We start from the raw sequence: 72,089 nt of genomic DNA, 5'->3' as shown, positions 1-72,089 counted from the left end.
TTTTTTCATTTCTTCTTTAATTTCCCGGTTGACCCATTCATTCTTTAGAAGGATGCTGTTTAGTCTCCATGTATTTGTGTTCTTTCCAAACTTCCTCTTGTGGTTGAGTTCTAGCTTCAGAGCATTGTGGTCTGAAAATATGCAGGGAATGATCCCAATCTTTTGATACCGGTTGAGTCCTGATTTAGGACCGAGGATGTGATCTATTCTGGAGAATGTTCCATGTGCACTAGAGAAGAATGTGTATTCTGTTGCTTTGGGATGAAATGTTCTGAATATATCTGTGATATCCATCTCATCCAGTGTATCATTTAAGGCCTTTATTTCCCTGTTGATCTTTTGCTTGGATGATCTGTCCATTTCAGTGAGGGGAGTGTTAAAGTCCCCTACTATTATTGTATTATTGTTGATGTGTTTCTTTGATTTTGTTATTAATTGGTCTATATAGTTTGCTGCGCGCACGTTGGGGGCATAGATATTTAAAATTGTTAGATCTTCTTGTTGGACAGACCCTTTGAGTATGATATAGTGTCCTTCCTCATCTCTTATTATAGTCTTTGGCTTAAAATCTAATTGATCTGATATAAGGATTGCCACTCTTGCTTTTTTCTGATGTCCATTAGCATGGTAAATTCTTTTCCACCCCCTCACTTTAAGTCTGGAGGTGTCTTCGGGTTTAAAATGAGTTTCTTGGAGGCAACATATAGATGGGTTTTGTTTTTTTAATCCATTCTGATACCCTGTGTCTTTTGATTGGGGCATTTAGCCCATTAACATTCAGGGTAACTATTGAGAGATCTGAATTTAGTGCCATTGTATTGCCTGTAAGGTGACTGTTACTGTATATTGTCTCTGTTCCTTACTGATCTACCACTTGTAGACTCTCTCTTTGCTTAGAGGACCCCTTTCAATATTTCCTGTAGAACTGGTTTGGTGTTTGCAAATTCTTTCAGTTTTTGTTTGTCCTGGAAGCTTTTAATCTCTCCTTCTATTTTCAATGATAACCTAGCTGGATACAGTATTCTTGGCTGCATGTTTTTCTCGTTTAGTGCTCTGAAAATATCATGCCAGCTCTTTCTGGCCTGCCAGGTCTCTGTGGATAAGTCAGCTGCCAATCTAATATTTTTACCATTGTATGTTATAGACTTCTTTTTCCGGGCTGCTTTCAGGATTTTCTCTTTGTCACTAAGACTTGTAAATTTTACTATTAGGTGACGGGGTGTGGGCCTATTCTTATTGATTTTGAGGGGCGTTCTCTGAACCTCCTGAATTTTGATGCTCGTTCCCTTTGCCATATTGGGGAAATTCTCCCCAATAATTCTCTCCAGTATACCTTCTGCTCCCCTCTCTCTTTCTTCTTCTTCTGGAATCCCAATTATTCTAATGTTGTTTCGTCTTATGGTGTCATTTCTCTCTCGAATTCTCCCCTCGTGGTCCAGTAGCTGTTTGTCCCTCTTTTGCTCAGCTTCTTTATTCTCTGTCATTTGGTCTTCTATATCGCTAATTCTTTCTTCTGCCTCATTTATCCTAGCAGTGAGAGCTTCCATTTTTGATTGCACCTGATTAATAGCTTTTTTGATTTCAACTTGGTTAGATTTTAGTTCTTTTATTTCTCCAGAAAGGGCTTTTATATCTCCTGAGAGGGTCTCTCTAATATCTTTCATGCCTTTTTTGTGCCCGGCTAGAACCTTGAGAATTATCATTCTGAACTCTAGATCTGACATATTACCAATGTCCATATTGATTAGGTCCCTAGCCTTCGGTACTGCCTCTTGTTCTTTTTTTTGTGGTGAATTTTTCTGCCTTGTCATTTTGTCCAGATAAGAGTATATGAAGGAGCAAGTAAATTACTAAAAGGGTGGCAACAACCCCAGGAAAATATGCTTTAACCAATTCAGAAGAGATCCCAAATCGTGAGGGGGGAGAAAGGAGATAAAAAGAGGTTCAAAAAAAAAAAAAGAAAGCAAAAATAAGAAAAGAAAAGAATTTTAAAAAAGAAAATGAATAAAGAAAAATATAAAAAAGAAAAAAATATATATTAGATAAACTAGTTAAAAACGTTAAAAAAGAAAAGGATAAAAGTTAAAAAAATTTTAGCAGAAGAAGAGAAAAAAAAATGAAAAAGAAAAAAATTAAATTAACTGCAAGACTAAAAAAATCACAGGGAGAAAGCCATGAGTTCCGTGCTTTGCTTTCTCCTCCTCTGGAATTCTGCTGCTCTCCTTGGTATTGAAACTGCACTCCTTGGTAGGTAAACTTGGTCTTGGCTGGATTTCTTGTTGATCTTCTGGTGTAGTGATTCTCAAGTGTCTTTGCCCCAGGCGGAATTGCACCGCCCTTACCAGGGGCCGGGCTGAGTGATCTGCTCGGCTTTGCTTTCAGGAGCTTTTGTTCCCTGAGCGCTTTCCGTAGAGTTCCGGAGGATGGCAATACAAATGGCGGCCTCCTGGTCTCCAGCTGGGAGGAGCTGAGAGCCCGGGGCCCCGCTCCCCAGTGCGCCCTCAGCGAACAGCTCCTAGTAACTCGCGTCTGCCTAACCTCCGGCCGCGCTCCGAGCTCACCGAGTCTGCACCCGGATCAAGGTAACTCCGAGCTGCGAGCTTACTGTCGGCTCTGTCTCTGTAGCCAGCTTTCCCGTTCCAATACCCGCAAGCTCTGTGACACTCAGACACCCACGATCCTTCTGTGACCCTGTGGGACCTGAAGCCACGCTGACCCCGCGTGGGCTTCGCCCCGGTTTAGCCTCTGGAGCGATGTCCCTCAGCGGAACAGACTTTTAAAAGTCCTGATTTTGTGCTCCGTTGCTCCGCCCCTTGCTGGGAGCCAGCCCCTCCCCACGGGGTCTATCTTCCCGTCGCTTTGGATTCACTTCTCCGCCAGTCCTACCTTTCAGAAAGTGGTTGTTTTTCTGTTTCTAGAATTGCTGTTCTTCTCTTCGATCTGCCGATGGATTTGCAGGTGTTTGCACTCTTTAGTTAAGCTCTCTAGCTGATCTCCTGCTAGCTGAAGTAGTCTCAGCCTGCTACTTCTCCGCCATCTTGACTTCTCTGGTGTATGCTTTTTAGATGTGAATTAGAATTCAAGTCTTAGGTTGGCTCCACAATTTTGTGACTTTGTTCAAAGATTAAGTGACTGGCAAAATCTAAATTGAGGAGGAACCCCAGCAGCAGCTCATTTGCTAACTGGTCATCTGAATTCATCTTAAACAGTGACATATCATACTGCCTTCTCTCTGGTCCCATTCTGGATGATGAGACACCATCAGCTCTGTTCAGTCTCCTTGGCAAGATGTCACATCCCTGAGCTAGGGTCTGCTGCTTAGCCAGGAAGGGGAGATAGCCCATATTTAGTGTTTGGAAATATCTTCTTGGACATTTTTAAGCCACTCAGTGCTCCGATGAGCTCCTGCTGTTCTGCGCTCCGTTCTTGGACCATGTGTATCACAGCTGGAGCTTCTTCGGCAGCAGTCCCATGGTCTGCAGGACGATGTGTCGTCAACCCTCGTCTTAATCTTGGCCTGCATCGCTGCTTTCTTGACAGTGGTCCAGAGCTTCTCCAGCGTTTCCATACAGTGGCTCTGATGACTCCAGAGCCTGGAAGCCTGGAGGTCCAGTCCAAATCAACCGGCTCGAAGTCTGAAAACGTTTTATGACTCCCTTCATCTGAAATATTTTTACAAATTAAGTATTTTATTTTGTGGTTTTTGACAATGAACAGAGCATTTTCCCCAAATCTTTAAGTAATAGGGCCCCAGGAAAACTTGCCATATGTAAAACTTTTTGCTTTGGGTAGCCCACACAGCGCTGAAATGTGAGATTACACATCTTCTGGTTGGATAAACACGGGTGGAAATCCTGGGGGAACCTGAGTTCAGATCCTGGCTTTGTCATTTAGGAATTATGTGATCTTGGAAAGTTAGTTAAACTGTCTAGTTTTCAGTTTCTCCATCTGTAAAAGGGGAATTAAACCCACATGATTATTGTAGAGACAGAACTCTGTATTTAGATTGCCCATTGTGGTCCTGTGGATTTGGTGTGCTCAGCAGCAACAACTTGCTTTTCATTATGTTTCTTCCTTTTCTGAAGGAATTACTCCTCCCACCCCTCTAGTCTCAGCCGAGAGAGAGGACCAGATGGGATGCAGGTACCATCTAGTCCATCCCCCTGCCTCTGTCAAGTCCATAATTTCTAAGCACCCTAAAAGGAGAATTGTCTGACCTTATCCTAAAACTCCTTAGACAAACAAACTCCAATCAACTGGCAACTCATTTTAGTTCACAGGATTGTTCTTTTGCTGATTCACCTATTCATAGTAAACGTACATTGGACCTATCTACATCGGGCACCGTACTGAGTTTCAGAAGTATAAAAAGACATTTGACATAACTCCCCCTCCTTAAGATAATATAGGAAGGAAAATCTGAAAACCAGTAATTGCAATGCCAGCTAATTAGTGCTATGATAAAAATATCCATAGACTTTGATAAATCACATAGGATGGGCCTCTTTTAGGAGCTGAGAGCAGATGGATGGACAGGATTATTGGAAATGCTTCCCAAAGGAGGGGACACCTGAGCTAAGAGAAGCAAAGGTGAGAAGGGTTTTCGAAGGTCCCTTTCAGATACTGAATCTCAGAGGTAGCACAATTCAGGGAAGTAAAATTTGTTCAATGAGACACAGCGGAGATATCATGAAGAATGGTAAAGAGAGTGAGGTGGTAGACAACACATATATCCCACTTCACTCTTGTGAAAATGGACTGTATTGAAAGTCCAACCTAATGGCTGAGGCAGAATTAGAAGATGTCAGGATTAAGAGTCTTAAGGGAGGTAGAAACTTAGTATAAAATAGTATAACTTTCTGGGTCCCATAGCATTTGTCTCTGCCATTCTTAATGTCCACTTCCCACATGGTGTTCAGGGCTCTTGATATCCTATCACTCTAGAGTGTTTGCTACAAGAGACATTGGTTGAGAAATTTGGTATTTTAAATCTGACAATGGTAAGAAACAATCACATTATTTGTGGGTTTTTTTTTGTGTGTATAAAGAGTATGCAATCTATTGCTGAGCTAAGCAATAAAAATGAGTATATCTAATCATTTTATCTTTTCAACTGCTAATTAATTCTATGAAGTTAATATGACATCTTCACAATGGAGGGAGAAATATGGATAATAGCAATAGTAATATGTGTTAAAATTCATTGTAAACTATAGAGTGCTTACATATATATTTGCTCATTTGATTCTTGCAGTGGCCCTAGGAGATAAATATTTATCCTCCTTTTACAAGCAAGGAAACTGAGGCGCAGATTTACTTGAGGCCACTCAATTGCTAAGGCAGGAATTGGTCTCTGATTGGGTGATTCCAAAGTCTGACTACCTCTATCTGTGATGCCAGTAGTGGGATCAAGTTTCCTTCTCCTCTTGGGAAGCAGTTTGGGATTCTGGGGTATAGCAGGAACCTGCAGAAGGAGAAGAGAATGCGTCTTATTTCATGTAACTCTCTCCCTCACCTCCTGTAGATAAATCACTTGGCATGCTATTGGAGGGGTGGGGGTTTATTTAGTTTTTCTGGATGTTTCTTTAAGGATGTTAAGAGGAACAGGCCAATAGTAATCTCAAACAGGATATCCTTTAGGGAAAACACTCCACACTAAATACAAACAAGAGATTTCAGACTGAAGAATCGCAGACACTGAAGAATCCCTTTAATTTTGTTTTCTGGGTGCATGCATGCATGCAGCGTGCGTGCATGTGTTTTTGTGTTTGTGTGTGTAGCTGCTTAGTTTTGGAGTACCTCTTGGATTTTTTAGTGGACCACCTACAAGGAATATGTGTGAGTCTTTTGGTACCCTGCAGACCTTGGCAAATGTTTTTCAGGATTCTTCCTCCTACATATGTTTATGCACATATTTTTTTTCCCTGTATGTTTCTTTATGTGCTGATTATCTTTATTTCATTTCTTTCTTTCTTCCTCTCTCTCTCTCTGTTTCTGCCTACAACCTTGCTCCTAGAGTAGTTAAGTTCATTAAGACGCTTAAAAACAAAGATCAGTGAGCTCATTCACCCCAAGTTCAGCCAGGACCACCCACAGTGAGTCATGTGGACCGGGACTGTTTTCACTAGGGACAAATCTTCAGCAGATTTTGCTGTCCTCTGGCACTAGTGTTTGGTCTCCCACATTTCTTGGGTCACCGAAAGTAAGAGTCTACTTGTGTAGTCTTCTAAGTTCAGGCAGTGTTCAGTGTCCCTGGAAGAAGAGGGAGTGACAAATCAGTCCTCTAAACCTCTGTTACATTTGTGTTTGAACATCCCTTTCCTGCCTACCAAGTGTTCTTCTGAATACCCCATTGTTACAGCCATACTCACCACCCTTTGGAGGGATTTAATGGCTAAATCAGATCTTTTTTTTCATGGCACGTCTCAAGGCGGACCCCAACCCTTATCTGAGCAACTGATCTTTCCCACTGCAAACCTGGTGCCAGTGTGTCCCAGAACCCTCTCGGCCCCTGAGAGAGCACTTCAGAATAAACAAATTGAAATACCAAGAGGATATTTACAGCCACTGACCAAGCTCCCAATTTCCTTGACTGGCCCTGTAGACAATGTACTCTTGCATTAGCCTTCAATTGTACTGTCAGAAATTGATACAGGACCAAGATTGAAAAAATATTATGCTAAGCCAGTCAATAGGCAAACAAAACATTGTCTACCGTTTCTTTAGAGGCTCTGGGCTAAATGTTTGTTTGCTTTCACAGTGATATCTCAGTCACCACAAATTCTGGGCCTCTCTTGCTTAAACTTCCTGATCTAGTTCCCAGGGACACAAGGGAACCTGGCTTTGGAGCAGAGCGAGTCCATGGCACCTAATAGCTTATGCTTTTCTGGTGTTAAGGGACAAATCTCTCTTCAGCAGGCTTCTGCCCAATTAGCTCTGCTATGGAAACTCATAAAACTCAGATTAAAGCAATTCTGAATGAAAGCATCTTCATGCCCATCCAATGCAAGTATCCCAAGCCCCACTATGGACCAATATGTCAACCGATGCTTAGAAATTGAAGCCTCTAGATTGTTCTGAGTCTCTGGAGAGAAAGGCAATCAACTGTAGAATGTTCTTAAATTCGTTTCTTGTGCTCTAATAATTTTTCAAGAATCTAACCACGTATTAAGAATCTAACCCAGTATTTTGGAATCTATGATCTGCAATAAGGTCTTATTAAAATCTGTGTGTTTCCTCGCCTTCATGCAGTTATGTTCATTTCCTCTAACTTCACACACCTGTCTGTTCCTTTGCGTTTTTTTAATTGAACCTAGAATCCCCTTCTTTTCTCTGCCTTGCAAAAATCTGTTCATCTGTTCAGGTTTGATTTAAAGGTCTCTTATTCAGTCTATCCACTAGGAGGTGAAATACACAGCCTGAGCCCCCTAACCCCCTCTACATTTCCTTATCATTTCTATCATTTGCTCTTTCTGCCACCGCCTGTATGGTGTCAAGTGCCGTCCCCTAGAGCTGGGAGTAGGGTGAGGCAAGCGTGGTGTCAAGGACATAAAATGTTAGGAGGCACTCACTTTCAGGGCTGTGCACTTAAATTATGAGCCCTAAACACCTCACTTGTCTCCCCTCCTCACTTGTCTCTCCTGGCACAAATCCTCTTCAGGAAAGACTGGTGCCCATCATATAGGTCTAAGTAAATGTGTTGTCTTATATTCAAATAATTGCCTAGGCTCTTTTCTCTTGGTTTTCAATTTAGGGTACTAACTAACACTTTCTTACCATGGCAGAAGACAATTCAGCTCTCTTAAATGGTCACCCACCCCCTCTCCTGACACAGGCTTTCCTTCCTGCATCCTTGTAGTATAATCCCATCACAGGTTGAGTTAATAATCTGTGTTTATGTTAGTATGACCATGTCAACATTATCACAGCTGAGTCTGCAGAATACAGTGTTTGCGTTTTTCTCCATAACTTTTTGCTTTTCTTAGAATTAATGGCTTCTTTCACACTTCATTTTTCATAATTCTTCATTTACTTTATCACTCATGAAAGACTAAATCATCTCCAGAACTACAGACTCCTTTCAAGATGGTCAAAACAGCAGGGAACTTCCTGAATCCATCTCCCTCCATTCCTCTGGACTCCTCCATTCTCCAAGCTGGCTAGAGTTGCTCAGCTCGTACAGGGGGATTGTCCTTCACCTTCCTCCTGGGAATTCCTTCACCTTGCTGTGTGGGATCCCTAAGTCCTGGAGCCTAGGGATGTCGTTGTTCTTGGCTTACTTTCCTCTGGCAAAATAAATCTTTGACAACTTGCTTATGAAAAAAAAAAAACATGTCTTTATTCTGGCCTCACACTTGAATCATAATTTGACTGAGAATGGAATTCTGGGTTTAAAGCATTTTTCTCCCCACAGGCTTTGAGGTATAGCTTTATTGTCTTCTAAATTCCTACTGTGAAGAGCAGGGATTCCTGATATTTGTATGTGCTTTGCCTTCACCCCCTTTTTCCTTGTCTTTGGAAGTTTTTAGGATTTTCTCTTTATCCCTAATATTCTGAAATTTTTTGATGATGTAACTTGGAAGAGGTATTTTTTACTGCACTTTGTTGGTCACGCAGTATTTTGTTTCTTTCAGTTTAAATCTAGAGACTCAGTTTTGGGAATTTCCCTTGTATTATTATTTTGAAAGTTTCTTTCCTTTTATTGTTTTCTTTTTTTTTCTTCATCTCTCTTTATAAAATTCTTATCGGTCAACTCTTGGCCCTTGTTCCAGTTGTCTATTGAGATATAATAAGCCATCTAAAAACCAAGCAGCTTAAAACAATAATAATCATTTATTTTGCTCACAAATCTGTAATTTGGGCAGGACTTGGTGGAGTATAGCTTCATCTCTGCTTTATGTGGCATCACTAGGAAATCTCTAACAAGATTACAGTAACTATTTCCAAGATGGCTCAGTCACAGGGCCAGCAAGTTGGTGGTGGTTGTTGATGAGGGGCCTTGGTATGTTTCCACATGGCACTCACCACAGGGCTGCTTGAGCTTTCTCAGAGTATGGTGGCTGGGTTTGGAATAGTAGTATAGCAGTTTTATTACAGGAGGCCTAGAAAGAATTTGCAAGCCTTCTTGTGACCTAGGCTTCAAAGTTCCATAACATCATTTCTACCACATTCTATTGGTCAAGCAAGTCACCAAGACTAGCTATATTTAAAAGGAGAGGATTTAGATTCTACCTCTCAGTGGGAGAATAGCAAAGAATTTTAGCCATCTTTAATTTGCTATTATTCTCATTCCTCTAATTTTCATGTATTTCTTTTATTTTTCCATTTTTAACTTTTTCTCCTAGATTTTTGAAGATATCCTTAACTTTACATTCCAGCCCTTCAGTGGACCTTTAGCAAAAATAAATTTTTAACCATATTAGTCTGTTTCCATGGACACTTCTCTAAATTCACCCATTCTTGCTCTGTGGATATTCTTACCTTTTTTCTTATATTACTGTTTATTAGTTTTAGTTTTCTTCTCTGTGCAAGTTCCCCTTTTCCCTCTTCTTCTTCTTCTTCTTCTTCTTCAGTTTATTGGTCTTGATCTTTGCCTTTCATTTTAGGGACTTTCCTCAAACATCTGGCATTTTGTAGCTAAATAAAGCTAGACTTTATAGACTTTCTTTAGACTCTGACAGGAACTCTGGGTGCAGAGAGAGTGTGTTGAACATTAAGCATCATTATAGGGTGATCAGGACCAAGCCAGCTTTTTCATCAGATTAGATGACATTATCTGTAGGTGTTTTTTCCTGGGCCAGACCACTTCTGTGGAGAAGAAATATCTAAATCCTGCCCAGGGAGTATAAGGCCATCTGAAAGAGGTCTGGGAACTATGCAGTAGAAGGGAGCTAAGGGTCTTACTATTCAGAATGTAAACATTTTAATGGTCTTGTTTTTAGTATTCACCCTGCTTCTGTCTGCACCTGGTATCCCCACTTCAAAGCATTTGTGATTCACTTCCCAGAGATCAAGTCTCCCATGTATAATCTGAGTTGGGATAGTCAGGATGGGGGGACTCCCCTGTTTACCTAGAAGGAAGGAGATGGGGGAACTGACTGCTCCTTCCATATACAGACCATTGACCCATCCTTTTTAAGTCTTATTCTTCTACTCCACTTTCAGAGTACTGATATCTCAAATTCCTGAGCCTTTTTGGAACTCCATGACCCCAAATCTGTTCCATTTTGACTTCCCTCAGTGGTCTTTGGTTTCAGTATTTCCTCTTCAGTAAGTCTGTAACCATGCACTTATCCTTTAAACCTTCAGAAATATTAATGTTTTAAAACCTATTATATTCTTTTCTATTTTCTTTGTCTTTGTGAATTTCCACTTTATACCCCTTTATTATTATTTCATTAGAGTTTTGAGTGGAGTGGAAATATGCATTAAGTCTGCCATGTTTAACCAGAAATCCACCTGTATTTTCCTCCCCACTGGAGAACAGTTAAGTGTTTCTTTTAAGATAAGAACAATTTCCGGGTGCCTGGGTGGCTCAGTGGGTTAAAGCCTCTGCCTTCTGCTCAGGTCATGATCCTAGGGTCCTGGGATCGAGCCCCACATCGGGCTCTCTGCTCAGCAGGGAGCCTGCTTCCTCCTCTCTCTCTGCCTGCCTCTCTGCCTACTTGTGATCTCTGTCAAATAAATACATAAAATCTTAAAAAAAAAAGTTAACAATTTCCTTCTAGAGAACCCTGAGGAAATCCATAGGATATACCAAAGACTCTCTCATTTCTGACCTTCGAACCAAACCATGCTTACTAGGGCTAATCCAGACATTGAGGGAGTAGCTAGGCTCCATGGCTGCCATTGAGCCCTTACAGGCTCACATCTCATAAAGACAGGCAGAGGCAACTACAGTTGTGCCTGCCTCCACATTAAGGGACCAAAGAAAAGCCTTATTTGTTGGCTTTGTCAGGCACTAGGCTAAGAAGTTAATGTGAAAAACATCTCATTTAATTCTTAAACTTATGAGATAGGTATTGTTATCACCTCCATTTTAGAGACAAAGCATCTGAATCACAGAGTTTCAACATCTTTCCAAAACTACACAGATGATGCATGGCAGAGTTAATTTTGGAGGTCTGCATTGGAAAATGTGTTCCTAGTCTTTGTCTACTAATTATATATAAAGTTAAAAATTGTGTTTTCTTGCCTGGAAACCATCACATACGGACCAGAGATTTTTGGCCCTGGGCTGAGTACTGATGAGAGGAGAGATCCTTCTCCTTTTCAAACATAAAACCAGGATATAAGGAGAGAGCTTATGTTGGGCCATTGTAAGTTGGTTAAGGAGAATGGAAAAGGGAACATGGGAGTTAATAAGAAGTGTACCCAACAAATGTATGAACTATGTGGATTAGGATTTAATGGATAAGTGCCTTTTATGTACTAAGCATTATGATAGACATGCACGGACTTATTGCTTTGTTTAAGCTTTAAAACAGCCTTATGATAAGGGTTATACTTCTACCTTTCAGATGGAGTACCTCATGATCAGTTTGGTTAAGATACCCATCAAAGTCACACTGATAGAAAAGCCCAAAGCTGGGATTCAAACCCAGACCTTTTGACTCTAATCAAACCTGGATGCCTTTTTAAGGGAAGATTTCAATGTTTTCAAGAAAATAATATCTACAGTAGAAATCTTTTATCACATAGTTTGGTGCATATATATATATATATATATATATATATATATAAATAAATAATTGCCTTAGAAAGGTCCAACAGGTAAACTTTATCTCATCAGGCTTCTATTAAATGTTGGTGTTAGCTATAGATCTTGGGCAAATGACTTCACCTCATATCCTTGGATGGAGGTAGCAACACCTCAACACAGAGATAACGAACAGAAGAACCCCTGCACTATGGCACATGCACAGTGTGTTTTAGAAAATGGCAATATACAGCAGTCCTGTGATCAGGCTATCTGTTTGGGCTAAAAATATATCTACCTTAAATAAACTCCTGGGGGAGAGGTCCAAGCCTCTCCTGTATACCATATAACTCAGTACTCTGTGGCTTTGACCACTGGTCTTTGGGTACAAAAGGAAATGAGTGATGGGAACCAGTGTGCATGGTCTTCTTTATAATCTACTCAGTTCTAAGAAGAGGTACTTTCTCTTTTTCCCAGGGTTCTCTTCCTGTTGGGATTATGCCACATACCGGTTTTCAGTATCTGCTTAAAATGTGGCTGCTGATGAGTCAGAGGAGAGGAAAGAGACTCCAAAATGTGAGGTAACACACGGTTCTTGGGGCTGGAGTGAAGGAAGAGTTAAGAAGTTTCTTGGCCTGTGTTTGGTTAGAGGTGGAGGCTGATGCCTCCTTATGTGAGGATGAGAAAAGTTTTAGCAGCCTAGCTTCTAGTCTGTGTAGAGCAGTGTGACTTAGAGCAGAACTTCGCTGTCTTTAGTGTGCATATGGTTCTGGGGGTCGCGGTTACATTAAAAGCAGATTCTGACTTGTAAGGTCTGTAGCATGACCTCAGACTCAGCCATTCTAATAAGCTTCCAGGAGCTGCATGCTGCTGGTCCTTGGACCATGCTCTGAGCAGAGAGGGTTCAGGAAAGGTCAGAAGATGTGGCCTGAGTTTCTTAGGGTGCCACTTATGTCTGTAATCCTCATATTCCTTATCTTTAAAATGGGGAAACGTAGCTCCAAAGTGGAGATGTTTAAAGGTGTATATTGCTTTGAATATTTGTAAAGGTATTTAGGAGAATTTAATGCAATTTAAACTGCATTTCTTGCAAAAATTTCATGTTTTAATTAAATTTAAACTTAAATTTAAGTGACCATTCCTATAGTACTTGTTTAATAAACAGCTTATTCTAAATGCAACAAACTCAACGTATAGCTTATAATACAGTTCAGATTTCTAAGTTAGGTTTAAAGGAACATGTGAATATAAATCGGGTTAATTTCATTTTGTTTAAAGCAAGAGCACTCTCTATCTTTTCCTACTTGAGAAATTTAAAAAATTACTGTGGTCTGTAAGGGCTTGTTCCTCTTAATTAAAAAATCATCTGATTTGACGTAATGGAAGTTATTTGATCAGTCGGAATCGCTTGAAATTGACATTGGCAAAACCTGCATCCACGTCTAATAGGACTCAAATGGCTTCAATTTATGGTCACTTGAAAATGGAGATGAAGAAAATCTATGAGAAGGATTTAAGAAAAACTTACAATAATAATTACCAAATGTTACTAGGTAGAAAGTAAACAAGACTAAAAAAAATTATAGCCTTCATGAAAAAGAGACAGTGATTTTTAAAGAAGAGCTTTGTAAATTCTGAAGCACTAGAAATGTCTTTTTGTAGACATTTCAAGATGTCTAAAGATGTCAAGATGATAAAATTCAGAAAAATATCTAGGGTCAGAACTCCGTGTGTAATTTATATCAGTCAATTAACATAATTCTTTCCACTCTGAAATTTTAGTTAATGTAATGTAATAGTAACAATAGTAATACTATAGAGTAACGTACAACTAATTCAATTTATAGACCCCACTTCTTAGTGAAAGCAGTTGTAGTTGTTGCTAAAACACCTCTCCTCTAACTTTTGGGGAAGGCTTCAGAAAGTAGGGAGTCTTTCCATTGCAGACCTTCCTATCCCATGGGTGAAAAAAGTATTGGTCCTCTTATACCAGGGGCTTTGACTTCAAAGCTCTGGATTGATTTGGACACCTAATTACTCCTGTACCTATATAGCTTTGTTCAGTTTCTCTAGCTTCCCAGCTTCTCAGAATAATAAAATCAAAGTTGGGGGTGACTGTGTATGTAGGGGATCAAGTCATAATGATCTAGCAGTCCTCCTTCTCACTGTCTTGGAGAGAGGTAAAGACTGTGCTTTACTGAAACCAAATTGATGTAGACCATATGGTACATTAAGGTTGTAGACTATATGGTACATTAAGGTTTGAGAGCTAAGAGGTGTAATCAGCTGGGACTACTCAAGAAGCCCCAGGTCAGTGGTTCTCAAAGTGTGGTCCCTGGATGAACAACATCAGCATCACACAGGGTCTTGTTAGAAATGCAAAATTTCAGGCCCTAACCCAGATCTGCTGGATCAGGAATGCTGGAGGGTGCACCCAGTACTGTCCTGTTTAATTTGCCCCTTGCGCCTGCCAGGTGATCCTGATGCACAATAAAACCAGAGAATCACTACTCCAGCCCAAGTCTTCCAGTAGAACCAGAGCCATCTTGGCAACTTCTTTCCTCAGTACAACCCAAAGTCAAGAGAAGAAAAAGAAAACGAGGTTAAGGAAAGCCAGAAGGTAGCCTGATGTTTCAGCCTCTGCTCAAACAGTTAAGGGAACTGCAATCCTCTTGGCATGGAAGCATCACAGTTTATATGTTGATAAACTCATTTCTAGTAGTGGTCTGGGGCTGAGGAGGAAGACCTGGTCTGTAGCATTTGCTGATTTTTATGGTGTAAATGCTCCCACCATGTCTGATTTTGAGCTAACAACATGCATGTTGCTGAATACAAGGCTGGGAAGAGATGTTGCTGGTTGTGTCTCATAGGCTTGTTTGAGTCACTGTCACTCCTTACACCAAAGGACAAAGAAACCCTTTCTCTCTAGCTCTATCATCTGCTGTCTGAAAGTCTCACCTTTGCTTAGCCAGATATACTCTCAGGAGAAAGTAAGTACATGTGGGCTGACTCTCTCTCTCTCTCTCTTTCTCTCTCTCTCTCTCTCTCTCTCTATATATATATATATATATTTTTATGATTTTATTTATTTCTTCGACAGAGAGAGTGAGCACAAGTAGGGGGAACATCAGACACAGGGAGAGGGAGAAGCAGGCTCCCCGCCAAGCAGGGAGCCATGCAGGGCTTGATTGTAGGATCCTGGGATCATGACCTGAGTGGAAGGCAGACACTTAATGACTGAGCCACACAAGTGCCCCTGCATATAGACTATTTTTACTTGTTATGTACTACTAGTATACTCTTAGTTTGGACCTTCTTTTTTTTTTTTTTTTTTTTACAGACTTCCTTTTTCCTAGAGAATGAAGTAGGCTATGGCATGTAGTGGGGTGGAAGCAGGCAATCAGGACTAGGTGTTAGCTCATGTAGAGTCTAGCCTAGATTCTGTTGTTAATTAGCTGTGAGACCTTGATCAAATCACTTCTACTTTCTGACCTCAGTTTTCTCATCAGTAAAATGAAGGGCTGGCAGAATTATGATTAAAGGGTGTTCTATATCACCATGAACTCAAAAGTCTCTTTTTTTAGTGAGGATCAGTGAGATTTGGTTAGGCCCCTTGAGAGACAGGGCCAACCTGATGATGATGGAATTCCCTTGCTGAACCTAAGTAGCAACATTGTAAGCTAAAACTCTCATAAACCAATCCCTTGGGAAAAAAGGACTCAAGTCTTTGTCATAGTCTTCAAATTGATACAGTAGAGTAATGGAAAGTATGTTGGCTTTGGTACTTGGCAGATCTGGTTTTGAATTTGGTTCCAGCTACTTACTGTTGTGTGACTAAGGAATATCACTCAACTTCTGAGAAGCTTAGTTTCCTTATTTATAGGATGGGATAATAATACCTGCTTTAGGCTTGTGTGAGTATTAGATAGTGCCAAGATACAGCAAGCTTCCAGTAAATAATTAAAGTTATCATTTGTTAAAGTATGATTAGTATCAACCAAAGCAAATTAGAAAAGAGAAATTGAAAATAATAAGAAACCCAAAGCCTTGTAGTTTAGAAACTACTGAGGGAATTAATATTATTTTGTTGGGCACCTGGGGAAGAATTAGGAGCTGTAGGTAGACTTCTACAAAGACCAGTTTGCGCTCTACATCATGGAGAACGATTTCTCAGTCATGGCTGTTTGGAGGTACAATGGGCTGCGTTCAAAGGTTATGAGTACCCGGTCACTGTGCACACTCATTCTTAGGTCAGTGCTTCTCCAACTTTAATGTTCCTGTGAACCTCCTGGGGAGTCTTGTTATAATGCACAGTATAATTCAGCTGGTCTGGGGTGGGGCCTTAGATTCCGCATTTCTAAGAAGCACCCAAGTGGTGCTGATGTTGCTGATGGATCCATTGATAGAGAGGGATGGTTGATCGTACTTGGAGTAGCAAAGTCTCACATTCATTCTTCACAGGGGAGATATCTTTTCCAAGGGGGTGAACATTGGTTGGAGAGCAGGGGCAAAAAACCCCCAAAAAACAAAAAAAAAAAACAAAAAACAAAACCTTACTTTTGCATATGTAAAGTATGGGTACACATATAGTACTTAAATAGATATACAGTATTTCTATAGTAGTAGAATTTTGTGGGGAGAAGCGATTAGGAGAAAGTGTTTATTGGAGCTCCTTGGAGGAGAAGAGCTAAGAAAAAAGGTTATGAATCACTGTGTTGTGCAAATGAATTAGCAGAGCCAGCCAGGACAGGCATGGGGTGGGAATAGGCAGTGCATGGTGGGGTGGGTAGGAAAGAGTGATCTGTCTCCATTGAGCCATATACTTCCCAACCCTAAATAATACAGAGACTACCTAGGTACACATCTCAGCAGCCTGTCTGGCAACACTCATCTGGTTGATCTACAAAGCTCGTCATGGCTCATTTGAGCTATTCTTCTCTGATCAGAGCATCATCTGTTTTCTCATTTCCTTCCTTTGGCATATTCATTGTTTCCTATAAAGATTAAGGAGTCACTTACCTTCTGTCTTCTCTGGCATTTTCTTGCCTGATGCACGTGTGTCCTGTTGTTCTCACCAGACATGGCAGCAGGATACCTATAAACTGCCTCCAATGAGTATGTCCTGGGGTTGGCAAAGTTTTCTTAGAGAGCCAGATGATCAATATTTTAGACTTGCAGGCTGTGCAGCTAGTAAACTCTACTATAATAGTGTAAAAGCAGCTATAGGCAGTGAACACTATCATGCTCCAATACAATTTTATTTTCAAAAATCATATGGTGGGCTGCACTTGGCATGTAGGCCATAGTTTGTCAGCTCTTATTATATACTATTACCTGATTTTCGATATTCTTTGTTTTTTTTTTTTTCTCATTTTCAATTTCTACAAAATTTTCCTTTTCTCTTTAAAGTCCATTCTTGGGCTACTTGGGTGGCTCAGTCATTTGAGCATCTGACTCTTGGTTTTGCCTCAAATCTTGATCTCATGGTCCTGAGATAGGGCTCTACTCCCCACCCCCTCCCAGCATCATCAGGTTCTGTGCTCAGTGGGGAATTTGCTTGAAATTCTCTCCCTCTCCTCCTCCTCCCCACCCCCTCAAATAAATAAATAAAATCTTAAAAAAATAAAGTCCATCCTTAACCCTCGCTTATTTTGTGAAGTTGGTTATGTCTCCATTTTTCCCATATCCCCCCAAATCTAATATTTCCTTGGGAGTCTCATGGTGCTTACGATGAGGTTATGATGTCATGACAATTATACTTTGGCTCTTTCTTCTGATTAATAAGTTTATTGTATCCTTCAATATGGTAGATGAACAACTGCCCAAACCAGGATCACTCTGTCCTTGACCCAGTCACAGGGATTTACTTTTAGCATAAACTGTGCTGCTCCTCCATTGATATTCAGATTAGTGTAGAAACATCAATGCATGAGTCTCTCTCTCTTTTTTTTTTTAAGATTTAATTTATTTATTTGACAGACAGAGATCACGAGTAGGCATAGAGGCAGGCAGTGGGGGGTGGGGTGGGAAGCAGGCTCCCTGCTGAGCAGAGAGCCCGATGCGGGGCTCGATCCCAGGATCCTGAGATCATGACCTGAGCTGAAGGCAGAGGCTTAACCCACTGAGCCACTCAGGTGCCCCGACATCAATGCATGAATCTTTACACAGACTTCTGCGGTTCAAGATCCAGTTGTGGTGCTTACTAGCCATGTGATCTTGGCCAACTATTTAATACCTGAGCCTCAGTCCTCTCATGAAATGACACCAAAAATAACTGGGGTTATTGTGCAATAATACGAGGTAATACATGTGAAGTACCCAGTATTTAGTATACACAGTCAATTTATATTAACTAATTCTATGCAGAGATGTTCAGGCATATAGATTACTTGGTGGGGCAGGCTTGCTCAAGAGGTCTATTTTTATGAATTAATTCAGGGGAAAAGGTTTATGTGGGATCCTGCGGGGAGAGAATCGTGGAGTGGGGAAGGAGTTGGTAGTATAGAGTCTTGTTATTCAAAATGGGGCCAGTGGACCCTGTTCTAGTTTATTCACTTTATTTATTTTTTATTTTTTCCCCAAATCTTATAATCAACTTTACTCAAAAGTTTTCAAAAATGTACCCATGGTAAGAGTCCATGCAGAAGATCAGATCTGCCAGATACTCATACTGGCTGTAGATGAACTCAGTTTTACCTATAGTTAGGCAATGCCCAGGGTCAACTGTGAGGGCTTAACATGCATTCTTGAATCTTTATCACAGTCCTCTTCACTGTGATTCAAAAAATATGCCTGATTTTATGAAGCTTACATCTAGCAGGGAACAGACAGTAGGTGCACAAGTGAATAAATCATCTAGTTTGTCTTTTTTTTTTCTACATTTTTTTTCAATTTATTTATTTTCAGAAAAACATTATTCATTATTTTTTCACCACACCCAGTGCTCCATGCAAGCCGTGCCCTCTATAATACCCACCACCTGGTACCCCAACCTCCCACCCCCCCGCCACTTCAAACCCCTCAGATTGTTTTTCAGAGTCCATAGTCTCTCATGGTTCACCTCCCCTTCCAATTTACCCAAATTCCCTTCTCCTCTCTAACGCCCCTTGTCCACCATGCTATTTGTTATGCTCCACAAATAAGTGAAACCATATGATAATTGACTCTCTCTGCTTGACTTATTTCACTCAGCATAATCTCTTCCAGTCCCGTCCATGTTGCTAGAAAAGTTGGGTATTCATCCTTTCTGATGGAGGCAGAATACTCCATAGTGTATATGGACCACATCTTCCTTATCCATTCATCCGTTGAAGGGCATCTTGGTTCTTTCCATAGTTTGGCGACCATGGCCATTGCTGCTATAAACATTGGGGTACAGGGGCGCCTGGGTGGCTCAGTGGGTTAAAGCCTCTGCCTTCGGCTCAGGTCATGATCCCAGAGTCCTGGGATCGAGCCCCACGTCGGCTCTCTGCTCAGCAGGGAGCCTGCTTTCTCCTCTCTCTCTGTGCCTGCCTCTCTGCCTACTTGTGATTTCTGTCTGTCAAATAAATAAATAAAATCTTAAAAAAAAAATTAAAAAAAAAACCCAAAAAAACAAAAAAAAAAAACATTGGGGTACAGATGGCCCTTCTTTTCACGACATCTGTGTCTTTGGGGTAAATACCCAGGAGTACAATTGCAGGGTCATAGGGAAGCTCTATTTTTAATTTCTTGAGGAATCTCCACACTGTTCTCTAAAGAGGCTGCACCAACTTGCATTCCCACCAACAGTGTAAGAGGGTTCCCCTTTCTCCACATCCTCTCCAACACATGTTGTTTCCTGTTTTGTTAATTTTGGCCATTCTAACGGGTGTAAGGTGATATCTCAATGTGGTTTTAATCTGAATCTCTCTGAGGGCTAATGATGATGAACATTTTTTCGTGTGTCTGATAGCCATTTGTATGTCTTGATTGGAGAACAGTCTGTTCATATCTTCTGCCCATTTTTTGATGTGTTTGCCTATTTCATGTGTGTTGAGTTTGAGGAGTTCATTATAGATCCTGGATATCAACCTTTTGTCTGTACTGTCATTTGCAAATATCTTCTCCCATTCTGTGGGTTGCCTCTTTGTTTTTTTGACTGTTTCCTTTGCTGTGCAGAAGCTTTTGATTTTGATGAAGTCCCAGAAGTTTATTTTCGCTTTTGTTTCCTTTGCCTTTGGAGACATATCTTGAAAGAAGTTGCTGTGGCTGATATCAAAGAGATGACTGCCTATGTTCTCCTCTAGGATTCTGATGGATTCCTGTCTCACGTTGAGGTCTTTTATCCATTTTGAGTTTATCTTTGTGTACGGTGTAAGAGAATGGTCGAGTTTCATTCTTCTACATATAGCTGTCCAGTTTTCCCAGCACCATTTATTGAAGAGACTGTCTTTTTTCCACTGTATATTTTTTCCTGTTTTGTCGAAGCCAGCAACGTGGCAGGATACAAAGTCAATGTGCAGAAATCAGTGGCTTTCTTATACACTAACAATGAAAATACAGAAAGGGAAATTAGAGAATCGATTCCATTTACTATAGCACCAAGAACCATAAGATACCTGGGAATAAACCTAACCAAAGAGGTAAAGGATCTGTACTCGAGGAACTACAGAACACTCATGAAAGAAATTGAAGAAGACACAAATAGATGGAAGACCATTCCATGCTCTTGGATCGGAAGAATAAACATTGTTAAAATGTCTATACTGCCTAGAGCAATCTATACTTTTAATGCCATTCCGATCAAAATTCCACCGGCATTCTTCAAAGAGCTGGAGCAAATAATCCTAAAATTTGTATGGAATCAGAAGAGACCCCGAATCGCTAAGGAAATGTTGAAAAACAAAAAGAAAGCTGCGGCATCACGTTACCTGATTTCAAGCTTTATTACAAAGCTGTGATCACCAAGACAGCATGGTACTGGCATAAAAACAGACACATAGACCAGTGGAACAGAGTAGAGAGCCCAGCTATGGACCATCTAGTTTGTCTTAAACCTCTTTAACAGTGACCACGAGCAATGTGGTTACTCACTTTAAAAACATTTAGTTTTCATTATTTCTACAGATGAGACCACAAAATAGTCTAGAGCAAATAGAGTTGCTTTTAAGTAACACACAGAAAAAGAGTGTTGTCTTTTTTTTAACCATCGTCCTTTGCCTAAATCGTCCTTTGCCTGGGAGTTGGGAGGAGGCTCTATACTCATTTCAGCGATGTTGTCATTGATCAGAATACACTGGGATGTAATTGTGGCAAATGCACTCAGGGTAAGTTTGTGGGTCCGTCAAGAAAATTAGTCCCACTGGGTCTTATTTTTGTGAATTCTGTATTTCTTAGTTTGACCACCATGATGGTTTTACTCTATGTCTGTAAAAATTTGGCATTTCTCCCTTTAAAGGGGAAATCCATCCAAACACCTATGTAATAAATAGAATTTGGCAGAAGTGATACTTTGTGACTTCTGAAGATCTGAAGATAGGTCATAAAAAAGATAGCTTCTGCCTGGCTTTCTCTGTATGTCTTAGCTCAGTCCTGGGAGAGCCAGGTGGTTTGTCACGAGGACACACCAGCAGCCCCAGGGAGAGGCCGAGGCCGGGAGGAACCAAGCCATCACCAGTGTGCTGCTCCTTGAATGAATCCCTTTGGAAATGGATTCTCAGTTCAGGGCAAGCCTTTGGATGGCTCACTCCTGCTGACATCTTGACCACAACCTCATGATAGCTCCTGAGTCAGAACTAACCAGTTAAGCCCTTTGCAGATTCCTGGCTGCTAGAACTGTGAGAGAATGTTTCTTGGTTGTTCCCACCCACTAAGTTTTAGAGTAATTTTGTTATGCTGTTGTAGATAACCAATGCAGAATTGATTCTTAGAAATAGGGTGCTACCAAAAAAAAGCTAAAACATCAGAGTGGCAAATGGAAGCTGGGAGGGCCTTAAAGAGTGTTTGGGGGAAAGCCTCATGAGCTCTGAAGACACTGTTAACAGAAGATGGTCCTCAAGGTGGCTGGCCTGAGGAGGGAAAGAAAATGAAGATTCTATTGGAGGAAAGGCGTGCTTGCTCTTTAGTGGCTGAAGGCTTAGCCACACTGTCACTTGTGTTAATGTGAAAAGTAGAGAACATAATGTAGGAGCTGGCTCATCCAGCTAAGGAGGTCACAGGCTATGTGTTGAAGGTGCTGCCTGGATTCTGTTTCCTGCTTTTGGTAAAAGGCTATAAAGAGTGATTATAATATTTATTATTTACTGAAAAAATTGACATATGTCACAGCATAAATTTAAGGCACACAGGATGATGGTTCAGTTTATATATGTTGTGATTATTATAATGGGTTCAGCTACTGTCTATCTTCTCATTACAGATATGATAAAAGGGAGAGAAAGGAGAAAAGAAAAAAACTTCTTGTGATGAAAGCTCTTAGGATTCACTCTCTTAAATTTCGTATATATCATACACAATGCTAGTTACAATCATTGTGTTGTATATCACATGTCTACTACTTACTTATCTTGTAATAGGAAGTTTGTACCTTTTGGCCACTTTTTTTCTATTTCCCCCTGCCCCTGTGCTCCACTCCTGGTAACCACAAGTCTGATCCCTTTTTCCTTTTTTTCTTTTGAAGATTTTATTTATTTATTTGACAGAGAGAGAGAGATCACAAGTAGGCAGAGGGGCAGGCAGAGAGAGAAGGGAAAGCAGGCTCCCTGCTGAGCAGAGAGCCCGATGTGGGGCTCAATCCCAGGACCCTGAGATCCTGACCTGAGCTAAAGGAGAGGCTTTAACCCACTGAGCCACCCAGGCGCCCCCAATCTCTTTTCCTCTAAGGTTTGAGATTCCACATAAAAAGACCAAAAGCATTTCTTTTTGTCTGATCTATTTCACTAAGCTTAATACCTTTAAGTTCCCTCCAAGTTGTTGAAAATGGTAGAATTTCCTCATTTTTGTGTGTGTGTGTGTGTGTGTGGCTGAATAATATTTCATTGTGTGTCTGTCCCACAACTTCTTTATCCATGAACCCATTGGTGGACACAGGTTGTTTCCATGTCTTGGTTATTGTAAGTGATGCTCAAGCAACCTTTTGAAGAAGCTTTGGTGCAGAGGAACAAAGGCCGCTCACCAAAACCCAGCACCAGTTTCCAGACATGTAAACAAGCCTCCTTGAAAGTGAACCCTCCAGTTTCATTTTAACTTTGTAACGACTGAAGCCTTGCTCAATCATAACATCCCTGGAGTATAGTTTTGATATCAGAAAACTGAACCATTTCAGGTGTACATTTCGTTGACTTTTAGTAACTTGGTGATGTAATCATCAACATTGATCAATTTAGGAGCATTTATATCTCCCCAATAACATCCCTCATGTTCATTTACAATTAACCCTCTTTCCTATTTCCAGACCTGGACAACTATTAATCTACTTCCTGCCTCTATTAATTTGCCTTTTTGGATATTCCGTGGAAATGGACTCTTAGTATGTGGTCCCTTGTGTCTTGTTTTTCATTTAGCATAATGTTTTTGAGGTTCATCTGTGTTGTAGCCTGAATTCACAGTTTGTTCCTTTTCTTTGCTGAATAGCCTTCTGTGATATGGGTATCACAGCTCGTTTTATTAGCTGATGGATGTTTGGGTTGTTTCCAGTTTGGGGCTGTTGTGAATAAAGACGCTATGAATATTCACATGTAAGTCTCTGTGCATACGTGTTTTCAGTTCTCAGTTATACACTTAGCTATGGAATTAAGTATGATGACTCTGTTCATCTTTTTGGAGAATCTCCAGACTTTTCCTCAGCGGCTGCTCCATTTCACATTGCCACCAGCAAGATGGGTGTTCCTTTTCCTCCACATATTTCAGGGGGTGTGAGATGCCATCCTATCGTGGCTTTAATTTGCATTTCTCTAACGAGTGATGTTGAGCATCTATTCTTGTGCTTATTGGCCGTCTGTGTATCTTCTTTTGTGAAATGTCTATTCATATCTTTTTTTTTTGTCCTTTTATTTTATTTTATTATTTTTTTTCCAATTTATTTATTTTCAGAAAAACAGTATTCATTATTTTTTCACCACACCCAGTGCTCCATGCAAGCTGTGCCCTCTATAATACCCACCACATGGTACCCCAACCTCCCACCCCCCCGCCACTTTATTCATATCTTTTGATTGATTTTATTATTGGGCAGTTTGTCTTCTTGAGTTCTATGTGTTCTTTTTAAATTCTTGGTGCTTTTTAAAAAAATTCTTAAGTCCTTTATCAGATGAGTATTTTGTAAATATTTTCCCTCAGGCTGTTGCTTAGCTTTTCATCGTCTTTCGAAGGACCAAAGTTTGGACCATTTTGATGAGGTACAGTTTATCTTTCTCCCCTGTTTGAGAGTCAAGTGTCACATCTATAAAAATCTTTGCTTAACCTGAGGTCTTGAAGATTTCTTTCTATATTTTCCTCTAACTGTTTTGTGTTTTAGTTCTTAAGTTCAAGTATATGATCTGTTTTGAGTTAACATTTGTGTATTGTGTGAGGTGAGGGTCTGAGTTCAATTTTCTTAACATCGATTCTTGAGGGGCTCCTGGGTGGCTCAGTGGGTTAAAGCCTCTGCCTTTGGCTTGGGTCATGATCCCAGGGTCCTGGGATCCGGCTCTCTGCTCAGCAGGGAGCCTGCTTCCCTTCCTCTCTCTCTGCCTGCCTCTCTGCTCACTTGTGATCTCTGTCTGTCAAATAAATAAATAAAAATCTTAAAAAAAAATTGCTTCTTGAACAAACCTGGCTTTTCCCCAAAGAATTGCCCTGTACCTTTGTTAAGGATCAATTGACTGTAAAGCTCAGTACTTATTTCTGGCATGGTGCCACACTGATCTTGATAACTATAGCTTTATAATATGCTTTGAAATTGGGACATGAAGTTCCTACAGCCTTGCTTTTTTTTTTTTTTTCCAAATTGTTTTGTCTAGTCTAGACGTTTTACATTTTTCACATAAATTGTAGGATCTGTCAAACTGCTCAGTATTTTGACAGGAATCTCCTGGGAGACTCTGAGCCAGAACTACCAAGCCAGTGACCCATCCTTGACCCACAGGGATGATAATGATAAATGTTTGTTCTTAAGTCACAAATTTTTAGATAGTTTGCTTCGGAGGAATAGATAACTAATCAACTAAAAATACCACCCTGTTCTATTTAGCATGCCTGTGCATAATATTTGGCATCCCTAAACATCCTGCTTTTCTCAGATTTGAGGATTTGCTGTTATTGAGGAAAATAAAAGATGTGGCAGGTGGCAGAAGTAAGAGAACTAGGGATAGGAGGGAAGGGTAGGGTGTGGAGTAGAGAGAGGTCTGGAGCAGCAGTGAGCCAACTGTGGCCTGAGGGCCAAATGCCATTTTTAAGAATGCCTGTTATATTTTTATGTTTAAGAAAAAAGAAAGAAAGAAATGACTGTGTGATAGAGAATTTGTGTGACTTTTTATGGAAAAAGTTTGCTGACCCCTCATTTAGAACACTAGAAGTGGATCTGAAATGAAGATAAAGGTTTTGGTTGTTGTTGTGATGTTGTTTTTATGATGTACAATTAACGTACTGTGTTTTGTTAATTTCCGGTGTACAATATAATGGTATCACCATAAACCTGACAGAATGGCAGGAATCAAAAAGACAAGAAATAACAAATGTTGGCAAAGATATGGAGAAAAAAGAACCCTTCTACCCTCTTGGCAGAGATGCAAACTGGTGCAGCCACTGCAGAAAACAGTATGGAGGTTCTCAAAAAATCAAAAACAGAAATAGCATGTGATCCAGTAATTCCACTACTGGGTATTTACTCAAGGAAAACAAAAGCACTAATTTGAAAAGATATATGTACCCCTATGTTTACTGAAGCATTATTTGGAACAACCAAGATATGGATCAACCTAAGTGTCCATTGATAGATGAATGGATAAAGAAGATATTGTATACATATAAATTATGGAATATTACTCAGCCATAAAAAAGAATGAGATTTTGCATTTTCTACAACATGGCTGGACCTAGAGGTTATAATGCTGTTCAGATGGAGAATGACAAATACCATATGATTTCACTCATGTAGAAAACAAAAAACAAAACTAATGAGCAAACAAAAGAAACAACAATCAAAACAACACAGTCTTTTAAATACAGAGAACAAATTGAAGATAAAGGTTTTAGAGTTGTGAACATCTAGGTAATATTTGAAGTTATGGGAAGAGATGGGAAGAGATGGATCTAGGGCTTGGTTCCTGCGTATGTTATCACTGGGGAAAGAGATAAATCTTAGGCTTCCCCAGCCAAAGTATCAGAGATACAAGTAGGTCATTTGGGTCTGTCCCTACCAAGCTTGGGGTTAAGGGAGGACTCATTACTGCTTATGCTCCCTCCCAGTAGCCTGAGAGTCCTGCTACCACTGGGTCCTTTCCAGGCCTTGGTTCTCAGGTGTAGGAATGGGACGTGGGCTCTCATGGGGAAAGTTCTTCAAGGTGTAGAGGGCCGAACCTAACATACCTGTGCCCAAGTAAAGACTTATAAGTGATGTATCTTCCCAGCTGGTTGTAAGCTCTGCCTCTGTTCTATCCTTCTCTTCCAAGGAATAGGTATTAGTCATGCATCTCCTGAGTAGATTGGGAACTTGGATTATTTTTTTCAATTTTATTTATTTATTTGAAAGAGAGAGAGAGTGAGCATGAGCAGGGGGATGGCAGTGGGAGAGGGAGAGGGAGAGGGAGAGGGAGAATCTCAAGCAGACTCTTCGCTGAGTGTGGAGTCTGACGCAGGGCTCGATCCCAGGACCCTGAGATCACGACCTGAGCAGAAACCAAGAGTCTGACACTCAACCAACTGAGTGACCTAGGTGCTTCGGAGGTTCTGTCATTCTTTTCTTTTCTTTTCTTTTCTTTTCTTTTCTTTTCTTTTCTTTCTTTCTTTCTTTCTTTCTTTCTTTCTTTCAAGGTTTTATTTATTTATTTGACAGAGAGAGATCACAAGTAGGCAGAGAGGCAGGCAGAGAGAGAGGGAAGCAGGCTCCAGCTGAGCAGAGAGCCCGATTGGGGCTCAATCCTAGGACCCCGAGACTGTGACCTGAGCTGAAGGCAGAGGCTTAACCCATTGAGCCACCCAGGCACCCCAAGGTTCTGTCATTCTTAAATGTATTTGGATTGACCCCAGATATCAGAGCCCAAGAGCAAGAGAGGACCCACAACTGGTTCTCTACCCAGTTGTGTGGCTACCTGTTCTGTACCAGAATTACTCTAATAATTGAAAGAACCTACATTGCCCCTGCCAATGTCTGTGGAAGTAACCATGTAAGTCGTCCAGATCTGAAGAGCAAAAAATGTGTTCCATTCTGTGAGATGCCTCTTTCTGTGGGTTTGATTGCCTCCCATCTTTCAAAGCACCACGGACTCAGCACTCTGAGTATGCGCAGACCTCTCTGCCTCATGCTTTGCACATCCCTGCAGCTGTAACCCAAATCCGTGTTTCCTGTCAGTTAAATGGCGGTCAGCTCTTCAATCTGTGTTTAATTATGAGTGGAAGGGATGGAGTTCCACTTTGTTTAGCATAAGTAACAAATACAGTGATACCAGCTTCATTCATTGCTTGTGTTCCCAGGGAGACGGAGGGCAGGAGTGTAGACCTTTCAGCAGATTTCTCTGCTATAGTGGAAAAAACTCCAGGTTTGGGATACAAAGAAGTGGATAAAAGTCCTAGCTTTGAGTGACCTTGAATAGTCATTTAACCTGATTGAGCTTCGGGTTACTTAATTGTTATCATGGGCATCACACTGAGGATTACATGTGATGGAGTTTAAAAAGGCATCAGTACCCTGTAAATTTCTACACCTAAGGAAAGGGATGTTTTTATTTTGTTTTCAAAGGTGGGGAAATAGTTCAAATCTTTGTCTATTGACAATGTAGAATTTCTGTTTATCATAATTCATATCACAGATTACATAAGTGAACAGGGAGTTCCAAGTTGAGGTTACTGTGTTTCTCAAGAGAATCCAATTACATCCAGTTAACAAACTCTTTTCATAAACAGATGTCTCTCTGGAACTGATGATAGATGGTGGGGGAGGTGAGCTTGCTATGTTCTTCCCACCTAAAGTGAAAGAACTTTATGAGTCTTGGCTAAAGCAGAGGAGAATCAGCCCCAAAGAAATACTATAGTGCTCAGGGTCTTCTTCCCACATACTCTTTTTCCTCTGAAGTTGGTTTGCCTTTTTTTTTGGCTCTTTTTATTTTTGAAGAATCAGTCCCTTGGGAAGAAAACTCAGTCTCTACCAGTGTTTTCAATAGAATTAATTTCAACCACTCCAGGTCAAATGCAGTGGGAAAGTGGGTTTGATTTTGCTCATGAAACAAACATATTTGTTCCTTCATTTCATCATTCCCCTTAAGAAAGTTGCGGCCTCATTGAAAAGCTTTTAAATTGGCAGGACCCAATATTTGTTGAATTTTTTTCATGGGCACAAGGGGTTGGGTAGGCCACCTCTGGCTTTAGGTCTAACTTTTTTAGTCTGCGGAAACATCGAGTCTGCCCTTATAAGATAAAAATCTTGGGTTGGAACCCAGATCTATAGGCAACTAGCTTAGTGGTGTGAAGCTTAGACAATAAGTGGGACGTAAAGGAGTTTCCTTGGAATCACTTGCACTGGCTACCTTTCCTTTGCAGTTCTGCTATTGTTTCCAGACAGAATGGCTAAAGGTTATTTCTGATCCCTTGAGAACGCTATCAGGATTTATATCAGTAATTAAAAGCATGCTGCGTGAGGTGGCTGAATGTATCCAACAGTACAAATTTAGGCAGGAAACAGTGAGTTACTCCCATTCACTCCCAAACCACTATGGCACTTATTTGAACACTTTATCTTGGTCCAGCTGCCAGAAAACTTTTCATTCTCTTCCCTTACACACAGGGAGCCGCCTTTCCTTGGCTATCTGAACTCGGAAACATTTAACATTCTCCCAGGAAATAACTCCATTCAAAGCCATTGTTTTTAAGTGCTGGAGTGATTGACTTGAAAGTAACTTGCGTAAATCAGTGCTGTTGATTACTAAACACAATGGTAATTACTAGGGAGGATAATAAAAACACAACATAGTTGTATGAATAATATGTCACAATTGAAAGTAGAACGTATAATGGCCTTTTAACTGCACTATGTGCTATTAAAAGAACAGGGTTGGCAAGAAGGTGGCTTTTGCATGCTTATGCTGATTTTGCTGTTTCCCCACATGGCAAGTATGGTTAAGTGAGCACACTTTCCCCCTTCTGCACCTAGAGGCCTCAGGAATCCTTCTCAACTAGTACCTAAGGTTGTCATTGCCAACCAATTGGATTTGCACAAAGATGCAAATGATTTTCTGTCCTAATTATGGAGTAGGATTTCATACACTAGACTGTGAGTCATTTGAAGATGGGGTTCTTTGATTCACCTCTGTATTTCTAGCACCTAGACTCAGTGCTTTACCTGTAATGATCACTCAGCAAATGGTTATTAAATGGAACACCTGACAGTACTCAATTACTAACTAACTGCTCTACTGAGTCAAGAAGAGCTTCCCAGCTTCTATGTCTGGGTGTCAGATGGGCTATAGGTAAGCAGACATCCCATCTCCTTTCGTTGTCAGGGCCTAAAATGGTCTGAGAGTAGTCAGAGACCCAAGAGAATGGCTTCCAGCTGTGGGCAGCCTCATCTAATGATCCCATTGTGCCCTCACATCTTTTCTGTTCTTGTCATGATGTGAAAAGGATTGAGGGAAAGGCTGGAAAGCACTAGGTTAGATGTCCCTCTGTAGATCACATTAAAAAACCACACTGAGGGGGGACAAGATGGCGGGGTACTAGGAAGAGGCGTCTTTTCAGCTGGTACCCCAAAGTGAGCTGATTACCTACCAAAGAACTCTGATCACCCATGAAATCAGCCTGAGATCAGAATTATACACGTCTGGATCTCTACAGGGGCAGAAGACGCCAGTGAGCAGGTAAAGCGGAATGGGAACAGCGGACTGAGATCTGAAGATAAACAAAAGGGGGAGGGAGCCACCAGAGGCGACCGGTGGGAAAGTAATACCCCGATACGAGCGAGAGTGCCCTGCGTCTGGGGACCAGCATTAACTCGGAGACTGGTTGAAAGCACTCCAAAAGAGCAAAGGATCGCGGGGGCAAACTGTGGGAATCGGGGCGGCTAGGGACAGGGGCTTGAGTCCCCGGTCCCAGACGGCCTCCCCGGCGCGGAGGCAGAGAGAGTGCGGCGGAGAAACCGGCTCCTGGTCCCTAAGCCGCCAGCGTGCCCCAGAGCGCGGGGTTCCGGCTCCTGTGAGGGGATGGGAGCCGGTCTGCAGAACGCGCGCTAGCCCTACCACAAAGCTTGAGATGCGCGTGCACGTCGCTCCAGCTCTCCTGGGTTTCTAAGGCCCTGGGGCGCTTCTAGACCCGGGCCATTGTTTCAAAGTCTAAGCCGCACGCCCGCGAAACTCTTCCCCGGACAGAGGCGCGCAAAAGCCCAGCCTGCGGCTTACGGACCAGCGCCCCGTTCTCAGTGCCCCAGACGCGCGCCCGACCCACAGCCGCCTCTGAAAAGAGGTGCGCGCAAGCCGGGCACTCCCAGCCCGGGCCAGCGGCAAAATCTCAGTGTGCGATCTCTGCTTGGAACCTCTCTGGCGGTCAGGAGCTCCCAGACAGCCGCCACTGCCTTGGCTTTGGGGACGAGCAAAAGATCCTGCGCCCCCAGGGTCTTTAACTTGGAACCTGCACTGCCAGCATCCAAGGGGGAATTTATTCAGCTTCTGCACCCAGACTGAGGCTTCTCAGACGGAGATCAGGAAGTGTTCCAGGGTGCACCTTGACTGCACCAGAGTTGATACATCCAGCTACATCTGTTCAGTCTTCTCCCACCAAAATGACTAGGAGGAGGAATGCCCAACAGAAGAAAAATACAGAGGATGGACCTTCCGCAACAGAGCTAACGGCTATCAACATAGACAATATGTCGGAAAGAGAATTCAGGCTAACAATTATCCAGGCAATAGCTAGGTTGGAGAAAGCCATGGATGACCAAACAGAATTGATTAGAGCCGAACTGAAAGCGACCAGACAGGATGTTCACAATGTTAGGGCGGAGCTTAAAGCTACCAGGGAGGAGGTCCACAATGCTCTCAATGAGTTCCAATCCAATCTAAACTCTCTCAAAGCTAGGGTAACTGAGACAGAAGATAGAATTAGTGATCTGGAAGACAAACAGATAGAGAGAAAGGATCAGGAGGAAGCCTGGAACAAACAGCTTAGATCCCACGAAAGCAGAATTAGGGAAATAAGCGATGCCATGAAGCGTTCCAACGTCAGAATTATTGGAATTCCTGAAGGGGAGGAGAAAGAAAGAAGTCTAGAAGATGTCGTGGAACAAGTCCTTCATGAAAACTTTCCGAATCTCGCGAATGAAACCAGCGTTCATGTACTAGAGGCTGAACGGTCTCCACCCAAGATTATACACTCCAAAAAAACATCACGACACCTGATAGTCAAATTGAGAAATTATAATTGTAGGTATAATCTCTTGAAAGCTGCCAGGGCAAAGAGGCTCCTTACTTACAGAGGGAAGCCCATCAGAATAACGTCAGACCTGTCCACAGAGACCTGGCAAGCCAGAAGAGGCTGGCAAGATATATTCAGGGCACTAAATGAGAAGAACATGCAGCCAAGAATACTTTATCCAGCAAGACTGACATTCAAAATGGATGGAGAGATAAAGAGTTTCCAAGACCGGCAAGACTTAAAAGACTATGCAACCACCAAGCCGATACTGCAGGAAATATTAAGGGGGGTTCTATAAAAGAGGAAAAATCCCAAGAATAGCATTGAACAGAAATATAGAGACAGTCTACAGAAAGAAAGACTTCAAAGGTAACTCGATGTCAATAAAAACGTATCTATCAATAATCACTCTCAATGTGAATGGCCTCAATGCACCCATAAAACGGCACAGGGTTGCAGATTGGATAAAACGACAGGACCCATCCATATGCTGTCTACAAGAGACCCATTTTGAACCTAAAGATACACGCAGACTGAAAGTGAAGGGGTGGAGAAGCATCTTTCATGCCAATGGGACTCAAAAGAAGGCTGGGGTAGCGATTCTCATATCAGATAAATTAGACTTCAAACTAAAGACTGTAGTCAGAGATACAGAAGGACACTACATAATCCTTAAAGGGACTATCCACCAAGATGATCTAACAATTGTAAATATCTATGCTCCCAATATGGGAGCAGCCAATTACTTAAGAAAACTGTTAATCAAGATAAAGAGTCATATTGATATGAATACACTAATCGTAGGTGATCTTAACACGCCTCTTTCAGAATTAGACAGATCATCGAAGCAGAAAATCAATAAAGAAACAAGAGCATTGAACGACACATTGGACCAGATGGACCTCATAGATATATACAGAACATTCCACCCTAAAACAGCAGAATACTCATTCTTCTCAAGTGCACACGGAACCTTCTCCAGAATAGACCACATACTGGGTCACAAATCAGGACTCAGCCGATACCAAAAGACTGATATTATTCCCTGCATATTCTCAGATCACAATGCTTTGAAACTGGAGCTCAATCACAAGGAAAAGTTCCGAAGGAACTCAAACACCTGGAAGCTAAAGACCACCTTGCTTAAGAATGCTTGGATCAACCAGGAGATCAAAGAAGAACTGAAACAATTCATGGAAACCAATGAGAATGAAGACACTTCGGTCCAAAACCTATGGGATACAGCAAAGGCGGTCCTAAGGGGAAAATATATAGCCATCCAAGCCTTGCTCAAAAAAATTGAAAAATCCAGAACACACCAGCTGTCTCTACACCTTAAAGAACTGGAGGATCAACAACAAATCAAACCAACTCCACACATAAGAAGGGAAATCATCAAGATTAGAGCTGAGATCAATGAGGGAGAAACCAGAGATACAGTAGAACGTATCAATGAAACTAGAAGCTGGTTTTTTGAAAGAATCAATAAGATCGATAAGCCACTGGCTACACTAATCCAAAAGAAAAGAGAGAAATCCCAAATTCATAAAATTATGAATGAAAGGGGAGAGATCACAACTAACACCAAGGAAGTAGAAACAATCATCAGAAGTTACTACGAACAGTTATATGCCAATAAGCTTAGCAACCTTGATGAAATGGATGCATTCCTGGAAAAATATAAACTACCAAAATTGAACCAGGAAGAAATCAACAACCTGAATAGACCGATATCTAATAACGAGATTGAAGCAGTGATCAAAAATCTCCCAAAAAACAAGAGCCCAGGACCTGACGGATTCCCTGGGGAATTCTACCAAACCTTCCAAGAAGAAATAACACCTATTCTCCTGAAGCTGTTTCAAAAAATTGAAGCAGAAGGAAAACTTCCAGACTCTTTCTATGAAGCCAGCATTACCCTGATCCCCAAACCAGGCAAGGACCATACCAAAAAGGAGAATTTCAGACCAATATCACTGATGAATATGGATGCTAAGATTCTCAACAAGATCCTAGCCAACAGGATCCAACAACACATTAAAAAGATTATCCACCATGATCAGGTGGGATTCATCCCTGGGCTACAAGGATGGTTCAACATTCGTAAATCAATCAATGTGATACAACAAATTAATAGGAGAAGAGAGAAGAACCACATGGTCCTCTCAATTGATGCAGAAAAAGCATTTGACAAAATCCAACATCCGTTCCTGATTAAAACGCTTCAAAGTATAGGGATAGAGGGAACATTCCTGAACCTCATCAAATCTATCTATGAAAGACCCACAGCAAATATCATCCTCAATGGGAAAAAGCTTGCAGCCTTCCCGTTGAGATCAGGAACAAGACAAGGATGCCCACTTTCACCACTCTTGTTCAACATAGTATTAGAAGTCCTAGCAACAGCAATCAGACAACAGAGAGAAATAAAAGGTATCCAAATTGGTAATGAAGAAGTCAAACTCTCTCTCTTCGCAGATGACATGATTCTTTATATGGAAAACCCAAAAGACTCCACCCCCAAACTACTAGAACTCATACAGCAATTCAGCAGCGTGGCAGGATACAAAGTCAATGTGCAGAAATCAGTGGCTTTCTTATACACTAACAAGGAAAATACAGAAAGGGAAATTAGAGAATCGATTCCATTTACTATAGCACCAAGAACCATAAGATACCTGGGAATAAACCTAACTAAAGAGGTAAAGGATCTATACTTGAGGAACTATAGAACACTCATGAAAGAAATTGAAGAAGACACAAAAAGATGGAAGACCATTCCATGCTCTTGGATCGGAAGAATAAACATCGTTAAAATGTCTATACTGCCTAGAGCAATCTATACTTTTAATGCCATTCCGATCAAAATTCCACCGGCATTCTTCAAAGAGCTGGAGCAAATAATCCAAAAATTTGTATGGAATCAGAAGAGACCCCGAATCGCTAAGGAAACGTTGAAAAACAAAAATAAAGCTGGCGGCATCACCTTACCTGATTTCAAGCTTTATTACAAAGCTGTGATCACCAAGACAGCATGGTACTGGCATAAAAACAGACACATAGACCAGTGGAACAGAGTAGAGAGCCCTGATATGGACCCTCAACTCTATGGTCAATTAATCTTCGACAAAACAGGAAAAAATATACAGTGGAAAAAAGACAGTCTCTTCAATAAATGGTGCTGGGAAAACTGGACAGCTATATGTAGAAGAATGAAACTCGACCATTCTCTTACACCGTACACAAAGATCAACTCAAAATGGATAAAAGACCTCAACGTGAGACAGGAATCTATCAGAATCTTAGAGGAGAACATAGGCAGTAATCTCTTCGATATCAGCCACAGCAACTTCTTTCAAGATACGTCTCCAAAGGCAAAGGAAACAAAAGCGAAAATAGACTTCTGGGACTTCATCAAAATCAAAAGCTTCTGCACAGCAAAGGAAACAGTCAAAAAAACAAAGAGGCAACCCACGGAATGGGAGAAGATATTTGCAAATGACAGTACAGACAAAAGGTTAATATCCAGGATCTATAATGAACTCCTCAAATTCAACCCACACGAAACAGACAAACACATCAAAAAATGGGCAGAAGATATGAACAGACACTTCTCCAATCAAGACATACAAATGGCTATCAGACACATGAAAAAATGCTCATCATCATTAGCCCTCAGGGAGATTCAAATTAAAACCACATTGAGATATCACCTTACACCAGTTAGAATGGCCAAAATTAACAAAACAGGAAACAACATGTGTTGGAGAGGATGTGGAGAAAGGGGAACCCTCTTACACTGTTGGTGGGAATGCAAGTTGGTGCAGCCTCTTTGGAGAACAGTGTGGAGATTCCTCAAGAAATTAAAAATAGAGCTTCCCTACGACCCTGCAATTGCACTCCTGGGTATTTACCCCAAAGATACAGATGTCGTGAAAAGAAGGGCCATCTGTACCCCAATGTTTATAGCAGCAATGGCCACAGTCGCCAAACTATGGAAAGAACCAAGATGCCCTTCAACGGATGAATGGATAAGGAAGATGTGGTCCATATACACTATGGAGTATTATGCCTCCATCAGAAAGGACGAATATCCAACTTTTGTAGCAACATGGACGGGACTGGAAGAGATTATGCTGAGTGAAATAAGTCAAGCAGAGAGAGTCAATTATCATATGGTTTCACTCATTTGTGGAGCATAACCAATAGCATGGAGGACAAGGGGCGTTAGAGAGGAGTAGGGAATTTGGGTAAATTGGAAGGGGAGGTGAACCATGAGAGACTATGGACTCTGAAAAACAGTCTGAGGGGTTTGAAGTGGCGGGGGGGTGGGAGGTTGGGGTACCAGGTGGTGGGTATTATAGAGGGCACAGCTTGCATGGAGCACTGGGTGTGGTGAAAAAATAATGAATACTGTTTTTCTGAAAATAAATAAATTGGGAAAAAAAAAAAAAAAAAACCACACTGATATTAGGTTATCTAGAGAATAACTCTTTATTCAATTATGAAGTATTTCAATTCCTGAAGATCTCAGATAATCACAAGCAGAAAAATTTTGTCAGTAAAGCGAGGAAGGAATTATCACAATCAAATCCTTGTGTGTGTGTGTGAACCAAGCAGCAACATAGGAAGTTCTTGCAGCTTGCAGAAGGGTCTGTCATCTCTCAGTAGCTATAACAAAGAAATTCTATGCATACTGATTAGAAAGTATTAATGACCTTTTTCTGTGCAGGGATATAAGTAATCTTCCTGGAAGATAAATTCTATAAATCTCCAAAGAGAAATGAGACCTTTCTTCTATTTTCTGGTCATGCTCTCTGAATTCTTAATGTGGTAAAGAAATGTTTAGATCCAACGTCAAAGGCACGAGCTGACATCAGGGCCATCTTTTTGAAATTGGGATTATCTCTGAAAATCTGGGACATGCAGTTCCCATCTTCTTATGGAAATCTATGTGCCCCAGCAGTGTTTTTTTTTTTTTTTCCAAGATTTTATTAATTTGGCAGAGAGAGAGAGAGAGATCACAAGTAGGCAGAGAGCCAGCAGAGAGAGAGGGGAGGAAGCAGGCTCCCTGCGGAGCAGAGAGCCCGACTCGGGGCTCGATCCCAGGACCCTGGGATCACGACCTGAGCCGAAGGTAGAGGCCTCAACCCACTGAGCGAAGACAGACAGAATTGGATTTAAATCCTGTCTATTTTCTTCCTAGCTATATGGTTTGGAGGACTAAGCCTCAATTTTTAATCATAAAATTTCAACCATAATTTGAATTGTAAGAAACACCCGAACAGTGTGTACTATATACGTTGCTGGGAGGCTAATGAGATAATGTAGACAAAACACTAAAATATCTGGCACAATTAGAGTCTTGTATACTCCTGGGTCACCCCCATGACCCAGTGACAACTAGACCACCAGACAGGACAGACAGCAAAGTTAAGGACCTTGAAGCCTGACCGACACACACTACTATAGTGCTAGTGACAGAAAGCATTGCTGCTGGGGTGTTGGGAGACTTGGATGAGGAGCTCTATGTGAGAATTCTCTACGTGTAAGGCAAAATTCCTCCTCCTTGGTGTATACTTCCTGTATTATCTCCTCCCCTCGAGCATGAGTGGCAATTGTGAATATGATGGGATGGCACTCTTATTACTATGTTATATGGCACACTTATGGAGAAAGTGGGATTATTCTTAATGGAACGGATCTAATCAGTAAGCCCTATAAAGAGATTGGGTTCTTCTTGAAGAAGGAAATCCGACATAGGGGAGGGGGGTGTTTTGATTGTTTTTGATGGCTTTGAAGATGAAGAGGGTCAAGTGGCAGGGACCTAAGAGTGACTTCTAGGACCTAAGAGCAGCCTTTAAGAGTTGAGAGAAACCCTTGTTGACAATGAGCAAGGGATAAAGAACTGAATGCTGCTGACAACCACATGAGCTAGAGGACCATGAGCTCCAGATGAGACACAACCTAGCTGGTACTTCTGTTGCAGCCTCTAAGACCCTGAGTGGAGAACAGAACTACACTGTGTCCAGACTTCTGATCTACAAAAATTATGAAATAAGTTAACGAGTGTTCCATTATGTTAGTAAATTTGTGGTAATTTGTGTTGCAGCAATAGAAAAACTAATGACTTATTTTGAATTAATCTATTTGGGTATTTTCTCATTAGTCTCATTCAGAGTTTTAAAGGATCTTATAGAATTATATAATATGTCCCACTCTACCAGGTATAATAGGTATCTTTTCATGCATGTCTTTCTAAATAACTAATAAGTTCATTGATGGTGGGGTCTAAGTTCTTGTTACTGTTCTTCCTCAAATTGTCCAGTGTAGTACTCAGTAAATATTTGTTGGGTTGAACATCTCTACAGTATTTGGCTTCCTACAAAGTATTCACAGTCTGATTTCATGTGATGCTCACTGAGACTGTGATATTGAGGCAGGGTAGAGAAGGGAGCTGAAGTCAAAAGAAGAAGAGAGATTAACTCATGTTTAAAAGGAAAAAAATCCCCGAACCCTCTTAATGCCAGTACAGAGTAGTTTTGCTACATTAGAACTTTTTCCCTAACAAGAATTAGGAGGTGAAGTATCTTATACTTTAAGCAGAATTTTGCTGCAAAGGACCTTGAGGGTTCTGATGGAGCCAAGCCAAAGGGAATAATGCCCAGACCTTTTAGTCCATCTCATATTTTCCAGAGCTTTGAGAAGTTACATGCTTGCTTTCCATGCTCTATTTCTGAAGGACAAGCTAATCAAGGAAAATGTTCCTTTGTCTTATAATTACCTCAAAATGAGAAACACATTGCCCTAAGGAATTATTTCAAAGGCGAGAACTCACATGAATATCTTGGCAGCTCACTGTATTGTGAGCATATTAGAAAAATTAGGGGTCTTGGCATTTTTAAAGGTACCCCTGCTGGTACTCAATGGGTTGGGCATCTTGTGTTTTTTGGTGCCAAGACCATACAGAGCCTCCAAATGTCAGCATAATCACTACCTCATTAATTTATTCATTTAATAAATACTTGAGTGCCTGCTGTGTGTGAGTTATTGTACTAAGCACTGAAAGTATAGTGATATACAAACACAGCCTTGGTTTGGGCTCTCTGTGAGCTAATCATGTTCTGGAAAGCTGTTCTTGATTCCCAGGGAGAGTTTAGGAACTTTTCCTCTCTGCACTTTTTTATTATAATTAAGACACAGATCTATTCTCTCCATAGCTCATTATATAATAGTTCTTTTGTGCCAGTGTATAAATTTCTCTGGGTCAGGGAATATAGACTTTCTTCATTGTATACCTAGGACTGTTGTGCCTACACAGAGAATGTACCCTACATTTAGCTTATTAAGTAACTAAACAAGTAAATGAAGGAATGAATTCCTTGGGGTACCATATTGGGAGGTGAATGTCTTTGTGAACTCTACCAGGATGGGAGTTTTGGAATGTTCCCTTCATTGCTTGGACCACAGTAGGCATTCAATATGTATTTGTTGAATTCATGTATTCTTCATAATCAAGAACATCTTCTTTGTCCCAAATGTGATAGCATGTCTGAACCTACTTTGTATGGGATCTCAGTCCCAATGGAGAAAATTCAACTACCCAAATCCTGAATGGGCCAAAAGCAGATTCCCTAAATCACCCCCATTTTTGCCTAGGAATCTGGAAATGTTACAACAGCTGTTTATTAAGTCAGCCCAAATCCCAAATTAGCAAGGCTGAGTGGAAGAATCAGCCAGCCATCACTCCTGGCCCCTGAAAGTGTCTTTAAAAAAAAAAAAATGCCAAAGCGATACTGATACTACTGCTGGAGGCTTTAAATAACCACCAGTTCTGTTCACGGTGCTTAAGCTGAGCAGCCCCTACGCAAGCCGTGTCCCTGGCTCCCTGGGTGGAGATAGCTAGTCAACACGCCCTGGGAACCCCTTTTAGACCTCAAGCTCCGTTAGCAACAACACAACAAACAGTTGAAAGGGCTTCTGGGTGTAAGCTTCTGGCTGCTTCAAGAATTGTTGCTAAAATAAGGGGGGCAGAGCTGCAGGTGTTCTCAGCCTTCAGAAGAACAAGCTACTAGTGCCCAGTCAAGGCCAGGCATGTTTGGCTGGTCCTAAGTCGAAGACTTTAGGATAAGAGTCACAGACTCGTCTGTACACAGAGCGACAAGGAAGCAGGGAAGATGTATCTGTTTTCTAACTGGACATATCAATGGTCTAATTGAATTTCCTGACCCCAGGCTTTGCCCTTCCAAGTCACTTCTGTTGCTTCTGTTTGTCTTTTTGAAATTGAGACTGGGCTGTGCCATTTATCCTTAAAATTCCCATCTTAATTTCTGTGGCATAGAGAAAAATGTCAAGTCCATTGCAAGCATTGAGCCCCCTTCCGCCACCTGACCACAAATTACTGACCGACCTTATTTTTGTCTTACCTTACCCATTAATGTCTGTGGATGCTGTGCCTCAGTCTCATGGAACTTCATCTGCTAAACATGCCATGTTGTCCCCCAGGGGATATTGGGTAACATCTGGAGACCATTCTTGTTTGTCACACCTGGTAGGTGGGTGGTATTGGTGAGTAAATGCTGGTATTTGGTGAGTAGAGGCCAGAAACACAGCTAAATATCCTACAATGCATAGAATTGTTCCATATGATAATGAAACCAAAAATGCCCCAAATGTCAGGAGTGCTGAGGTAGAGGAACTGTGGCAAAAGTGTGTTCTACCTAGAATACCCTTCCATCTTCCTTTCTCCCTCTCTTCCTTCCTTCCCAATCTGGTGAAATGTTCACTATTCTTTTTTCAAGCACTGCTTAAATTTTCCCTTCTCTGGAAAGCCCCCTCAACCTTGATCCTCCATCTCTTGTTCCTTTACTTTCTCCACCCAATCCTGTAATAGTGTTTCCTAACCTCTACTCAAGCACTTTTAACATTTCACTCAATTTTTTTCAAAGCAGCACATATGACAAGAGTCACTTTCCCCATAAGAACTTGAACAGTCTTCCCGAAGCTCTGATTCTGCGCTTGGTAGAGGTCCAGACCACACAGGCCTCCTCCCAGGATTTCCACACTGGGCTCATAGGACCGCATCCTTGGCTTGTGGTTTGTCTGCCTCCTGCTTGGGCTGTGCAGTGTGTGTGAGTTCTGCACCATCACAAGCCCAGGCAGAAAATGCTGGCCTTTCCTCTGTATTTGCAAATCCGCCCTTGCAAGAGGCAGTTTGTGTGGAGTAGATGTTCCTGGAAGGAGGAGTGGAGAGAATTTCCATGGCAGCCGTGCCAACAATTTCAGGGTGAACATTAGATGTCTCTCCGTTGTGTCAGCCTCAGCCACTTCACTCTGGAGATGTTTCCATAGCTGCTTGCTGTCCAGGCACTGTGTTCTCCAGTCGCCTCGCTCTGCCTCTCTCATTTCCCCATCACCTTTGCCCTCTGGAATTAGCCCCAAGAAATTAATTTATTTTCTTCACCTTAGGTCTGCTCCTACTGCCTCCTTTTCTCCAACTCAAATCCATGTCTACCTTTGCTCAAAGCAAATCAGTCAGGGTACTCAGAAGAAAAAAAGAAAAAGTGGGTTTCCAGATAACAAGCTTGGAAGGAAAGTTTGGCCGGGGTGGGGAGCAATTCTTTTTTCTTCATTCTGTTTTGCTATCTCATGCCCCATCTCGAAAACACATTCTTTAAGGATGGAGATCAATCCTCATTTATATGTATTTTGGGGCCTTGGGCAGCGCTGGGTCCATCACTGGTGGTCAGAGAATATTGAAGAGCTGCTCTCCCATTTTGGTATTGATACGGAGAGAGGATTCGCTGATATCCCCTGTGGGTTGTGGAAAGTGGGGACCGAATGGAGCCTGTGTGAGATTCACCTCACTAATGGTGAATACTGTGAAATGAAAAAAAATAAAGGGTGCTAGACAGGAACAAGCTCCTTCTGTGCTCTCGCAGCTCATGCATGCTCCTTCACACTTGGTGGCCCTCTCTGGAGGAGGTTTAACCCCCTCTGCCAACTCTGCCAACATTTAACCCCCTTGGGCCATCACAGAAGGGGGTACCATCCACAGTAAGGAGGCTTTTCTCTTTCCTGGTCATTTAGTGCTGGGACACTAAATGTCTGTAGTGTTACGCACAGCTTTGTGAAAGTGGGAGGCTTTCTGACACAGGTAGGCTAGTTCTCCACTTACCATACTCAACTTAGCAGAAACTAGTCCTTGGAAAGGCTGCCATTGGGCCCCTGTCTGGACTGTGGCATGGAGGCACTTAATCTTAGAGAACCTCCAGTTCCCTCTGGGAAGCTTAAGCTCACTGGGGCTGTGCAGAGCTTCATGCTCTGGGCGAGGGAGGTAGATATAGCAGAACTCAGGGTTCGGTGCTGTTTCGCTCCCTCTACTATGTTAGGGTTTTGGAGCTACTTTGAAATTATAACCACAATATTTTTGTACTCTCAATGGGAAAATGCTTTATAAATGAAATTTTTAACTTGAAGAATATGAACATTTTGGAGGCACAATTGATTTGGAATTTCCTATAAAACTAGTTAGAATAAGAACACCTTTGAAATAGTGTTCAGAGTGCTTTCAATAAGAACATTGATAGGCTGTGTATATAACCATCATGGGTGGAATAGAGTGGAAAGGGGGGAATGGGAAGTCCGGGAACATAAGAAGACCTAATTTTGCATCCCAGTCCTGCCAGTAGCTCTGAGGACTTCATAATCTCAGTGTCCTCATCTCTCTGTGAAAACAGGATAACATTAGTTGTCCTGTCAACAGTATAGATTTGCAAGGTGGATCTAAGGAAATAGAGAACTTAGAAAAGCACTGGGAAGTTAAAAGTTTTGCAGAGAATAACAATAACATTGGAGTTACCTGGGCCAGAGTGGCTAGACCAGGTGATTGTCTTACAGCAGAGTTGTTTCAAGGAGTGTGTCATGATCCTTGCAAACTGACATTGCCCAGGCCTTGTGCGTGGAGAGGCCTGTGTTGCTTGGAGACACAGTCACTGACAGTTTCTCAGTGGCTTAGACACAGTATGGGGAGGAGAAAGGTGTGGCACAGGATGATGGTGTGGTGAAGATACTGAAATCACTGAGGCTAGGAACCTCCCACAGATTTCCGAAGACCGCTGGCTGGTCACTGGAAACACTTTTTAGGGCCCTCCAAGAGTGTACTGTGGTAGTGGGATGGGGCCTGGGTATCCCATATCCTAGCAACCTCCCGGAAGGAGACTCCGCTGTTCAGTTCCCCATGCTAGCCACAGCTAGACTGTGCTTGCAGCCCAGTGCCGAGGACCACTTCTCATAAAGGGGTTATAAAATGCTCATGTTGGTACAGGACTAACATTAGCTTTCCAAAGACAGGTCCAGAAGGGTCTTCTTTTATTAATGCATTAATTTCCCATTATACTGAAGTGTAATCAGTGAAGTGAAGATCCTATCCATGAATGCCCATCCTGAACCTTACGTATGGGGATGGTATTTTCTTCTTGAAGTTAGTGGATATCCCATCTGGAGGCTCAGTAGGACAGCTTGAATAGGAGAGAATGGGATTCTATGAATACTGCTGGTCTCTCAGGAGCCCCACACAGTAAACTTCCTTCACAAGATGTGAAATATACCCATTAGCAACTTTGAGAAGAGCAGAAGTGTTCAAGGGACAGGTGCATTATGGCTAAGTGGAATAAATAGAGACTTCTTCACAAGCCTTTGTGTTAATGCTTGTTCTGAGAGGAAGCAGAGGGTCCCCACCGGTGGGACAATGGAGGAAAATTTAATGAAATGACAATTTACAAGCACGTTGGGGAGTTAAGGGAAATCCACTGGGGATGGGGAGACATGCAAGAACTAACAAGAACTAGCAGGCATTACCATCCCTAGCTCTGAGGTAGGTGAGAGGAAAGAGTTGTCTAATCTCCAAGAGAGGCACAGGAGGGACACTGAACAGGAACCAAGGCCTTGGGTGGAGACACACAATCACTAAAACCCCAGCCCAGCAAGGACGGGGTGGAGATGAGACTACTCTGATCTCACTATTTCCGCAGGCTAACCTCCGGCCAGGGCGCTCTATTAACTGAACCCAATGGGAAGCTAAAGGATAGGGCAGTTGTAGAGGCTGCCTTGCAGCCTCCCAGAGGGTGGAGAATCTTCTCAGACAGGAAAAGAGAAGCTATCCAGCACACTTTTCTTGGCTAAAACACCCTGCTTTAAAATAAAACCTTCAAACAAAAACAAATATAACTTAGTGGAAAGAGCAGAGAGACACCACAGAGGGGACCAGAGTTCTAATCCCAGCTCCGCTACTCACTTGCTGAGAGGTCTTCGGTAGGTCATGTTGTCTCTCTTTGTGTTAGTCCTACTCTTTCTTCCTCCTTCCCCTGAAGTGTGTGTATATTCAGTGAGTTTATCAGTGCGGGGTGTGGTGAACATGAGAACACAGTTTGAGTCCTGGTTATCAGAGGGGAGAGTAAGCGGCCACGGATGTTTCAATGTAGAAAGAGGGAGGATAGTGATGGGGCCGCTCAGATTCCTTGGATCCTGATGGGGACAGAATAAGAGCAGGAGGAGCAGAATCCTGAGAATAAGCAAAGCTCTGAGACTCTTCCTCCTCCCATGTTCAGCAAGGCATTCAAGGATGTTCACTGACAGCTGCAGATATGAGCATTGAAGTGAGAAGACAGGGGCGCTCTGTTTATCCCTGACTACAAGAAACACTAACTATTTTCATTTAGTGGTTGCTTACTGTTCTCGCCTAGTTGCCAGAAAGTACACTGGTGATTATGCATCTCAACGACCATTTGTCTCAAATTGACTCTGTCTTTGTTGCCCACTCTTTAGAATGGGTAGTCCAGAGACTACAGGGTGTGCTTACAAGTAAAGGGAATTCTAGAAGAGACAATATCTAAGAGATACAGGGAAGTACAGATCTAAGCCAAGTCTCAAAGTAGAACTATAAGAGAGGAGCATGAGATAAGAGGAATGGATATAAGAAAGAAGTCAAAGGTAAAATGTGTATAGTCTCTCTCAGGCAAGGCTAAGCCAGGTATAGAAAATATCTGGACATACAGGTCACTGCTGCGGTGGGATCTAGATGCATAGAGGCTGGTTTCTTGTCCTGTTACTCAAAGCCATCAAGATTCGGAAGGGGCACAGGAGAAATTCTGACCTACTCAGAAAGTAGAAGTCCACGGGAAGAAGAGTAGACAAAGCCAAAAGAGTTCAAATATAAGACTGTTGAGCATTGGGCGCCTGGGTGGCTCAGGCAGGTGAGTGTCGGCCTTCAGCTCAGCTCATGATCCCAGGGTCCTGGGATCAAGTCCTGCATCAGTCCCCCTGCTCAGCAGCGGGGAGTCTGCTTCTCCCCCTCCTTCCTGCTCATGTTCTCTCTCGCTATCTTTGCTCTCTTAAACAAATAAATAAAATAATAATTGAAAAAGAATGTTGAGCGTCTTAGGGTCCTAGGTAACTTCAGCCATACTTTCAACCAGGCCTTGTAAGAAGGACCTGAGATTTGGAAGACTGCCCCTGAGGCTTGGCGTGCCCTTAATTTCAACCTAAGTCAATGATCATCCTGCAGATCTCAGTTCAGTTGTCCCTTCTTCAGAGAAATCTTTCTTGACTTCCCTGACCTGGTCACAGATCTTTCTTGCATTGCTTGGGGGCATCACTTCTATAGGACTTACCTGGTGCGATCTTAGAATTATTTGATTGGTGTCTGCCTGCCCCATAGAGTATAAGCTCAGGACCATGCCTATTGCAAATCATTGCTCTCCCCGATCTTAGTTCAGTTAAATGGACAATGCAACCATGGGAAAAAAGTTCTTGTTTCTCAGATTCTTGTCCTCTTTCCTAGTACCTGGAATCTCTTGCTTGGTTTGGCCCCTTCGTATGCATGATTTAGTTGCACGTTTTGCTTTGCTTTGATTTCAGTTTCTACCCTGAAGAATGTCTTGGCTCCAAGGTCTGTATCTTGTTAACTAGATAATAGTAGACACAGGAACCACACAAGTAATGCAAGAACAAAATACTTGAAGAAACCAGTAAAAAGGGCCAGGACAATTGATAAAAACAAAGTACTATATATAGAGTGCATGTCTGTGCACCCCCAAATCTTAATTCCCAATATGAAGATAATAAGAAATGGAGCCTTTGGGAGGCAGTTAGGTCATGAGGGTGGAACCCTCGTGAATGGAATTAGTACCCTTAAAAAAGATATCCAGAGAGTTTTCTTGCCCTTCTGCGAGGAGATGACCCTCTATGAGCCAGGAAGAAAGTTCTTACCAGACACTGAATGTGTCTTATCTTGGGCTTTCCAGCCTTCAGAACTATGAAAAATAAAGTTTTGTAGTTTTAAGGCACCAAGCCTATGGTAGTTTGCTATAGTACCCTGAACAGACTGAGACAGAAATGAGATAAAAATTCATGTTTATTGGTCTTTGACTGGCTGTGGAAGTAAGGCATGGAATCAGGGAAACCAGGAGAAAAGAAGAATTCAGAGAATGCCCTGAAATACTAAATACAGTTAAGCCAATTTGAGTAAAAGGATATTGAGCTCATCAATACAGACCTTTTTAACTTTAGGTCCCTATGGTGTCAATGGCTTTCTTACTGTTCTCATGCCTCTTATACTCTTTCTGGTTTGTTCTGAACAATGCTTCCAAATTAATCTTTCAGAATACTGAAATTGCTTTCAACTCATACTCCTGTAGAACAAACACACAAATAAAAGCACTTACCTCTTTAATGATTATTTGTGTTATGTTTCCCATCCTGGAAGATCGAAGTTTCAGAATTTAATCTGGAATTAAATGATAATAATGTTATTTTGGCTAATATTTATTGAGCACTTTTTGGATCCTAAGTTTTTTGTTGACTGCACTGTGATTATTTTCATGCTTAATCTTCACAAAAACCCTGTGGGACAAAAACTCTTATACACAATTTTTAGATGAGAACAAATAAAGTCTGAAAATGTGTAACTTCCTAAAGTCACACTCTAGCCAGGGGTAGAATTAGGATTTGAATTCTTGTCCATCTGATTCTGGGGCTTAAGCTTTCTTGGAGGTAGTGGTTGAAGTATACAAACCTTTCTCACTATTCCAAAAAACGTCTTGGAGCTGATAATCTAAATTCCCTGTGGTTATAGCTATAACCTCTACAGCAAGAGAATAATCATTTTTTTCATCATTTGCCCATAATAATTGTCATTATGGTAAATATTAATTTGTGCCGATCACCATAGGCTAAGCATTTTATTTTCATTTTTCTTGATCCCTGTTCCTTAGAAAGAGGTGGATTTGGGTTTTGCATAATTAGATTGGAAGCTCCATGAGGACAGTGACTTTGTTTACTGTTTTATCTCAGACTTTGGCTCAGAAAGGAGGTCAAGAAGTCAATATTGATGAATGTAGTCTATTACAAAGTATCTGTAGACCTCCTATGCCTTCAAAATCTGAAAGTAATAATAATGATGATGATGATAAAAAATATAATATAAATAATTTTTTAGAAAGAGGGAAGTTTTTGCTCATGAAGTCACTGGGACTGATGGTGGTAAAAAGGAGAAAAGAAACTTATGACTGACGGTGGAGAATTGTTTGCATATGAATTGTATGAATATGAATAATGCCCAGGTTAGAATATAAACTATTTAGAGGTTAAAGGGTGATATGTGGAAAGGAAAATTAAATTTAATATGTATAAAATTAAAATGTATGAAACATGTAAAAATGAAAAATTCTTTGACAATTTAGGGAAACTCAATGCAAACAAAAAGATTGTTTCTGGGAGTACATTTCAAGTGCATGTCAAAATAAGAAAATAAAATTGGATACACTTTTAAATACTTATACACTGAAGTCTTTTAATTTTCTCATAATAAAAAAGATCAAGTAATACTAATTTATATTTGCTTGCTGACAAGTCAGCCAGTAGAACTTTAATTGTTTATGGTCAAATAAGGTTGTGATATGTAAAATGAAATCCTCTGTAATCTCTGATCACACTGATTAATTTTAATTTCTCAAAAGTGGGGCTGTTTTGCAGAGGTCTATGAAGTTTCATAAAATTCTTATGGGAACAGGAAGAAAAAGAAGTGTAAATATACCAAAGGCAGAACGTAAAAACATGGCATCTGTCATCTCTTTTCTTGATCTCATAAGTGAGGAATTTTTTTGGTGGTAAAAAGAAAGCTCTCAAGTGTGTAAAAAAATGCTGAAGTCTTTGAAGAACAAAACAGATATGCATGATAACAGAGGAAAAGAAAGGGGAGGAAGGTGAAGAATTGTGAGTCTAAATGTTGAAAATCAAATTCAACAGAACCTATCTGTTGACAAGTTCAACACAATGAAGAAAGAGATCAGGCAAGACAAAGGCTCTGCCCTACAGACACATTCCAGAGCTGCCAGGAGGTGACAAGAAGGGCGATGATCCTTGTAAAAGAATGGATAAAAACTGTGCCAAGAAATAATCTGCTGATAACTAAGAGCCTTTCTTCTTTCCAGAACTTGTCTGAGACAAAAAGGTGGCACAGAGAAGGACAAGCTGGTGTCACCGAAGGCTATAAAGTTGATTAACGACAGAGCGCACAGTTCTAGACATGAAAACCACGAGCTGATTGTCAGTGGAAAGACCCCTCCCTGGGTCTGGGGGCCTCCTTGGGAGTGCGGTGCTTCATTCAGACCCCGATCAGAGCAGATTTCTTACTCCAGAATTCAGTGGTCTGTGGGAGAAGGGCTTGACAAGCTTGATGTAATAAGGAAGGGTAAGGGTGATATTGAAATGGAAAGGGAATATATGTTGTACTGGGTTTCTGTTGGTGGTGTAACAAATTATCACAAATGTAGTATCTTGAAACAACACAAATTTATTATCCTAGTTCTTATTTTCTTAAGATTTTATTTATTTATTTGAAAGACAGAGAATGAGTGAGAGAGAGAAAGAGAGTGAGACTCATGAGTGAGAGGAGAGGGAGAGCAGAATTCCTTGCTGAGCAGGGAGCCTCACACAGGGATTCCAGAACCCTGGGATCATGATCTGAGCTGAAGGCAGTTGCTTAACCAAGTGAGCCACCCAGGTGTCCCAATCTTAGTTTTGAGGTCAGAAATCCCAAATGGGCTAACATCAAGATGCTGGCAGGAATGCATTCCTTTCTAGGGGCTCTAGGGGAGAATGGTTCCTTCTCTTTTCCATCTTCAAGAGGCTGCCTGCATTCCTTGGCTTGTGGCTCCCTTCCATCTTCAAAGCTATAATCTTTGGTTCAGACTTTCTCACATCATATCACTTTGACACAGACTCTTCTGTATCGCTCTTCCATGTAAAAGGACATTGGGTCCAGGATAATCTCTATCTCAAGATCAGCTGATTAGCAGCCTCAATTCCATCTGCAATCTTAATTTTCCTTTGCAATGCAACCTAAAATATTTACTCTTTCTGGGGATTAGGACATGGAAATATAAGGGTTGGGGGAGGGCATAATTCTGTCTGTCCTCTTATTTGAATGTCCTGTCAGTTTTGTTTTCTCTCCCTTCTCTCTGTTGTATGGAGAGAAAGGCTCGAACCTGGACACCTGAAATTCATGCCAGATTTAATCCTGAGAGATTATATGCAAGTTTCTATCTGATGTGTATTCTTCTGAGGGAAGGGTTTCTAACTCTGAAATAAGTTTCTGATTTTCCAGGATATTAAATGCTGATTAGGAGAATGAGCCAAGCCCAGAAAGATCCTGGAACCCAATGATCTTTTAAAAAATTTCTTTCTTATAGATTCTTTCTTACAAAGCTTGTCAAAGAACAAAATTGATTATAGTACGTAAATCCTTTGGTGTTGGTTTGCCATTATGACCTTTATTGATCAAAATTGTTTAAGGATTTGATCATGCAATTTCTATTAAGAGTAACTAATTTCCAGTAGTAATAAATATATTTTTTCCCAAAGGATGCAGTAGAAAATATGATAGTGCAGAGGACTGCCTGTGGCCCTTGTTTTAGGTTTAGACACTGTTAATTGAAAGTATTAACAGCATGAGTTATTTATCTGTAACATGGTTTGGGTTAACACGTTATTTCTGCTATTCAAGCACTAAATTCTTAGAAGTTGTATACTTTGCTATTTTTGTAAGAAGGACCTGAGATTTGGAAGACTGCCCCTGAGGCTTGGCGTGCCCTTAATTTCAACCTAAGTCAATGATCATCCTGCAGATCTCAGTTCAGTTGTCCCTTCTTCAGAGAAATCTTTCTTGACTTCCCTGACCTGGTCACAGATCTTTCTTGCATTGCTTGGGGACATCACTTCTATAGGACTTACCTGGTGTGATCTTAGAATTATTTGCCTGCCCCATAGAGTATAAGCTCCACAGGACCATGGTTAGACTAGGCACATAATGTTTACCAGTATGCCATGATGAATATGCCTGCAAGAAATAAACTCCTGCCAATGTCTATAATCTAAAAAGCAGGACAATTTAAAAATTAAGAATACAACACATTCTGTATAAAGGAGAACTCAATTCTCAATTTTATTATTTTATAAATATTTTCATGAAGTGTAGGAAACGAGTTTCCTAGTTTCTTAGTCCCTAATTTGGGTAATCTAAGTAAAATAAACAGAGTCACAGTATTGCTCTAATATCATTTGTTCATACATTCATTTAACATCTACTGAGGCTTGCTGTGTCCTGGACTGACGATAAAGCAGTGAACAAAAGAGAGGAGGGGAGAGAACCTGCTATAGGTAGGAGTTCAGAAATGTTATTTCCCTTCCCTTGCTATTGGATGGAATGACCATGCCAAAAAAAATTATTATTCAGAGTTATTGTTAAACTTTATGTAACTGGAATGTATTTGGAAACATTGATGCATAGCTCAGGGCTGATTTTTCAGAGAAAGTGTCTGTGAGTTTATGTCAAAGAGAAAAGGCACAAAGAAATGAAATCTTCCATGAGAATTGTAAAATTTATGACTTGTTTCTAAGCCAAGGGCAGGGACAACATTCCTAAATAAACACTGCTCTCATCTAGATGAAGAGAAGTAACAGAAAATGAAGCTAGCTAGCTTCCCATGACTTCACTGTCATCCATCATGTGACCTTCTGTAGCTGGGTTAGACATACCTTCATGTTTCCTCCCCAGCAAACCAGAAATCCTACAGTAAGTTACTTTTAGGAAATCATTATAGTATTGATAAAATATTACTCTGAGGTTGGCGCCAAGAACTTTCTGGGGACAGCTATGGGGAATGACCTGGGCTGGACCTAACTCTTTGTATTTTATCTACATTTAAAAAAATAAAAGATATCTATCCATGACCAGTTTGCTTTCCTTTCCTTCCCTCCATTTCTCCCGCCCTCTCTTCTTTTTTTTTTTCCTTCTGAATTCGTCCTTCTTTCCTCCTCTCCTTCCTTCTCCCTCTGTAAGTTCCTTTTGGAATAACTGAGCCTGTATTTTTCATTGTAATATATTAGCACATAGCATTCAATCAATATTGAGGGATTGAATGAATGAATGAGTGAATGAATTCAGTACCTGTGTGTGTGTGGAGAGCCAAATATGCATGAAGAATGGTAGTAGGTCCTGGGAGTTGGGGTGGAAAGAAAAGGGGGTTTGAGGGCGCCTGGGTGGCTCAGTGGGTTAGGCCACTGCCTTCGGCTCAGGTCATGATCTCAGGGTCCTGGGATCGAGCCCCGCATCGGGCTCTCTGCTCAGCGGGGAGCCTGCTTCCTCCTCTCTCTCTGCCTGCCTCTCTGCCTGCTTGTGATCTCGCTCTGTCAAATAAATAAATAAAATCTTTAAAAAAAAAAAAAAAAGAAAAGGGGGTTTGAGAATGATGTAACAGTCTGTATTAGTGCAAGTCTGTGCCCTTCTATTAAAAGTGTATTGTTCTGGGAACAAGCCTCAGTCAATTAAAAGTGCCAGGTTTGTGTTCCTTCCTACCACACTCTAGCTGTGTGAGCTTAGGGAAATTATTGAAATCTCCTTGAGCCTCTTTTTCTTGTTTCTAAAATGGAATACTACTTACTTGTCCTATCTACTAGGGTTTCTGTCAGGATCAATTGATGTAGGGTGCAGATTCAGAAAAGTTCGGTGACTTGTCCAGGTTACACAGATGATGAGTAGCTTGGCTGCGATGGCCAGAACTCTTTCTTCACTGGACTCTGTCTCATCCATTCGGTTCAAGTAATATAGCCAAATATTGGCAAAATAGGATGGCATTGTTGCCATTTTTCTGCCATTTCATTTTTTGGTATTGCTGAGTTCAGACTTAGAGCACACGTAAAAGTGTATCTTTCCTACCTATCTTTAAATGATCCCAAGAGGGTCATCAGGCATAAATCAGGAGACAAATAAGCTTTTTTTTTTAGTTGGTTGGTTAAATGATAACATGATTTCAAGTTATGGAAAATCTTGGCATCATTGGTTCAGGGGGGAAAGAACTATACTTCTTATTCCAATAAATCAGTAGTCAGCTTTAAATACATGGCAGTTAAAGGACTGTAGCTTGGGCTCCCTCTTGCTCAGGATGTTTTGTGAGAGTGAAGATGTCATGCTCCCCCAGGAGAAATAGAGCCTTGCAGGAGGAGAGCAAAGAGGAAACATGTGCATTAGTGTGAGCTTAGCACATTGTCAACAAGTGATACGTTTCCCTAATCTGTGAGGCTTCGCTTGTGACCTGGGCTGGGGTCCTCCGCTCAGGGTCCTGCATCTCTTCCAGTGTGGATGATGTAGCTGGAGGGAATAGGACATGTTCCCAGGAAGACTGCCAGCTGCTTTCTTGGGCCACTCAAGTTTAAAAGAGAATATTACACCCATACCTTTGAGGGATGGGGGATGGGTTTCTTGGAAATGACTGTCATAACTGGATGAGCACTTGTTCTGGGTGGTTCTAGTAGAGTGCCTGTGAATGTGTGTTCCAGACACCCAATAGCTACCTACACTCTCTCCTTCTTTCCTTTCAAATTCTCTCAGGTCATGACATGCCTCTGACAATTATTTCTTTTAACTGTTGTACGTTAATTTGTTGCTCTATCCTCTTAGGCCACAGAGGGATTTCTGGTGGCCTTTATAAAGGGACACACTGGGGGCACCTGGGTGGCTCAGTGGATTGAGCCTCTGCCTTCGGCTCAAGTCATGATCTCAGGGTCCTGGGATCGAGCCCCGCATTGGGCTCGCTGCTCAGCGGGGAGCCTGCTTCCCTTCTCTCTCTCTGCCTGCCTCTCTGGCTGCTTGTGATCTCTCTCTCTCTCTGTCAAATAAATAAATAAAATCTTTAAAAAAAAAATAATAAAGGGACACACTGGTCTCCATTCCCTGCCTGTTGTTATCCTGTCCTTCTTTAGTCATTTCCTGGGAGGAACTTCCGGTCTGGGTACAACGTGTGCATTTTACCAACCTGCTTAATTAATATTCTTGGTGTTTTATTGGCATCTCCAGAACATTCCTTCAGAACAGCAACTCTTTGTTGCCAGGCTTCACCATTTACTCACTGTGTTACCTTGACCAAATTATTAATCTTTATGTGTTTCAGCTTTCTCATGAGTAAAACAGGAAAGGTCATAGCACCTGCCTCATTGGGGCAAGGGAAGGAGGGGAATTAGAGCACAGAGATTTAGAGTGTGGATCTGTGGGGTTTCACATCCCAGCTCTGTTATTTCCTGCTTATGGGCCTTTCACTTTTGGAAGGCTCTGGTTTTTCACTTTTCCAAATGGAGACCAATAGGAGGACCAATACTGTAGAACTGAGATGACAATTAAGTGAGGTAGTATTGATCAACTGCTTAGCACAAAGCTTGGCACTGAGTGTGAAGTGATCTGTAGGTATGAGAATGAGCAGCCATAACCGCCTGTTGGTTCTGTTGGGAAGTCATTTTCCTCTCTGTTCTTTAAAAAACAAAACAAAACAAAAAACAATTTTTAGAAAAAAGATTTTATTTAGAGAGTGTGAGAGCAGGAGCACGAGTAGGGGGAGTGGGAGAGGGAGAAGCAGGTTTCCCCCTGAGCAGGGGGCCCGATGTGGGGCTCATGTGGAACTCATGTGGGGCTTAATGTGGGGCTCGATGTGGAGCTCAATCCCGGGACCCCAGGATCATGACCTGAGCCGAAAGCAGATGTCTAGCGACTGAGCCACCAGGTGCCTCAAAAAGCCATTGTTTTTTATCTACAAAGAAGGGGGAGGGAGACTAATCATATTTTGACTTTGCCAAGTAACAAGAATGAACAAGGATAAGGACATGTATGAATGTGCTTTGAGACATAAAGAGAACAACACAAATCCAGGGAAATAATATTCTCCATATATCCTTCTTGGAGTAAGAATCAGAACGGCTCTAGGTCCATGTGATTAGAGTAGAAACTTGCCTACAGGGGTGCCTGGGTGGCTCAGGCGTCTGCCCTCAGCTCAGGTCATGGTCCCAGGGTCCTGGGATCAAGTCTCCCATCAGGCTAACTGCTCAGCGGGGAGCCTGCTTTTCCCTCTGCCTCTCTTTCTCTGTCTCTCATGAATAAATAAATAAAATCTTAAAAACAAAACAAAACTTGCCTTCAATTCCTCAATTTTCCAAGTAATGCAGTTCGCAATTCGAGCACAACACATCTCCTCTCCCCAGAGACCAATCACTGTCATTTGACACATTTATAACACACTTCCTTCAAAGAAGATGCTTACTGAATATCGTACAATAAACCGTTTCCTAGTCCCAGTGCTGAACAGCAGCGACCCATAGGCAACTTCTCCATTTCAGTGAGCTGCATGCTGTTTCTCTAACAGCCTAACCAACTCAGCTTCCCACCTCATTCCCGGAGTGTTAACTCTTTCTGTTCAAAGGAGCACAGGCTCATTTTGAGCCAGCAAAAGTGTGTGCATTATAAATCTGCCAGTGCAGCAGGATAGAACAGCTCGTGTGAGTTTTCCTAGAGGGCTGACTCCTCTTTACTTTCAGATCAAATTCTGTACTTCTAGACTCACCATTTCTACTGACCCAATGACCAGGACTCCAGAGGGTAAACTAGGATAGTAGCATCTCTGCCCTGCTAGTGTTCTGTGTTTAGGGTTTACCTAATAGCCTCAAAGACTTAGTATCTGTGAGTCCTAGATGGCTATCATCAGCCGGCCCTTTAACAAGCTCCACCTGGGGCTTCCAGCCAGTGACTGGTCTTGTTGACTGACTCTGGAGTCTTGCTATTGGCACCAAGGACCCAGCCCGCTCCTGCGTGCTGTGTCTGCTTTAGACCATCAGTCAGGAAGCCACAGACCTAGATATGAATCTTGATGCAGAAATTTGCTAGCCGTGGGTATAGTCAGGGCGCAGGGATGCAAAAGCATCTGGCTCCAAGGATCCCAAACAGACCAGATTCAGCCACTTGCCACTGACAGAATCCAAAAAGGCAGAGAATTGAGTGATGGTAAAACAAGAAAGGAATTTATTTCAGTGAGGCCAATAACGGGAAAACAGAGGATTAGCATCTCAAAGACTGTCTCCAAATGAGCTCAAAATACTTCCAAGTTAATAAAAGGAAAATGTAGGACAAAGGTCATTGGGTATATGCAGGTGGGCAGTAAAAGGATGGTCATTGTCTTGGGGGTCAGTCACATAGGGTCTTGCTGGCTCAGGGCAGCCTTAGTGCTGGAGGGGGTGGTTCCAGTTCTCATCACGGATGCTTTTCCAGCAGGGTCTTTTGCCTGAGATAACAGATAAGCTGGAAAGAAGAATTTAATCAATTAGAAGGTTTGAGGTCAAAATGGAGATAGTTGAAGTTCTCTTTCATGGGTGCATGGTCAAGTTAGCTGGCCACTTCAAGCTTCCATTTCTTTATCGACAGAATGGGGTTGCATTAGTTTCCCTGTATGCTATTGTGAAGAGTAAATGAGATAATGAATGTAGCAGTTGCTTTTTCAACAACTAGTACATAAGATGGTCTCAAGCAATACTAATTGAAATTGGATGCTTATCTGTTTTTCTGATATCTAAGTCTTTCCAGCTTCCCTGTCCTCCAGATTTTTCCAGTTTTAGCCTTCACTGCCTAACCCTTCTCGGTTGTTATTTATACTCCTTCAAGTGAACATACTGACCTTTGCATTGGATGCCTGGAAAATTATTTGTCTCAACATTCTAAGTCCATCTGTCAATTAAGATAAATTTAGTGCATTTCTCAAGCCTTCAAGGTTCATTTCTACTGGAAAAATTCAGATGCAAATGAGACATCTGTTTCTCATATACAGATGGTCCATGCATTACTTGCATCTTTGTCAAATAAAGTTAATGTGAAGCCTGATGTAGACACAGTCCACAAGCCCTCTGTTTTCTGTGTTAGGGATTAGAAGATGATGAAAAAAATGGCAAGAGTGTGAGGAAACGCTTTTCTGAAGTCTTGTTAATTTATGTTTTGCTGTAAGTCTAATCATTCAATTGTTCTTAGCAAATGCTTCCCCCCCCCCCCGTGTGTGTGGCACTGTTTTCAATTCTCTAGGAATTTCAAGAAAACTATGGTGTAAACTCTGCTCAAAAAGGTAACATATAGGCACCTGGGTGGTTCAGTCGGTTAAGCATCCAACTGTTGATTTTGGCAGGTCATGATCTTAGGGTCATGGGATTGAGCCCTAAGTCAGGCTCTGCACTCAGCAGGGAATCTGCTTGGGACTCTCTATCTCCCCCTACCTCTACTCCCTCCCTGCTCCCACACATTCTCGCTCTTAAATAAATAAATAAATAAATAAATCTTTTTTTTTTTTTTTTTTAAAGGTGACATGAATTCTCTCAAAAAACGTATCTTTTTATGTAGATCTGAAACTATGGATTGCAGATCGTAGGGCTGGGTTTTCTAATTGGAGTCATGATTTGCAAACTCTGGGTCTGATTATTAATGTGAAATCAATTAAAAGACAATAGTATTTATTAAATGAGTGCTACTTTTAGCTGTGGGTTATCAAAGATAAGGCAAGTTCAGTCTTTGCCCTTTGGAAGATTTTGGTTTACTTGAGGGATGCAGACAAGTAACTGGATGATTGTAATATAGTATGAGCAGTCCAAATGTCAGAGCTATGAGAAGGAATTGAAAACACACACACAAGAGCTAGGGTGGGTTTTAGTCCAGGCTTAAATGCCACCTTCCTCTCCTGAACTACCTCAGCATTTCATCTGAACTGCCATGATGGTCCTTTTCCATTTTTGCATCCTCCACAAATATTTGTAGAATGAATGAACAATTTCCTTACCTTTTCCAAACACAGGAAGCTGGTATTTTTAGCTGAATAGTTACTGTTCAATATCTGATCCTGTATACTGTTAGATAAGCTGGTAGCTAAGTGATAAAGTCCCTTAGAACCCCCTCTCCTGAGAACTTACATCTTTGCAAGACCCTGAAGGGGATAGGAATTTAATGAAATAAGTACATAATCAAATAAAAGAACCCACCCTTGGAACTTAGAACATGGCAGATTTGGCTACACATCATGCTGGGGGATGGGGAAGGGGGTCATTTAAAAACCAGATGTGGTTAAAGGATCTTTACAAATATTCATCCAAGAACACCCTCCTGTTCCCTCCCTTAGTCCATGGTCTCCTTTTATTTCTCAGTTCACTTCTTCAACTCACATGTTTAATCTGGCTTCTATCTCTACTTCTGACCCTTCTCAGATTTGGAGACCTGCCCTATTGCCCTTATCTAACCTTTGCTTCTACCTTTATTTTTCATTTTTTTCTGCCCTCTTGGTATCACTGTTAACTATAGCTTCAAATAAAAGACCCCTGCATGGGGGGCGCCTGGGTGGCTCAGTGGGTTAAGCCTCTGCCTTCAGCTCAGGTCATGACCTCAGGGTCCTGGGATCCAGCCCCGCATCGGGCTCCCTGCTTCCCCCTGCCCCGCCTCTCTGCCTACTTGTGGTCTCTGTCTGTCAAATAAATAAATAAAATCTTAAAAAAAAAAAAAAAAAGACCCCTGCATGGTGGCTTCCTTCCTGAGAAACCCTCAAGGTTGGTTGGACCCATTAAATTCCCCTTCCAAAATTAAGACAAGTAAAGGAGGATGGAATTGAGGTGTTTTGAGTCCCACATTTGACACTGACCAACTATGTGATCTTAGAAAAGAGTCTTTACCTTCCTGTGTCTACATCCCCATCTGGAAAAATAGAGGTAATATTTTATGAACACTCAAGTGGTTCTGAAAATCAAAACCGTATATATAAAGTGTCTGGGACAAAGATGACACTCAACAAATGGCAGTTCTTTCCCTTGTCATCTCTCTCAGCTGTGGCTTCTGTTTCCTCCCAGGCACTGATGGCAATGTGACATTTCTCCTAAGACAAAAGGATTAGGCAGGCCCCTTTCTAGGGAAATTCCAGATTCACCTACCTACCTTTGGTGCTTCCTCCTGCTGTTCAAAGATTGTTTCCTGTTTGCTCTCTTGGTTCACCTCAGGAGCACTGGTGTATTCCTCAATCCAGCACATGTCAGTTATTTTGTCAGCTAACTCACTGATAGTTTAATATGACACAAATTCATGTATTGGTAATACCAAAAGAGTCAAGTTAATCAGCAAAAAAAGGACTCGAGTTATGTTACATTTTTTCCAATGGTATAAAACAATGATATCTGGGCTATCTTATTTTTGACTGGTGCCTTAAGGGTTATATTGCCTTTGAGTATACATACTCTTATGTACATAAACTAAGCTGTGAGAGTGTTTTTGCTTTAATAACCTGGATCTAAGTGAATCCCCATCCCCTGAGCCTCACTCTGTTGCCTTCTTGAACAGGGAATGGTAATCCCTGCGCTTTGTTCACTCAGCAGCAATATGGGGGTACGAAGAAAGAAATGCAATTTAAAAGATTTCGAAAGAGGGCACAGAGGGGCCTGGAGGCACAGTTGGTTAAGCATCTGACATTTGGTTCAGGCTCAGGTTGTAATCTCAGGGTCATGGGATTGAGCTCTGTGTCAGGCTCCACGCCCAGGCCAGAGTCTGCTTGAGGTTCTCTCTCCCTCTCCTTCTGCCCCTCCCACTTGTGCTCTCTCTCTGTCTCAGTCTCTCTCTCTCTCTCTCTCAAATAAATAAATCTTAAAAAAAAAAAAAAGAGACTTCTAAAGAAGACCAAGAATGCATTCTAAGATATGGAATCAAAAGAATCTGCCAAAAGGAGCCTGGGTTTTCATTTATTTGATTTTTACCATCTACTCTGTCAGAATAGGGGGCTAAATGAATATCTTTACCCTTGATCTTTAACCATCCTTAGAGATTGAGAAGGCAAATGGGATACTTGTCACCCCAAGTATTAGGGTTCTCCAGAGAAACAGAACCCATAGAACAGTGTGTGTATGTGTGTGTGGTGTGTGTGTGTGTGTGTGTGTGTGTGTGTTAGAGTATTGAGAGATCAAGTTCTTGGCAGAATGTTCAGATATATTTTGGGCATTATAAGTTTGAGATTCCTCCAAAAAGGCAGTTAATGTAGGGGTTCAAAATACTAGGGAAGGACCAAGACAACTAGTTTATGTTGAATGGTAATCTAGGAAGTTGAATATATATAAAAGCTTTTGGTGCTCTTTGGGGATGTTTTATGACCAAAGTGGGTATTTGATTTTGCCTGATTTCAAAAATATTCCAGCCTAAAATGATCATAGTCATGTTGTCTGGCTTGGAGTTTAGAATTAGGATTTTTCCATCTCCTTGTATGCTGGAGAAACTCCCTGATTACTTTCTTAGTCTTCCTAAGAGATTTCTTTCAACTCATTCCTGTCAGGGGAGGGAGAACCTTTTCTACAGACCCTTGTCCTTTTCCCACTCAAACACAAAGAGATGTCAGTCTTACTCCAAGATCAGCTTTTTATTAAGTAATTTTGACCTTAGCTGGTCTAATGAGCTGTCATGAAATGTGGCTTTAAACACAGCTCGGAAATAATGCATTTATTGTTTGTCATGAAGCCCGCATTTCATATGCCTCCATTAACCACATCTTACCTGAACATTTTTCAACCTCCAACTCAAGTGATCCCTGATTCCCCTTAAAGGCATCAGTTCCCAAAATTGGCGACTGTCTGTTTTCATTTGTGCCTTCAGGTGAGAAAGGAGCATGTTGGGCGGAGTCTAAAGTTCTTAGCTAACAATTGATGTTCCTCATGCCACTTAGCGTCACCATTACTTGTCTTTCATCTGTGCCTCCAGATACTAACGTTCTGGCCATCTGCTATCGTTCACTGAGTTTGGTGTCTGCCTCCATCTCTTTCTCTCTACCTCATGTCCTGTCATCTTCCTGGATGTCCCAGTATCCTAGCCCCTTATTTGAATGTTTCCCTAAGGCACTCAGTGGTACATCAAGGGTTACATAAAGCAGCTGGGAGGGGGGGAAACAAAACATAAATAGAGGGCCAAATATTATTTGAAGATTTTATACTTATTTTGAAATAAGTACAGGTGGAGTACGAAGTAGAACATATATGGAGATTTTTTTAAAGATTTTATTTATTTATTTGACAGAAAGAGAAATCACAAGTAGGCAGAGCAGCAGGCAGAGAGAGGGGGAAGCAGGCTCCCCGCCGAGCAGAGAGCCCGATGCAGGGCTTGATCCCAGGACCCTGAAATCATGACCTGAGCCGAAGGCAGAGGCTTAACCCACTGAGCCACCTACATGCCCTAGAAGTATATGGAGATTTTAAACACAAAACAGAGACAGGTTGCTTATGACTATACATCCAGCCCCCTCGGCTGTGCATTTTTTATGCTTTGTCTTTAAAGGATTCTTGGTGGAGAAATGTGACAAGTGCTACCCTAGATTTTAAGTTCCTTGAAGGCCTCAATTCAGCCACCAATGACCATGGCCAAAACCCTAAAAAAACTTACTTATCATCCAGAACTTGCTCATCTCTGAGTTTTTATTTCTAAACACCGGTCTCTTTGTAACTTTGTAAACTTTGCCAATTTACTAGTAGGTAAATGGTGTTTTAATTCAGTTCACTTTACAGGGGTGCCTGAATGGCTCAGCCGGTTAAGTGGCTGCCGTTGGCTCAGGTCATGATCTCAGGGTCCTGGAATCGAGTCCCATATCTGGTTCCCTGCTCAGCTCAGTTCTCCCTCTCTCTGCCTCTCCTCCTGCTTGGTGTGCTCTCTCTCATGCTCACTCTTCTTTCTCCCTCAAATAAACAAATTTTTAAAAAAGATTTTATTTATTTATTTGACAGACCGAGATCACAAGTAGGCAGACAGGCAGACAGAGAGAGAGGGGGAAGCAGGCTCCCTGTGGAGCAGAGAGCCTGATATGGGGCTCCATCCCAGGACCCTGAGATCATGGCCTGAGCTGAAGGCAGAGGCTTAACCCACTGAGCCCCCCAGGCTCCCCTAAATAAATAAAAACTTAAAAAAATAAATTCACTTTACATTTGATTCCTAATGAGGTTGATTTTTTTTCATGTTTGTTGGTCATTTTTATTTTTTCTTGTTTATTTTCCTGCTTAGGTGTCTTTTTTTTAATAGTTGGGTAGTACTTGTACCAGCAAAAATGTTTTATTTAATTTTTTATCATTTCGTTTTTGTAAATCATTTTATTTTAAAAATTATGATTGTTTTTAATTCAGCTTACCAGACTTTAATAACATTATTTTAAAAATAATTGGGTTTAGGGGCACCTGGGTGGCTCAGTTGGTTGAACGTCTGCCTTCCACTCATGTTACAATCCAGGAGTCCCAGGATCGAGCCCCATGCCCAGCTCCCTGCTGCTCAGTGTGGAGTCTGCTTCTCTCTCTGCCCCTCCCACTGCCTGTGTGCTCACTCACTCTCTCTCTCTCACTTTCTTGAATAAATAAATAAAATCTTAAAAAGAAGAGAATAATTGGGTTAAAAAAATACCATTACTTTAGGACGGAACTGTGTCTTAACTTTATAGGTGGGTAAGTCTCATTTGGCAATTGACCTATGGCCCGTTCTTCTGAAGTGAACCTTCTTCCTGTCGCTAGTAGTTATAAATAGTATCTAGAGGCTTATTAAGAATTTTAAAAATCAGGACGCCTGGGTGGCTCAGTTGGTTGGACGACTGCCTTTGGCTCAGGTCATGATCCCGGGGTCCCGGGATCGAGTCCCGAATCGGGCTCCCAGCTCCATGGGGAGTCTGCTTCTCTCTCTGACCTTCTCCTCACTCATGCTCTCTCTCACTGTCTCTCTCTCAAATAAATAAATAAAATCTTTAAAAAAAAAAGAATTTAAAAAATCATTTTCATTAATTTTTGTGTTCAAAATCTCATATACCTGAGAGAAGTTTTCTTTCTTTCTTTCTTTCTTTTTTTTTTTTAAGATTTTATTTATTTATTTGACAGACCGAGATCATAAGTAGGCAGAGAGGCAGGCAGAGAGAGAGGAAGGGAAGCAGGCTCCCCGCTGAGCAGAGAGCCCCATGCTCGATCCCAGGACCCTAGAATCATGACCTGAGCCGAAGGCAGAGGCTTAACCAACTGAGCCACCCAGGTGCCCCGAGAAGTTTTCTTTCTAAGGACAGTTTCTTTCTTTCTTTTTTTTTTAATGAATAATTAAATGAAATATCTAGTTAATGATATATAGAGTATCACTCCAGACCTTGGAACTATTAGGAACTTTGAAAAGACCCAAGAAAATAAATCCCAAATAGGCCTTAGACCCAAATGCTTCAGCAGCAACTACTTCCAATTTCGCCTGATGTTAAGGCAGCACATTATATTAGACTTTAATTTTAGGACCAGTATTTAGGGCCTTTATATTAGGATCTTGAACACAGCCTTTCCATGTGTGTTCTTACTGTGAGAGGAATGCCTCCCTCCCATGTGCTTTATAGTTTGTCAGAGGCTTACCAGAGCAATTTTTAGTATAAACAGACCTTTCAGTTTTGTTTTGTTTTACTACTCGTCAAATCCCACTTCAGAGGGAAAGCATCCAAATTATAGACATGACGCTATACTCATAAACCCCAGTCCCTCTGGACACTGGGACTTTGTTTCTGGTAAAGCACATCTGTCTGCTTTCCCAGGGGTCCTCTCAGACCCTCAAGCAAATAGATCCATGGTTGGTCCTGCCATGGAGTCTGTCCAAGACCCACAGATGTGTCAGAATCCGGAGGTGGTTGGGGATTCAGGCTGGCATCTCTGCCCACTAGCATTGCCTGTTCTAGAGCCAAAGGGTGAACAGTGGTCAGAATCAGGGAGAGCAGCAGCTTTTGAGTCTCTAGAGCTATTTCTGTTCATGTGGCCACAGGCATTTCTGGTCGAATGCTGCCACTCACAGCATTCACCTAAGATCTGGAAGCCATTTGGAGATCAAAGACACTCACAGACATCAGCAAAGCAAAGCTGGGGGCAGCTTCTGGCTGTACAAAGGGTATTAACATACACTTCTATTTAAGAGCCCGGAGGCTTCCTGGTCGAGCTTCTGGCTGAAGAGTTGCTGAAGAAAATCCATGGCTTTACCATTTTGTCCATGTCCAAACCTGATTGGGTTTGGATCAGGATTGGGAAGCACCCTCAGTAGAATCAATGGAGTGTCCAGAGAGGAGTCTGTCAAAGGTTGGGAGATGAGGGCACTCTCTCCACCCTCCTCTTAGCACTCATAGCAAGGACTTGGCCTTCCTGACTGCTCAGGATGCAGATGGGATCCCTCGATGCAATGAACGAGGGTCTGTTTCTGCTCCTCAGAGCATACAGCAGATTTCATGTGATGTTCAGCTTTGGCGTTCCTGAACCAAGAACAAAAAAAGCTACACTCCATTCCATTTCTTATTTAGTAATCCCCCTTTCATCCCTTCCTTCCCTTCCTTCCCTTTGCTTTTTCTCCTCTCTACACTCCATCTTCTCACCTCCTCTTACCATTCTTCCCTCTCCCTTCCATCCCCTCTCCATCCTTCTCCTTTCCTTCCTGCTGAGCCTCTTAGAATTTAACTTTAGTAGAGGTTGGTACAAGATAGTTTAATCTAGATTCTTGCCTCTTTGATCAGGGTCCAGTGGTGCCTCATGACTGAGAGGAAAGAATGAATTCCTTTGGGGTTCATGAGTCTGAGCCCTGAGACATTTCCTGTAGCAACCCCACTATCAATTCCCCATGGAGAAGCTGGGCAAACTTCCAAGGTGAGACATGGAGGCAGAAACCACTGGGGTGACCCACTAGGGGTCACTAGAGTGGGCTCTGAGAAGGGACAGGGCATGGAAGCCAAAAGAGAAACAACCTATGATCTAATCTTGCTTTCCACTTGTGAGTCCTTAGGCAAGTCACCTTCCCTCTCTGTGCCTCAGAGTTCTGTCTGCAAATTAAGATGCTGGACCTAACAGGCTTTTCCAGTGCATTCATTTTTTGGTCTCCTTTATTATGCATTGCCAGAAGACTGTAGGCTTCCCACCCCCATAACAAATGTTATTTTCTTTGATAAATGAGCAGGCTTATAATGTAAGTGACCCTTGAAAAAACTTGCAAGCGGAGAAAAGGGGACAATTCCTGTTCACATCTGACCCTGGGACAATAGATGGCTGGTACCTCCCAGCCACACACACAGTCTCTGGCTCCTGCCTCAGTAGTTCATCTCTTACTGACACCACCCACTAGCTCCAGGAAACTCTCCATCTCTTTCTCCACTGTGTGCCTGGGTGGGGGGGGGGAGGGGATCAATCTTCTTTTTAGAAACTCAGAAGATGTAGAGGTTGAAAACTGAATGTGCCTTGGAAAACAAGCAAAAAAGCTAGTATTTCTGAATATAGGCTTCTGAACATGTTTGGGAGCCAAGCTCAGATAAGCCTCATTCTCAATAGAGGTTGTTTTAGATCCACTGAGTTCTAATGAGACTTTCAGACTCTCAGAAGACTCACTCCCTCCAAGTTTTATGGCAACAAAATTCCAGTGTTACCACAAGAGATCTAACAGTCCCCAAAGCTGGCTCTGTGAAGGGACTATGACCAGTGTTTACAAAAAGTGGGGTCATCTGGAGGGTGGGCCGTGGGAGCAGATCAAAGATAATCCTCATTCTGCTAAGAATGCTCTTTTTACCACCTACTCTGTTCCCCCAGACCACAACTTGGGTCCTGATTGTTAAGTTCCCTCATAGGAGAGAATGAAAAAAAAAAAATCAGCCTCTCTGTTCTATGGCCAGTAAAGCCTTTGGAAATGGAAAACTAAATAAAGGAATTCATTTGGGAAAATAATCACTGGTTGGTTGATTTGTTTCCTTGTCATCAGACTTGGTTTCTGTCCCTGATCATTATTATAGACAGTTCCAATGGCCCTGTCACAAGCCAGACCCATGTGAGGAGGATGGGGGCCTTGGCCTTTGCTCCCCATCTATGGTGAGGGGCTTCCAAGAGCTGTGTGGAAAGAGGTGGGGCTCAGAGATTATTCCCATTTGGGGAAAATAGAATGAAATGTTAGGGCAAATTTCTGGTACTAGGAAGTGCGTTGTTGTTTCTAGTGAGGACAATTCTCTGAGAAAGTGAATGGGGGATAGAGAGCATATGGTATTCCTGGTACTCTCAGTAGTAAGACGGACCAGTCTAGTCTCTTCTTTCTAAAATATTGCAGTTCCAAATTCTTCAGTCGATGGTATCTAGACAGCACTGACAACAGACACCTCTGCTATTCACACTCCTGTAGCCCTTTATAAATTATACTTCTCATAATTTACTGCACAAGGAGATTAATGGAGACAGCCATTATCCTTGTCATTCACCTGAAAATCTTTGGGATGCAATGGGGTTATCTTCCCATTTCTCTGAATGCTTTGTAATAATTGTGACTTCCCCAAACTTGAGGAGCTATGTCTATAAACCCTACTTTCCTTTCACAGGTGGGAAAACAAGACCAAATGACTTAATATGACTGGATGCTGCCGACCAGCGTTAGAGGTGAAACACCATCTAAAGCTGCAACTTTTCGGTATGTATTTGCCTTACTTTGAACCTCAGGAATGGGGAAGAATGGTAGACCTAAGTGTTATAATTCGGATCTCCAGAAACTCCAGTGAGTGATCCAAGGCACACAATTTGTAGTTTGAAATGGAAACTGAAGTGAATGGATAATGTCCTTAAGCACTATGTGGGCAAGAATGTCAATTATTAGAAAAACCAATGCTGGAACACTGGGGATGCAAGGAGGTCCCCTGAAGCCATGTTCTTTGATCCCTTTTGCTGCTATTCGAGTGACTTCCTGCCATGGCTGTCACCCTGTCCATTAAGGATTTATTCTTCAAAGACAATGCTTCTCGGAACATCACCCTGTCCCTGAGTGACTCTTCCCTGATGTGTCCTGGGCCAAATGGCCAGAGTGCTGCTCTGCTACAGTGTGTGAAGACATCAGGCTATAACTGCCCTCATGAGTAATGACATGCCTGGATGTACTGCTCACCTCAGCTCTGGTTGCCACAGAGATGGTTTCACTGTCCTCTCCATTCCCGCTTCCTGTATTGCCCTGCCTGTCACCCCTCCAGTAACCTTCCTCTCCTCCCTAGCTGAAAGTCTCCCTCATGCCCTCAGACATGACAGACAAGCAAGCATCTTCCTAGATATATCTCAACTTCATAAGGAGATGTCCATGAAAACAGTTTTTCCTCTGCCCCAAGAGAAATCATTCTCAACTTGGCAGTCTCCCTGGGTTATGTACCCCCAAATTCCAAGACCTAGAGTTTTCTTTTTGAGGCATAGACTGCAGGGGAGAAAGTCTAAAAAATATATCTCCAACCTGTTCTTTCTTTCAGCTGTCCTACTTCTCTTATCAGAGAGCTTTGCAAATTTATGCCTACAATTTCTCCAAATCTTCGTATTTTTTTTACCCCCCATGCAAGTCACCAGCCTATTTGAATGACACAGAGTTCTTATTTCCATGTGATAGTCAATATAACTATGTATATATAAAACCTAATTACATTTAAATTAAAATGGACATATATATATTTGTAAAACTTTTACTTTTCACATTTTTAGTTCTTTTTTTTTTTGTTTTTTTAGATTTTGTTTATTTGACAGAGAGAGACAGCGAGAGAGGGAACACAAGCAAGGGGAGTGGGAGAGGGAGAAACAGGCTTCCTGTGGAGCAGGGAGTCTGACGCGGGGCTTGATCCCAGAACCCTGAGATCATGATCCGAGCCGAAGGCAGATGCTTAATGACTGAGCCACCCAGGCACCCCACATTTTTAGTTCTTTGACTATAAAAGTAAGATGTGTATGTTAGAACAACTCAAAAAACATAGAAGGGTCTAAAGTCAAATAACTCTCTTCCCCCACTTTCACAGTAAGAGGTACCAAGGGCACAATGCCCACAAATAGATGTGTAATGTTTTATTCAAAATGTGATCATGGGCTCAGTTAAGTGTCTGCCTTCAGCTCAGGTTATAATCCCAGGGTCCTGGGATGGAGCCCTGTGTGGGGCGCCCCACTCGGCGGGGAGTCTGCTGCTCCCTCTTCCTCTGCCGCTCCCTGCTCCACTCATGATTTCTCTCACTCCCTCTCTCTCTAATAAATAAAATCTTTAAACAAAACAAAACACAATGTGATCATACACTACATATTACTAATCTTTAACTCTTTTTACTTGATATGACTATTCTTCTTCATCAATATACAGATTTTCCAAATTTTTCTATTGTTTTTAGTTGACTCATTTTTAAGATTAAGTAAGATATGTAAAGATTATCTAAAGAGTAAAGACAATAAATGTACATGTCAAATGTGTAAACAATGGAAAATGGGCATACAACAGAAAGTATCTTATCTTTCCTCAGACCTCTAGTTTCCCTTTCTCAGAAACCACAACTTTCAGCACTCCTGTGACTTATTTTAGAAATTTGGAACAATGGATCTCTTTCAAATAAATGTCTACCTCACTTTCCCCCCTTTCTTCATACTCATAGGTTAGAAAAACAAAGAAAATCCTTTCTTCTGTAAATGCTCAGGGTCTTCATGACCTCACAAAGCACTAAATAGAAATAATTTTTCAGGGAAAGCCATGAACCATTTGCAGCTGGCAGAAGAGTATTAGGATAACTCAGAACTGGAATGAGCCATGGCCATTACAAGTCTAGAGGACTGTGACTTTTTTTTGCAGTTCACTGACCTGGTTGAAATTTTGAAAGCTACAAAACATCTTGTCATAAAAATAAGCATGTATGTGTTTGCATAAAATTACAGGAGGCTCACAGATGTCCTGGAGCCCAGCCATAGGCTCCAGGTTAAGAACATCCCCTTCCTGTAGAGAGAGAAAGCTGAGGCAAGGTAGGTAAATATCACAGACAGCATGAGACAGAGCTCTAATTGGAACCAAGGTCTTCTGATGCCTAGTCCCCTACTTGGTTTAAATGGTGTGTCGATGAGGACACTGTGTTTAATCTTTTCAAATTTTTTTTTTCACTCTGTTTAATCTTACTCTCTAATCTATAAAGAAGTGAGAGCATTGTGCAAATGAACAGCATGGTGAATCGTCCTGCTTAATAGTCTAGGGGGAAGTGGGCTACACGGTGGTTGGATGATAGAATGTGTAATATGCCTGTTGTTCAGTGTATCTGTCAGAGCTCCCCAGAGAACCAGAACCATAGGAGGTGTGTTCTTGTGTGTGTGTGTGTGTGTGTGTGTGTACACACATATGTATATATATGTATATATATATTTATTTATTTTAAAAAATTGGTTCATGCTATTATGGAGTCTGGCAAGTCCAAAATCTGCAGGGTGGACTGGCAGATCCAGGAAAGAGCTGATGTTACAGTTAAAGTCTGAAAGCCATCTGCTGCAGAATTCTTTCTTGCTTTGAGGTCAGTCCTTGTTACATGAAGGCCTGCAAGTGATTGGATGAGGCCCAGTCATATTATGGAGGGGTAGCAATATGTTTTATTCAAAGTCCACTGAATCAAATGTTAATCTCATTCCCCAAGGGCCCTTCAAGGTTGACACATAAAATTAACCATCACTGGGGCACCTAGACGGCTCAGTCAGTTAAACATCTGCTTTCAGCTCAGGTCATGATCTCAGGGCCCTGGGCTCTCTGGTCAGCAGAGAGTCTGCTCCGCCCCCTCCCTCTACCCACCTCCTCCCCCCACCCACCACACCCTGCTCATTTGCTCTCTCGTAGGCACTCTAGCTCTCTCTGCTTTGGAAAAAAATATATATATATTAACCATCACAGTTAATCTTGTCCTGCTCTTTCTATCAGCTCTTTCAGACTTAGGTCATAACCCCTGGGAATGTAATTGAGCCTTGAAGAGCATTTCCTGGAATGAGTAGATGCATTTGTATTATCTTCTGATGACAAAGTTAGAAATGTGTACTTTCTGGTACCAGCAACTCACTCTAATGCGTGTACATCTGTTCTAGCGAGGTTATACAGGAACTGGCAATTTTATACACAAATGATATTAAATTTGAAAACTTCCTTGGAGTCCAGAAAGTGCAGAAGCTGAACTTCTGCTCCTTAACAGTCATTAATTCTTTAGATAAACAACCTGCTGTTGACCAGCAGTTGTGTTAGCCATTGAGGAAATAGAACAGCTCCTATGTCAAGAAACTTATGGTTCCCTGAGAAGAATAGACAAGAAAATTTCTCTCCAGCTTTCCCTCCAGTCAATGCTCTGAAAAAAGAGTTTGCACAGAATGCTACAGGAATCACATTCTCAAGGATAGCTCCTCTCTCACAGTTCATTCCGCCTTCGTGTTTACTGCAAACACTTGCTTTTAGGACGGGCACACAGAGATCCCTCTGGCTGACCTATTTAGCTTTCTTTATCTCTCTCCATCTTCTTCAGCTCCAGAATCCAGTTTCCGTAAGGTGGTTTCACCAGAATAAAAGTGTTTCAATGCAGATTGGTGCAATGCAGATTGGAGAACGAGGAATTTGGGCCTGGAGTCTAATTTATCACTTCATCTGTGGAAGGAAGCCATATGGACTGATTTGGGTCCTCAGAAGCACAGCCACTGGTATCAACATAAATAGAAGCCGCTTGAAGGAAGGCAGCTGGGTAGCTGATAGATTTTTGAAATAAGGGTTCTATTAATAAGGTCACTGTGTTCTACTGTTATGTTAGCAATTATCACAGAGGAAGTTAGTCTGGGAGTAGGACCAGATTTTCCAAAGCTGGACTTGTAAACACCATGGAAGTAGACTTTGCTGTTGGTGAAAGAAAGAGTGACATTTCACAGCAGACGTTTGTGAGTGCAGGTTGATTAGGTTATGGTTTCAAAGGGTTTCAATTTCTGGTTCGCTGAAAGCTAACTTTAAACCACAGGTCCAAAATTTCACTTCTGATACCTTTGTGCTGTGCTAGCCCAGTCCCTGCAGCTGAGGGGAAGGTTCTAGACTGTGTTTACTATCTAAAGTTAAACAGGGCTAGTACAGCACAGGCTGGTTATGAAAAGCCTAGTTCTGTCATCCTAAATTGGTTAAAAGCTCTTCTGAAACCTGCTATACTTTTCTTCTAGAAGAATTCATGCTCCAGTTCAGAATTTAGAAATTAAGCAATAGGTGTATTTACTGAATTCTGGGAGCAAGAGAGTGTACACTTCTTATTTCCCCAAACTTGAAACAGAATGAACCAAACCTTATTCTGTTGTAGAAAATAGTCTCTACATTTCAAATAGGACCTAATCTCTGGAACAGATTAAAGTAGTAAAAAGCTTAATGTGGTTTACTTTTGAGTAAACAAAATGAAAAACAATTGTTGGAAAACAACCCCATTACCCAGAAGAAAGAAAAATGGGAAGAAAGTCCAATTAGGTCAACCCCAAAGAATTTTGACCTTTACCTTACTAGCTTGAACTGAAATCCAAAAGAAGAACTGAAAATCACTTATGAAAATATTTATCATGGTAGTATTAGTTAGGTATGCATTTGATATTATTCAATGCATTATTCAATGCATTATCAAAGAAATACTCAGACATCCGTTTGTTTCAAGCTGGTTAATTATCTACAAAACCAAATTGAAGACACATTGCAGAAGAGTTTACAATGTTGAAAATTGGCTGCAATTAGCCAATTCTTTAAAATACTGTGGAATAAGCTTACAGGCAAATGGTCAAACATAAGGTTTGAGAGGGAGCAGAGACCTATGGGAAGTCAGTCATGATCTTAGTGTAAAAAAATATTATTCCTAAAGGTATTAAAAATCACTGAAATTAATAATTTCAAAACCCAACGGACATGCTCTTTTGCTGGTGATGTAAAGCAATAACATGAGGCACTATTTGTGATGGTGTTTAAACAGGGGTCAGTGATGGTTATATTGGCAGCTTATCCTTGGGAGTCTCTTAGTGCTACAAGAAACAGGGAAAGGGGTGATGCCAGAATGAAAAATGTTTTCTTTAGTGGTAAGTCTCATTAAAGTCTGAGGTGATTGGCTTTCTCCAGCACGACATGAAAACACATCTCCGTGACTCTGAGTATTGTGATTTAGCGGCTCAAATATTTTGGTGGGTGTGAGCCAACAAATGACCAAAACAGGGTTTCTAGAAAAATATTCAATGGCTGGTAGATATGAATAAGAATATGATATACTTTCTACAAGTCCTAATACCATAGAAATTTAAAACTGTCCTACAGACTTCCCTGCTTGTATCTTCACCTTCTTTGAATCTTGTTGGCTCCTTCCCTCAACTTATGAATGTGTTTAATTATGATTTCTTAAAAGCTTCCTTTAATATAGTTTATCGTTCTAACTTTTATTTTTTTACATTTCTATGACATGCAAGATTGGGATACTTTCATTTTATGTATTTCCTTATCTGTATCATTTTAAATGGACTAAAGTCATCTTCACAGTAATTGTTCTTGCTCAGGTCGTCAATGATTTTTAATTTCCAACCGCAAAAATTGAAAATCGGTGGTTTTGGTCCTCAGCCCATTTGATCTCAAAGACACTAACACTTCCACAACCTCCTTTTTTAAAATCATCTCTTTTGAAATGCAGAGAACGTTCTTTTTTTTGACTCTCTTCCTATCTCTGGCTCCGCAGTCTTCTTTATGTGAGCTTTTCTTCCTCTTTCTTAGAGGTTCCTTCCCAGCCTAGTGAACAATCTCATTCCTCCCCTGACTTATGCAACTACCTGTTCTCAGCCCATGATTCCCAAAGTCCGGCAACCATTCCTGTGTTGAAAGATCATCCACTGAGCAAGTTTTACATGCCAGGCACTGGGAATACAATGAAGACAAGGACCTTAAAGTTTAGAGTGCAAACAGATAATTCCTTTATAGAGGGATAAATGAAGTTATGCTGAACAAACTATTTGAACACAGAAGATCACCTCCCTCAAGCTCCCATCTCCCCTTCAAACTTCATAGATATATCCCCAACATCTTCAGTGAAATATTTCTTGGTCACCACAAACTCAACATGTTGAAGTGAGAATAATCTGTTCCTCCATCCTATACTTGCCTAGCACCTAAACCCTCAGTTTGCCCTGATACTTCCTATCTTGGTTAATAATAAAACCATACAAGTAGATACCCAAGCATGAATTCCCATGTTTCTTCTTTCATCCCTTTCTCACCCTTTATATTCAAATAGTCACTCCCTAAGCATTTCTCAAATCTGTTTGTCCTTCTTTCCTTATTTTAAGATCTTTTCTTTTCTGTACTATATTATCCAGTCCTCTAAATGGTCTCCTTGCCCCTCAAATCTTCCCTTCTAGAAATAGCATTTTACATCTTAGGGTTGTTATTCATTTCATTCATCCAGACATGTGGTCATCTCCAAAATTGTTAAGCTCCTGTTAGGCATCATCCACTGTATAGGTACCAGGGATATAAATGTGCATAGAAGCAATTCCTAGCCTTAGGAAATGCATGATTTAATGGGGGTAGGAAGTCATTAAACATCAGTATTCATAAATGTAGGCATTTGATAGTATATTTAATATTTGAAATTTAAGACAAAATATGAATCAAGCCATTAGCGAA

Source organism: Neovison vison, chromosome 5 (genome assembly GCF_020171115.1).
Source record: "Neovison vison isolate M4711 chromosome 5, ASM_NN_V1, whole genome shotgun sequence".
Lineage (NCBI taxonomy): Eukaryota > Metazoa > Chordata > Mammalia > Carnivora > Mustelidae > Neogale > Neogale vison.
This window is presented reverse-complemented; position numbering follows the sequence as displayed.